Source organism: Cyprinodon tularosa, unplaced genomic scaffold (genome assembly GCF_016077235.1).
Source record: "Cyprinodon tularosa strain WSP-4 unplaced genomic scaffold, ASM1607723v1 ctg70, whole genome shotgun sequence".
NCBI classification, from domain to species: domain Eukaryota; kingdom Metazoa; phylum Chordata; class Actinopteri; order Cyprinodontiformes; family Cyprinodontidae; genus Cyprinodon; species Cyprinodon tularosa.
Genome location: NW_024039452.1, coordinates 4,643,313 through 4,706,806, shown reverse-complemented (window position 1 = coordinate 4,706,806; position 63,494 = coordinate 4,643,313). Strand labels below are relative to the sequence as shown.

Here is a 63,494-nt window from a genome sequence, read left to right as displayed (position 1 = left end):
AAATAGAAAGTAATTCACTGTGAAATGTCAATGTAGTAATTTTTTATTAAGTGGATGATGCTGTCATTCCTGTAGTGTTTTTTTGTATTTCACATTTGAAATGGTTAACTGAACCAAGCTTGGTCTGAACTGCATATATATATATATATATATACAGGTGCTGGTCATAAAATTAGAATATCATGAAAAAGTAGATTGATTTCAGTAATTCCATTTAAAAAGTGAAACGTGTATATTATATTCATACATTACATACAAACTCATATATTTCAGATGTTTATTTTGTTTAATTTTGATGATTACAAATGACAACAAATGAAAATCTCAAATTCATCATATCAGAAAATTAGAATATTGTGAAAAGGTTCAAAATTGATGGCCCCTGGTGCCACACTCTAATCAGCTAATTAACTCAAACCACCTGCAAAAGCCTTTAAATGGTCTTTCAGTCTAGTTCTATAGGCTACACAATCATGGGGAAGACTGCTGACTTGACAGTTGTCCAAAAGACGACCATCGACACCTTGCACAAGGAGGGCAAGACACAAAAGGTCATCGCTAAAGAGGCTGGCTGTTCACAGAGCTCAGTGTCCAAGCACATTAATAGAGAGGCGAAGGGAAGGAAAAGATGTGGTCGAAAAAAGTGTACAAGCAAGAGAGATAACCGCACCCTGGAGAGGATTGTGAAACAAAACCCCTTCAAAAATGTGGGGGAGATTCACAAAGAGTGGACTGCAGCTGGAGTGAGTGCTTCAAGAACCACCACACACAGACGTATGAAAGACATGGGTTTCTGCTGCCGCATTCCTTGTGTCAAGCCACTCTTGAACCACAGACAGCGTCAGAAGCGTCTTGCCTGGGCTAAAGAGAAACAGGACTGGACTGCTGGTGAGTGGTCCAAAGTCATGTTCTCTGATGAAAGTAAATTTTGCATTTCCTTTGGAAATCAAGGTCCCAGAGTCTGGAGGAAAAGAAGAGAGGCACTTCATCCACGTTGCTTGAAGTCCAGTGTAAAGTTTCCACAGTCAGTGATGGTTTGGGGTGGCATGTCATCTGCTGGTGTTGGTCCATTGTGTTTTCTGAGGTCCAGGGTCAACGCAGCCACATACCAGGAAGTTTTAGAGCACTTCATGCTTCCTGCAGCTGACCAACTTTTTGGAGATGCAGATTTCATTTTCCAACAGGACTTGGCACCTGCACACAGTGCCAAAGCTACCAGTACCTGGTTGAAGGACCATGGTATCCCTGTTCTTAATTGGCCAGCAAACTCTCCTGACCTTAACCCCATAGAAAATCTATGGGGTATTGTGAAGAAGAAGATGCAATACACCAGACCCAACAATTCAGAAGAGCTAAAAGCCACTATTAGAGCAACCTGGGCTATCATAACACCTGAGCAGTGCCACAGACTGATCGACTCCATGCCACGCCGCATTGCTGCAGTAATACAGGCCAAAGGAGGCCCAACTAAATACTGAGTGCTGTACATGCTCATACTTTTCATGTTCATACTTTTCAGTTGGCCAACATTTCTATAAATCCTTTGTTTTTATTGGTCTTCAGTAATATTCTAATTTTCTGATATGATGAATTTGAGATTTTCATTTGTTGTCATTTGTAATCATCAAAATTAAACAAAATAAACACCTGAAATATATGAGTTTGTATGTAATGTATGAATATAATATACACGTTTCACTTTTTAAATGGAATTACTGAAATCAATCTACTTTTTCATGATATTCTAATTTTATGACCAGCACCTGTATATATATATATATATATATATATATATATATATATATATATATATATATATATATATATATATAACATAAATATATTAATAAAGTTATTCAATCACTGGATAGTGCATGTGTGTGTTTGTGTACTTGTATGTATAATGTTTTCAAATGATCAGATGTAATTATCAGAACAATGTAATCAATAATAATAATAATTAATTTTTCACTTTTGACACATCTGTATTATTCTGCTTCGTTAATAGATTCATTTTATTGTGATGGATTTGTATAATATGTTATATTACATGATTTATTAACTTCATTGACTTTTTAATGACTATGCAATGTGATGGGCCTTTTTATTTTATTTTATTATAAGTTAAAGTTAATCTACTGATGCAATGAAACAGCCAGTCTGTGTCAAAGCGATGAATTTATCTTTATATTAAATGTCCTCCTGAAAATGTCCCCCTGAAAATGAGAACATCATCGTTGTTCGATGCTGTAGGGCACTGATTGTTTACATTGCGACCGGTCTAACTAGGGAATACCAATATGGTGGCCGGTGGCTTCACTTTAACCCTGTACTACCAACAGGCAACCAGCAATCCAGTGAATAAATAGAGATCAGGAAACACTGCTCTTTATATTGTTTTCAAATGGTTTGCTGCTGTCTGTTTGGACCTTTCTGAACATGTGCAGCAAATGGACTGATCCAATATGGTGGACACTGAATAATATTATCAGCTTTCTGATGGCATTTTAGTGAAAGGATTTTTATCAAAAACATAATTAATGTGCACAAATAAGGAATAGTTGTCTTAACCATACATGGAAACAAAGTTTTAATGGGGCCCCCAGTAACTTGAGGCCCTAGGCAACTGCTTAGTATTGCCTAATGGTACCCCCCCACCCCCCCTGCACACATGCAGAGCAGGAAGTCTGGAGTCTGAAGGGTTTAATCCACAGAGTGAGAACTTCTTCACAGCATGTAATGGATTAGGTAAACCCACAGAGCACCCACAGGGTAAACCAGGGGTCACTGAACTCCCTGTTTCATAATCTGCTCATAACCGAACTTCTTTACCAATCTGTGGAAGCTTTAAAAGGGGAAAACCAAATAACTCTTTATCTCTGGATCACAGTCAGGAATAGGAAAGTCAGATTTCAGGCTCTGCAACATGTTTCCTGGAACAGAGGCGTTGATCTGGGTAAAGTTGACCAGATAAGAAAAGAGCTGCGTCTGTATACTAATATAAAGAGCTATACTAATATAAAGAGCTAAACTTATTAATCCCGTCATGAATATAACATCAATATTGATCCCAGCAACCAACATCAACATTCATTTATCGCATTAATGCCGTTTTTTCCCCCCTCAGAGCTCCGATTTCTGCTCCACTCAGAAGCCGAGGGGCTTCCATTCACCATTTAACACTCCAGCTACTTAGCATTAGCACCTTAGCATTAAAATATTAACAAACACCGACAACTGCACAGTATTAATACAACAGCTACATCTCCACAAAACGAGCATAAACTGTTGTTATAAGGAAAGGTAAGCTAACCTAGCCTCAGCGGTTCCGGTTAAATGAGGCATAAAAACCCTGCAGTAGATGAAAAAGGTACTTTGGACATAAAAAAATGTTTTACTTAAAGATTTATGATGGATGAAAACGACTTACTTCAGTCTGAAGAAGAGGAGACAAAACAAAACAAGACCGCCGGTTTCCTCCTCCTGTCATTCCTTCTTCTTCTTCTTGTTAGGTTTAAAGGCGGTTGGCAACAAACATTTGGTAGCATTAGCGCCACCTACTGGTATGGAGGGTAGTTGTCGATGGTCTATCTACTAAAAAACTATATATATATATATATATATATATATATATATATATATATATATATATATATATATATATATATATATATATATATATATATATATATATATATATATATATATATATATATATAGATATACACTATATTGCCAAAAGTATTTGCTCACCTGCCTTGACTCACATATGAGCTTAAGTGACATCCCGTTCCTAATCCATAGGGTTCAATATGACGTCGGTCCACCCTTTGCAGCTAGAACAGCTTCAACTCTTCTGGGAAGGCTGTCCACAAGGTTTAGGAGTGTGTTTATGGGAATTTTTGACCATTCTTCCAGAAGCGCATTTGTGAGGTCGCACACTGATGTTGGACGAGAAGGCCTGGCTCTCAGTCTCCGCTCTAATTCATCCCAAAGGTGTTCTATCGGGTTGAGGTCAGGACTCTGTGCAGGCCAGTCAAGTTCATCCACACCAGACTCTGTCATCCATGTCTTTATGGACCTTGCTTTGTGCACTGGTGCACAGTCATGTTGGAAGAGGAAGGGGCCAGCTCCAAACTGTTCCCACAAAGTTGGGAGCATGGAATTGTCCAAAATGTCTTGGTATGCTGAAGCATTCAGAGTTCCTTTCACTGGAACTAAGGGGCCAAGCCCAGCTCCTGAAAAACAACCTCACACCATAATCCCCCCTCCACCAAACTTTACACTTGGCACAATGCAGTCAGACAAGTACCGTTCTCCTGGCAACCGCCAAACCCAGACCCGTCCATCAGATTGCCAGATGGAGAAGCGCGATTCGTCACTCCAGAGAACGCGTCTCCACTGCTCTAGAGTCCAGTGGCGGCGTGCTTTACACCACCGCATCCGACGCTTTGCATTGCACTTGGTGATGTATGGCTTGGATGCAGCTGCTCGACCATGGAAACCCATTCCATGAAGCTCTCTGCGCACTGTTCTTGAGCTAATCTGAAGGCCACATGAAGTTTGGAGGTCTGTAGTGATTGACTCTGCAGAAAGTTGGCGACCTCTTCGCACTATGCGCGTCAGCATCCGCTGACCCCGCTCCGTCAGTTTACGTGGCCTACCACTTCGTGGCTGAGTTGCTGTCGTTCCCAAACACTTCCATTTTCTTATAATACAGCTGACAGTTGACTGTGGAATATTTAGGAGCGAGGAAATTTCACGACTGGATTTGTTGCACAGGTGGCATCCTATCACAGTTCCACGCTGGAATTCACTGAGCTCCTGAGAGCGACCCATTCTTTCACAAATGTTTGTAAAAACAGTCTGCATGCCTAGGTGCTTGAATTTATACACCTGTGGCCATGGAAGTGATTGGAACACCTGATTCCAATAATTTGGATGGGTGAGCAAATACTTTTGGCAATATAGTGTATATATATATCTATATATATATACACACACATACATACTATAGATAACTTTGCATCCTACCCAGTGGCGGTTCCAGACCAAATGTACCAGGGGGCCAGGAGGGGCCCTGCGTGTTTTCATGGGGGCACAGAAAAGCATGAAATAAAAAACAGGGCAAGAGATTTAAATATATTAAGAAAGCTGCATGAAGTGAAATTTCTTTTCAATTAGGTTTAATTAAAATTATGTTTCTTATTACGTCAATATCCTTTCATAATTTATGAATTGTACATATTTTTGGCTTAATTTAAGTTAAAATCAGAATAAGAAATCAGGAAAAAACTATAAATTCAGCTGTAAAAATTAGAGCATTTTTTAATTTGTTCTGAAAACAACATTTAGCAGATGAAAACTGGGATTCTATCTCAATACCACTGAAGCTATCACCTCATTGTTTTTAAATAATTAGTAAAACATAATTTGTAAAGAAAAAAAATTAAATAGATCCAAAGGACCTATCAGTAACCATGTCTATTCCAGCACATCATAAGAATTTCTTTGAGTATTATGTCTTCAGTGCAGGGGCCATAACAGGGGCCGGGACCTGATCTACAGGGGCACTGGCCCCCACTGGCCCCTGTCTAGAACCGCGCATGATCCTACCCATCTATATCATACGCATATTCACCCTCTCTATAATCAAATTCTATGAAATAATTCTTACTAAATATATAAATGTATCTTTTCCTTAATACATTCAAACTCTCGTCATATATCTTCTCTCTATTTATTCCAGTATAACATGTTCTATTGTTTCATATTTTCCACAGGAATCACACTTGCCAGTAGTTTGCTTTTGAATTTTGAAAAGTGTTTTATTAAGTCCTGTATGTCCAACTCTAACCTTGTTATTAATCTCTCCTCCTTCTCGCATTTCTTCTTTTTCCTACTATCTGCTGAATTTTATAAAACCACGTTCCTGTTTTTTCTTCATCCCACCTTTTTTTTTTGCCATTTTTCCATCAGTTTCCTTCTGATTTGCTTGTTTTAAATGTAAACTAACAGGATTTTGAATTGCCCTCTTTGCCATTTTATCTGCCCTCTCGTTTCCTTCTACTCCAATATGTGCTGAAAGCCACACAAATATAACTATCAAACCTATATTTTTTATTCTAAATAATGTATGATTATTATGAATATTTCTAATAGAATGTCCATCCTACTATATGACTGATTATATTTTAAACTTAATAATGCAGAGCTTGAATCTGAACAAATGAATGTTTTTATTGGTTTTATATCTTCTACCCATTGTAAAGCTAATAACATTGCCAACATTTCCCCTGCTTATCTTGATAATCCATCTGAAATTCCTTTTCCTATTTTTATATTAAATTTTGGTATTACAAAAGCTATTCCTATTTTCCTTGTTATTTTTGATACATTTGTATAAATTTGAATATATTGATAATACTTGTCTAAATGTAACTATACTAAATTAATATCTACCGTGTGCAATTTATCTAGTTTCTTTTCCATTAGTGACAGATCTACTATTGCTTCTGGTAAATCCATGGTGGTAGAACTGATATTGCTGTTCTCTGAGTGATTTCTTAATTGGTCATTTTAAATTATTTTGTTTTGTTTTCAACTGTTCATCCAAAACTCCTCATTTCTTTCTTTTCTTTTTCCCAACATGGATTTAAAATTTCCCAAGTTGGATGATCAGAGTTATTACCTTTTAGATTTAACCAATAATTTATATCTAGTTTTGTTCTTCTTAAATCTAACAGCATTTCTCATTTTCTTGTTGCGCTTACTGCCATCTATTGGATCATAATATCTATCCCTCAAATTCTCATAATGATCCCAGTATTTAAAATAAATACTTCTTCTTCCCATCAAAACTATTTAACTTTTCAACCACATTCTCAAATTTCAACCCCCCCTTAAAACCTTATTCTGTTTTTAATAATCTTCTTTGATTTATATATTTACTACAACTAATAATAACATGTTCCATTGTTTGTACATTATCACACCAACTAACCGCAGTGAAGTTAGTTTCAAGTTGGATATTCGATATTCGCGCTCCGCGGGCCAAGCGGTATTTAGCTCGCGGCTGATCCGATTTATGTACGCTAATGTCGGCCAGCCGTTCACCACCGCTCCCTTCCCAAGCGCTCGGTGCTTCACTTAGGGACCGTCAACAAATTTCCAAACCAAACAGTGCTGACATAAAAATATTAATAAATGTCTTTCCTTGTGACCAATGCTTTTACATTAGATAAATTACATTTTATTGAATTTTAAAGCTATATTTAATACTTAAACAATTTAAATATTAAATAATATAATATCTTCTTCAATAGCTCCCAGGTCATGTGACCTGTTGACCCAAAATCCCTTTAGAATTGTTCTACTAGTCTCTGTAGATGAGGCACACTCATTTGATTTTCATTCTAACTCATTTTTTATTTTTTAAGCAATTTTTTTTGTAAAATTTAGTATTTTTCGTCAAAAGCTCCCAGGTCATGTGACCTATTGACCCAAAATCACTTTGAAAATTTTCTACTAGCCTCTGTAGATGGGTCACACTCATTTGATTTTCATTCTAACTCATTTTTTTTATTTTTAAGCAAATTGTTTTGTAAAATCGAGTATTTATCGTCAATGGCTCCCAGGTCATGTGACCTGTTGACCCAAAATCCCTTTGAAATTGTTCCGCTAGTCTGAGTCAAAAGGGCACACTCATTTCATTTTCATTTTAACATATTTTTCATTTTATAGGAATTTGTTTCGTAAAAATTTAGTTTTTTCGTCAACAGTTTCCTAGTTTGAAATTGTTCCGCTAGTCTGAGTCAAAACATTTTAACATATTTTAACATATTTTCATTTTAACGTATTTTCCTCTTCTTCTTCTTTTCTTTAATGGTTGATTGCAAGTAAATTTAAGGTGCATACCGCCACCTACTGTACATGAGTGTGTAGTAACATTACTTACATCTATTAAATTCTAGTTTTTATTTTGTAGTCTGAAGATGAATAAATAATACTTTCCTTAATCTGTAAATATTCTTTATATTTCCTTCATTTCCTAATATTCCTGTAAGACTCCATTCTAATTTGTTTCCTTTCTCGAGTTTTACAGATCATCAGTACGTGTTCTACATTTTCTTTTTCTCCACATCCTTCACATTTATCATTATATTTCCTCCCTATTAAATATAAATTGTCATTTAACCAGATATGATCCACTCTTAAACTCATCATTATTACTTTTTCCATTCTGTTTTTCCTCGTTAATATTTCTATTTAATACTGACTTCTGTACTTTATATAATCCTCTTCATTTCCCATCTTCATTCCACCTTTTTTGTTGCCATTTTTCCATTTCTTTACTCTTAATAAGTGATTCACCTTCACCCTTTCCCCCAAAAGGAATTATAACGGTTATTGTTCCCCCTAAATCCAGTTTTGCTAATATATCTGCCTTTTCATTGCCTTTTACACCTTCATGTGCTGGAACCCAATATAACCAAATACCAATGCCACACCTGTATAATCTAAACAGACTGTGCTGAATTTCTTATACAAAAATCTTTTCTATCATTTCCTTCTCACTGAATACTTTCTAAAACTGCTTTGGATTCTGTACATACCCCCACCCTGTCTGGTCTAACCTCCTCTACACATTCTTAGCTTAGTATAGTATAGTATAGTATAGTATAGTATAGTATAGTATAGTATAGTATAGTATAGTATAGTATAGTATAGTATAGTATAGTATAGTATAGTATAGTATAGTATAGTATAGTATAGTATAATATAGAATAGTATAGAATAGTATAGTATAGTATAGTATAGTATATTATAGAATAGTATACCGTATTTTCACGACTATAAGGCGAACTTAAACGTCTTTTTTTTCCCTCAAAATGTGCGGTGCGCCCTTTGGTGCGGTGCGCCCTATGTGTGTTGTAACTGCGACTTTTGAGACCACCTCATTGAGGAGATGATGAAAGAGAGGCTGAATGTAAGGAGACCAGGTGTTTTTTTTTCCACTCATCACCATTGCTGTTAAAATGTAACTCCATGCGTGTCCATCTCACAGCTGATGTGAAAAACATGGGGAAACAAGTTAACGCTGTGCTCGCTGTTCAACCGCTCGACATCGGTGTGAACCGGACCCAGCAGGTGCAGCAGAAGCAGCGAGTTTACATGCAAAGTCAATGGTTGACGCGCGTATAGGTGCAGCAAAAGGTCCCGCAGCGCGTTTTGAGCAGCAGGCGCAGCGCGTCGGGAGCGTTTAAGCATCTGACGCACCGCCAACGCGCTGCTGCTGCTCGAGATGGAAAAATTGAAGTTTTGCTGCTGGACGCGCCGCATCAACCAATCAGAGAAGCTGATCTGGGAGCTGACAGTGAGACAGACACAGCGCTCTGATGACATATGATATTAACGCAAATGAAAAAGGCTGGATGGATGAGGAGATGATGAAAGCGTGGCTGAGGCAGGTGTATGTGAGGAGAACAGGTGTTTTTTCCACGCATCACCATCGCTGCATGCCCATCTCACAGCCGATGTGAAAAAAAGGTGAATCAAATGAACGCTGTGCTCGCCGTTATCCCGGGGGGTCTGACAAAGGAACTTCAACCGCTCGACATCGGTGTGAAGCGGCCATTCAAAGTAAGGCTGCGAGCGGCGTGGGAGCGATGGATGACAGACGGAGACCACAGTTTCACAATAAGTGGAAGGCAGCGCCGGGCAAGTTACGCCACCGTTAGCGGATTGTTGATGCTTGGGCTAACGTGTCTGCTGGCTCTGTTGTTCGTGCTTTCGTAAAAGCCGGCATTATTTCTGAGGAGCCGCGCTGCACGGAAAGTGCAGCGGAAAGTTTAAACTGAAGGCTATCAGCTACGAAGAGGAACATGGAAATCAAGCGGAAGAGATGAAAATTGAACATTTTCAAGGAGGTCCGTCGTGGTGCTTTCGTTTTATGAAACGGTGCAATTTTTCCATCCGGACCAGGACTACAGTAGCTCAGCGACGTCCGGTGGATTATAATGAAAAGCTGGCAAGCTTCCACTCCTACTGCGGCAAACACATCGCCGACAAACGCATCCAGCCAAGCCACATCACCAACATGGACGAGGTGCCGCTCACTTTCAACATCCCGGTGAATCACACGGTGGAGAAGAAGGGGACCAGCATGGTAGCGATACACACAACGGGGTATGAAAAGGCGTCGTTTACTGTTGTGCTTGGCTGCCACGCAAATGGACAGAAACTGCCGCCTATGGTGATTTTTAAGCGAAAGGCTTTGCCTAAAGAGACTTTTTCAGCTGGAGTTGTTATTAAGGCAAATGAAAAGGTGGTTTTTTCCACACATCACCATCGCTGTTAATCTGTGACTCCATGCGTGCCCATCACAGCCGATGTGAAAAAAAAAGGTGAAACAAATGAACGCTGTGCTTGCTGTTATTCCGGGAGCGCCCGGCAAGTTATGCCACAGTTTGCGGATGGATTGTAGATGCTTGGACTAACGTGTCTGCTGGCTCTGTTGTTCGAGCTTTCGTAAAAGCCGGCATTATTTCTGAGGAGCCGCACGGCACGGAAAGTGACTTTGACAGCGAAGAAGGGGAAATTGGCATGTCTGATTTATAAAATAACTATTGTTAAAGACCCTTTTAAAACACTTATAAAAAACTTCTGGAAAATCTAAGTCTGCCGATCTATCAAAACATTTGCATGGTACCATGGTACCCAGAGTCGGAACTTGTATGTTTGTTTTTTTAATTCAAAATAGTTGTTTTGGGACCAAGGCAATAGGATTATAATGCAAATGCACGCCATGTTTTTTCATGCAAAAAAGTCTTTGTCATGAAGCAATTCTTGGAAATAAAAAAAAACCTAAAGTCGTCTCTGGTCAAGGTTTGAAAAGGCACAACACTTTTTTATTCCTTCTAAGTAGAAGTTTATCAATTTAAGATGCAGCACAGACGTTCAGTATCTTTTTTAATATAGCCCTCCCACTACCATCTATCCAAACCCCTCAACCAACCAAGTAAGCTGTTTGCAGAGGGGTCAAAAGTATAGATGCTTATTACTAAAGTAGAAGCAGAAATATAAGTACTACTCTGTTACGTGACACCTCTGCATCGATGCCATCTGGCCCTCTAACCACCGACAGCAGGGCAAGGTTGGCGAACTGTCTTGCATGAAATCACAAAGTAGAAATAAGCAGCTCATTTGTTACAGGATGATAAACCCCTACATTTTGGGCCACCATTGTCCTGAAGGACAAACAATGTTTTCAAATGTAAATCCGCCATAATTCGGTGAGAATAGGATGTTATTTATAACTAAAGTGGAAATAGGTTTGATTGAAAGAACTCACAATTAGCCAGAGGTGTACAGATACTTTGTTACCTTACATACCGTCTTTTCGCAACTATAAGGCGCATATAAACGTCTTTTTTTCCCTCAAAATGTGCGGCGCGCCCTATAGTGTGGTGCGCCCTATGTGTGTTGTTACTGCGGACGTTGTTGAGACCTCCATGAGAACGTTAAAGGGGGAAGTGTGGGCGTGGATTGTGTATAAAAGAACAGGTATTTGCTTTATGCAGAACATTGTTTTCTTAACAACCCTGAAAATGGCAAAGGGACATGCCTATGAAGCACAGTTTAAACTGAAGGCTATCAGCTACGAAGAGGAACATGGAAATCAAGCGGAAGAGATGAAAATTGAACATTTTCAAGGAGGTCCGTCGTGGTGCTTTCGTTTCATGAAACGGTGCAATTTTTCCATCCGGACCAGGACTACAGTAGCTCAGCGACGTCCGGTGGATTATAATGAAAAGCTGGCAAGCTTCCACTCCTACTGCGGCAAACACATCGCCGACAAACGCATCCAGCCAAGCCACATCACCAACATGGACGAGGTGCCGCTCACTTTCAACATCCCGGTGAATCACACGGTGGAGAAGAAGGGGACCAGCATGGTAGCGATACACACAACGGGGTATGAAAAGGCGTCGTTTACTGTTGTGCTTGGCTGCCACGCAAATGGACAGAAACTGCCGCCTATGGTGATTTTTAAGCGAAAGGCTTTGCCTAAAGAGACTTTTTCAGCTGGAGTTGTTATTAAGGCAAATGAAAAGGTGGTTTTTTCCACACATCACCATCGCTGTTAATCTGTGACTCCATGCGTGCCCATCTCACAGCCGATGTGAAAAAAAAAGGTGAAACAAATGAACGCTGTGCTTGCTGCTATTCCGGGAGCGCCCGGCAAGTTATGCCACAGTTTGCGGATGGATTGTAGATGCTTGGGCTAACGTGTCTGCTGGCTCTGTTGTTCGAGCTTTCGTAAAAGCCGGCATTATTTCTGAGGAGCTGCACGGCACGGAAAGTGACTTTGACAGCGAAGAAGGGGAAATTGGCATGTCTGATTTAGCGCAGCTGTTTAATTCAGAAACAGAGGATGATGACTTTGATGGGTTTGATTAATACTTTGTAATAAATACATGAATAAACCACAAACATACTCAGTTTTGCTCCCGCTCTATTTTTAAATACACAGTATAGGTATTTAAACGTAGTAGAGGACATGTACCGGTATATAAAACCTGCGCCATATAATCCGGTGCGCCTTATGTGTGTGTTAAATCCAGAAATGGCCACATAACTGAGACTGCGCCTTTTAGTACGGTGCGCCTTATGGTTGTGAAAATACGGTAAGTAAAAATCTTGTCTATCTATACTTTACTGGAATAGTTCTTTTTTGACGTTTTACTTCAACTCCTTACATATTTTTTTTTTTTTGCAATTATCTCGACTTTCTACTCCTTACATTTTATAAATAGACTCATTGTTTTGTTTCATTTGAGCAAATTTTTCTTTTGGTCTGTTGGTCTTTAAAAACATAAAAACCATAAAAATAATTAGTTTCATCCAGGCAATCAATTTCTTTGTGGTTGGACTCAGTACTGCCCCAACCTGTTGTCTACTAGATTCCAAAATAAATAGTTTTTCAAGATGATGCAAAGTTAAATTCTACACCGTTAACTGTCAGGACTCAGAACGTTGGACCCAGAATTCAGGCAGGCAGACGGGAATGATTTATAAAAAGCTCCTCAGGGCTCTTGATCAGTGGAATCTCTGTAGAGGGAGAAACACAGGTTAGTGACCACGTAACTCTGACGGGAAACAATAGCGAGCATGTGAGTCATTAACTTGGCTTTTAAGTTCAGTCCAAGCCCAGAGGAAGGAGTGGAATCTAGCTGGATGATTTCCCACAACATGCTGCGGAAGCCGCCTAGAGAATTCCAGGAGTAGAAGCCAAAGGTGCGGCAGAGCAGAGGCCAGCAGATGAGGAAGAGCAGGAGCATCCTGAAGGAGAATCCAAAGCCGGTGTCGAAAACGGAAGCAGAACTCCAAGCTAGAAGATCAGAAGAGGTACTGAAGGGAAATCCAATTCAGAGTCAGGAAACAGATGAATGGTCGTTAGCAGGCTGAATCTAATGGAAGTCCAAAGACCAGTCAGGCAAACAGATCAGAACAAGGGCAGGCAAACTCAGAAGTCCAGGAGCAGAAACTAGTCAGGATCAGGCAATGAAAATAACTCACTGGGTACACCAGAGAACTCTTATCTAAAGCCCGAATAATCTGGCACTGATGGCTGGGAACAAGCAGTTTAAATAGGAAGTGGAACAGGTGGATCTTATGAGTGATAATGAAAACTGGGTGGAGCTAAGCAGGTGATTGATCTAAACCAATAATCCAGTCTTCAGTGCCAAGATCATGACATTTACCAGTATCTATAAAACTAAGAAAATTAGGTCTAAGGAAACTATCATCCAGAGTTGTAGAGAAATCGTCATTAAGTAGGACAGTGCAGCAAAACTTCTGTCCTTAACATTTTTTCCTGCATTACTTTTATTTTTATTCTTAAAGTATTTTTATTAATAGTACTTTTACTGCTTTACTTTTAGTTTAGTGCTTTTACTGGAGTAAAAAGTTTAATTTGATCTTCTAACTTATATAAAAGTGTTTTTAAACAGTAGGATTTCTACTTCTCCTGGAGTAATAAATATTAATAATTTTAACACTTCTGCATCTGTATGTCGGCCTCGCTTCAGTTACTCTGCCCGAGGGCAGCAGTGGCTACAATGTAGCTTACCACCATCAGCGTATGAATGTGTTTAACTGGGTGAATGACTGGATGTAAAGCGCTTTAGGCTCCTTGGATTTGACAAGACCATTTAGGAAAAGTTATCTCCAGAGTTCTTGTTTAAGAGATGATACCCTGGTTTATAAGTAAATTGAATTATACAGGAAGGATCAATCCAAACGTGCTTCACTCAGCTCATTGGTTTGAAAAATGACATATTATCAGTGCTATTATGAAAAACAATGTTATATATATCCTTTTGTCATTCATGAACAGGAAAATAACTAATGCTTGCAATACATTTATGGCATTCAGACATTTTTTCTGATCACAGCAGTAGCCTTTTACCAAAATGAACCAGCACAGCGAACTGAGGGGGGTAGTAGTTACTAGAATACACATAAATAACTTTCTGACTCCATTAAACTAGACTAGAGTCTACTCAGCAAACATAGAAGCTGCTCCTTGGTTAAAAACATAAGAAAGTTTCTTCAGGTCTTTAAAACAGCTAATGCAAGATAAAATAATGTGTAATATTCAAGCAACAATTTTTGAAGATTCAGGAAATGCCAAAATAGAAATCAGTTTAATAGTTAAGCAATAAGCTATTGAGAAGGTTGACGGATGCAAAAAGTGTGGATAAATTTATAAGAGAAAACGAGGTTATTCTGGAATAATCAGCGAGTTTGAATGTAAAAAACTTAAGATTTTTAATGCGAAACAGGAGAAAAAATAAAACAAATAGTGACTGATATAAAAAAAACCCCCATAAAGATAAAACTCCATCCCCCGAGGGCCCCGGTTCAGCCCTAAGGGAGATACTAAGACACTCTGACGTGATGTTTTGTTAAAGTGAGACATTTGACTTGGAAACACTGAAGAGCTGAGTGCAGGCGAACCTTTGGGATGAGTTTGACTTTTTCATTTGCCTGCAGTTCGTCACTGAATCACACGTTTTGCATCAAAAGCTTTAAGCCTTTATGCGATTTAACAGCCTATTTGGTAACCCCACAATCATTCCTCATTACAGTAGATGCTTCCTTCACAGGTCTGCAGGGAACAATCATAATGGAAAGAAACATTTTGGGATTCTTGCTTTTTTTAAGTCAGTGACTCTTTTTTGTGAACTTGATAATGAAATCAGCTTAACTTATACTTACTAAGAGGTTTATTTGAATTTTTTTTCAGATTGCCTTGGCCTTTCCACCACTATTTCTCGCCATTACTACTTTTTTAGCCAACCTTTGACCTGGAGTGACGCTCAGACCTTCTGCAGACAGAAACACACAGACCTGGCAACTATAGAAAACTCTAAAGAGCTTGACCTGCTTTATGAAACGCTTTTGTCTGCAGGTCACAGCTCTGACGTCTGGATTGGTTTGTATAATGAAATCGACTGGAAGTGGTCGGACGGGTACAGGGGGACTGGGACTGACTACAGGCAATGGCAAACAGCTTATAATGAACCAGATTTTAAAAATGCCATTCAGTTCTGTGTGCTTTCTGGGTATTTAGGAAATTGGTGGGACGATTTGTGTGCAAGAAAGCTTCCGTTTATCTGTAACACAGGTAAGGGGATCCAGCATGGCTCACTGTGTAGGATTAAAAACCATTGTTCACCTCTTTAACACACCTTTCCTGCCAACAGGGACACAACAGGGGGCTACGTTTACTTATCAGAAGGAACAAATGAATTGGTCTGACGCTCAGACGTTTTGCAGAGAAAACTTTGCAGATCTTGCAACTGTAAAGAACGATGCTGAAAATCAGATGATTGCTAAATTAATAACTAACGAGGCATGGATCGGCCTGTTCAGAGAGCCAAATCTTTTTTGGTCTGATGGCAGCGACTTTCTCTTTAGCAACTGGGATTCTGTCCAGAATCAAATTGGTTCCATGAATGTCACATGTGGTGTTACATCTTCTGGCAAATTGGGAAAATGGAAGTTTCTCTCTTGTGAAAAACAATTACCATTTGTCTGCTACAGTGTCAGTGGTGAGCATTTTAACACCATAACCAGAATCCACCTTAAAGTTATCTATTTAAACTTTCGATGTTTACCGAAACATTTGAACAATAATCCAATATCTCTCCTATTCTTGATGAACCAGAGTTCAAAAAGGTAGTGAAGCTGAGGCTGAAGATGGAGGACTCTGTGGATCTGAACGACCCTGCTCTGAAAGCAAGCATCTTGAAGAAGGTAAGCCTGAAAGTTAGACAGATATGGAACCTTGTATCAAACAAACAGTCTTTAAGTTTTCCAATGCTGTAAAAATTTGTAGGAAAAATACATACAGAATACATACAGAAAAAATTTCAATCAACTTTCATCAACAAAGATTTGCATCATAGCCTGCGACACAAGTTTCAGCGTAGCACGGTGTCTGGCGTGGGACTGCTGTAAACAAATTGGCGGCTGCACTGTAATTAAATTATACAAGCTTATTTTTGTTTACATACTCTTCTTACCTTATCAATAGGCTGCTGTTTGCAGGCTATTTCATTGCACTGTTGCCACAGCAAGGGGGGGGGGATTGTATTGTTACTGTGGTTTGAAGAGGACTGCATTTTATTTCTTTGTGGAGGATTACAGCAGTCCTATTATGTGCATTTGATTCTGTTTCAGATCCTCAATAATAACAGAAAAAATCTGATTTCTTTATTGTATGTCCATAATTCTACTGATGCAAGAGAATATCAACAAAGATTTGCATCATAGCCTGTGAAACATGTCTCAGCGTAGCACGGTGCCAATCGTGGGAATGTTGTAAACAAACTGGTGGCTTCACTGTAATTAAATTATACAGGCTTATTTTCGTTTCCATACTCTTCTTACCTTATCAATAGGCTGCTGTTGGCAGGCTGTGTGTTATTGCACTGTTGCCATAACAAGGGGGGGTGGGGGGGGGGGGGGGGGGGGGGAGGATTGTATTGTTAATGTAGTTTGAAGAGGACTGCATTTTATTTCCATGTGGAGGTTTGAAATTACAGGAGTCCTATTATGCACATTCCATTTCTTTTTTTAAATCCTCAAAATAAAAATAAACCCCAAAAATCTGGTTCCTTTATTGAATTTCTATATTTCCACTTAAGCAAGAAATGTCATATATGGGACAGATGGGAAGGGACAATGGGAAGATTCAAAACGTTTAATGACAAAGAAATAATAAGACAGAATAGAAACATGGGAGGCGGGGCACCGCCTGATCACTGACACTCTGGAGTGATCATGATCATCTGACAGAAGATAATTATCTGAGTGAGTTACGTACCTGGTTTAACAGTTCAGTCCATCCTCTCCGAAGAAGGAAAGATCCAGACCATCGACTGCAAAAAGAGATGTGGCTCAGAGCGTCCAAAGTGTCCCAAATGCAGCAACCCCAGTGAGCAGGCAGGAGACAGATTCAGGTCAGAGAAACAGTTCAGAACCGGAGAGTTCCGAGTTTGAGGAGTCTGTAGCCCGACCAGGGGTTCTGATCCGAACAGGAACAGACAGATCCAGGGTTCCAGGAATCCTCAGAGCATGAAGGCAGGTTCAGTGTGCTATGAGTCCAGCAGTGAGCTCAGACAGATACGCTCAGATGGAGACAGGCAGGCTTAGTCGTAGAGAGGAACATAGACAAGGCACGGTTCCAGGATAAATGCCGAACTTTAAACTGGTCTCCTTGGAGCCAGGCTTACAGGAATTAAAACTCACCTTCCCCGCATTCTGAGCCAAAACCCTGACCTCTCCGCGGAGAAGTACCAGAACCCGCGTTTCCCCTGCATGCCGAGTGAAAACCCTGAAGGCTCAGCGGATAGGTTAAGAGCTGGGACACGCTAAAGACAGGGAGACAAACACCAAACCCTGTCAATCCACAGGCCTCCAAGAGGCAAGAGATTAACTAGGAACTTAACTCTGATGAAACAAAGAGGAATAACTGACAAAACATGACATGAACAAACTAAGAATACCCGAATAAAGTAAAAAATAGACAAATAATGATCTGGCCCCAATAGCTTGACTGAACCGTATATATAGCAGAGGGAGCAGGTGAATAAAAATAAATGATAATTAGAGAACGGAGAGGGAACGGCGGGTGAATCAAGTGAGTAATTTAATCATCTACGGGGCTACAATCATGTCAAGAAAACATAATAAATTAATTCTGTGTTATCCTGACTGCAGTGTAGCAACTGCCGCTATAAAACTAGCTAAATTCTTTCTTGATAAACAAAAACGGGAGTTGTAGTAATCTGTAGTTGCTCTTTACTGTGGCTCTTTTCTTGGAAGTACAAGGTAAGAGTGAAAACTGTAACGAGAAAAATACAAAAATGACCGTTAAATGTAAATTTAGCCACAAATAAATCAAACGCATTTCCATGTAAATACTACTTTTTAACATCAACTTATAAATGTAATCATGAAATTATCAACTTACAACGTTGCCACTGTGATATCAACAGTGATAAGGTAGTTGAACACAGAAATGTTGCAAAATGTGAATTCCGCTAACCTCCAACTGCCTCTAACTGCCGTATTAACTTCCCGTAAAAATTCAAAAAATATCCACTGGACTTGGTTTTCAAGATTTGAAGACGTTTCGCCACCTCTCCAGGAAGCTTTCTCAATTCAAATGTCTGGATCCGCAGTGAGTTTGAGTCTTATATAGACAACGCCTTGTATCGCTTGGAAACATGCAATGGTAACCGATGAATGGGTCGTAATACGGCCGTATTAACTGAAAATAAACCTGAGATGTGGAATGTTATAGTTAAAATGGCCCTTCAAAATAAGAGCTCCTTCAAAACAAAGGTCCATTCAGATTCATGCCTGAAAGGCAACACAAATACTGTAATGGGAAATATCAAATATTGTACAGCAGATTAGTCACATGGTGTCATTTTTCTCCAAGATGAGCTGCAGGGGAAATGTGCATTTATCCATAAGTGCTTATTATGGATCTAGGCCTACTTAGTCATTTTGATAGTGGGCTAATATACATTTAGTGCCCTTAGGAGGCTTATATAAGATCTTAACATTTTTGCAGCTCCAGACAGATCTGTTTTTGGGTTCAATGTGGCTCTTTGAACAGTTTGGGTTGCCCACCCCTGGTCCATGGGATCACATCCCAATAAAACACAATTTAGAATTTAACTACAAATGTGAAAATTGAAAAAGTTATGATAACCTCTTCAAGGCACTGCACATTTCATTAGAATAAGAATCTTTGTATTTCAAAGATTCTATACTTTGCTTAAAATTTTTTCTTATGACTTCTGTTCTGTGTGTGTCCCCCAGCTCCAAGACAGACTACAGGACAGTGGAATGGGTGGGGCGACCCTGAAGTGGAACGAGCAACCTGATGGAGGAGTTTTCAAGAAAGAGATAGACACTGAGATCTGATTTATGATCGCAGATTCATTTATGATAGCTTGTTTTTAATATATGCTTAAATATACTAACTAATATGAGTAACTTTTTCATTTCAACTCCCAGAAAACTGCAAACGTGCTGACACACTGTTTCCCTCAACTGAAATATAAAATGATGCTTGTTAGGAGTTTATGTTTGCATTTAAAATTTCCCTTCACTTCTTACCTTTTTATAATCATCTAATTTTTGTAATTTATTTTATGCTCATAAATAGTAGAGTTATTTTCTTAATCCAGCTTATGAGTAGATACAGTAGATAGTGGTAGTAAAAAACTTTAAACAAATCTGACAAAATGATCTGTTTGAATTGTTTCTGTAAAGTGCCTTGAGTTTTGAATTGGTGCTATAATAATCAATAAATTGAGTAATTAAAGATATATAAACTGAAAATTTGCTTTGCATGGCTGGAGTTTATATACTTTACTCAGGCATACTGTTAGGGTTAATGATAATAACCCCTTATTGTCCTAGAAATAAACCAACAAAAGACATAACGTAATTGACTTTTCTGCAGAAGAGGAGAGTGGATCCCGGAGGAGAATAAGAATCCCTGAATGTCTTTGGTCAACTGTCTCTGTCCTTGCCTTTATTATCGGACTTAATACAAATAAAATGATAACGTTTACATTTTTCACATACCATTATAGCCCCATACCAAAAGGTATATATAAGGTATTTTTCCCCTATTGTAATCCCCATGTCAGCTCTTTGCTTTGGGGCAGCAGGTTGTTCTCTGAGATGTGGTCGATGCAGATTTAATAGTTATTCAAGAAAATTCAACAGATGCTTGATGGGATTGTGATCTGTGGATTTTGGAGTCAAAAATGATTGATTCTGAACAGTCCAGGTTTTTTTTTTTACCCCTTCTACTCTCTGTAACCTAGCTAGTTAATAATCCACTACCTTTGGCACATCCATCAACTTTGAAGCAGACAAAGGTAGTGGATTATTAACTCGCGGAATCAGACATTATACTTTATGAGGGGCTGTTGAGCTGGAAAAAAAAGGATGTTAATGACAATCTGAAAAGAAAGGTGAAAAGAAAGAAAATATCACGAAAAAACTTGGCATATTATTCAAAACTAAATCAATAAACATTCCAAATATGCAGCCATATTGGCATATTATTGTTATGGATGTAACTTTTGATTTATTGAGAAATTTCATCTGAATTAGTTTTTTCCCCATTGATTTACCATTTCACACCATAAATGATTAAGAACTTTGTAAACACGTCTTTTAGAATGGCTTAATTTGTACATTAAAACATATCTGACAGTGAATAGTTTTCACATAGGAAATGCAATCAGTATTTTTTTTAAAAATGTATATAGATGTGCTCTTTATCTGACGATATTGTCCTAAAATTAAATTTATTTTTATTCATTTATCTATATGGTACATCTAATGCCAATGATGTGAGCCTCCAGCATAAATATGTCCGTCTTCAAATGCTTATGAGCTTTTGATGACAGGATATTTTTTTCCTAACGTATATTAATGCTAAGTGTTAAGTAGGGTTCCTATTCTAATTACACATCAAGATGTCCAAAAAGATCAGTTTTGGCTTCTAGCAATAACAAGCTTGTGCGTCATTCATGTTTATTTTTGTGTTGGTTAAAAAAAGAAAAATGCAAATCCTGTTTTCTTACATCAACATTCAAGTAGAGGTAGAGGCGTCGATAATGTTTTCCTGCAAAAGATAATATCCAAATGTATTATGAAGGATCAGATCTTTTTGGTTCACTGACTCCTTTGTTTTGATCTACAGCAATTTTTGGTGGCTCCAATAAAAAATATATACTTTCCTCAAAGCAAATTTAAAATTTAAATGGTTTTCTCAGAGTGACATTCATTAATCAAAGACAGAAAATTTGGAAACAGATGAAATATCTGATTGTTTTATGATGTTAGGTATCCCCTCTTGGATATTTGAGAACAGAAATATTGGCATATGACAACTGTTGAAAATAGCTGTTTTGAAGCTCTGAAATAATTCAAACCAGAAACCACAGTAAGATTTCAGCACAAGATGACTGTCTTGAGTGAAATATCGCTTTTTCCTGTCTCCTCCCCGCTATCTGACCGCTGTCAGTAAAAAAACTTTTGTATGTACTGCCAATAAGTATCGAGCAGCAAGCTTCACGACCCGCCTCTGCTCCATAGACCTCCAAGACCTTTACCCTCACTGGAAGGGACGTATCTTTACATGTTATCCAATCAGGGCCCTAGTTTCTTGCTGGTCACTTTAATGCAAGGAAAGAGGGAAAATCCATGTGGTGAAGACATGGTCATGAACCTGGTCAGGTAACATGAAGTTCTGGATCCTGCTTGCTTGGTAGCTTGCAATTATCTGGCCCTGTCTTCCTGCCAGAGACGGACTTATAACTGCTTAAGCACAGCTGAGAGACTTGCTGCTGATTGCATTGCAATGTAGCAGGAAGCAGCTTGATTGACACAGGGAGTGCAGGTCAGGCGGACGGGTCAGAATTATAACATACCATCTAAGGAAGACTTAGATGATAACTATATAGAGGCATTTATGGTGGTTTGGTTAATGAATAAAAATCACCAATTGCAGTTATAATTTAAAACTTCTCACATTAAGTCGTGTTTAAAGTTGTAGGAAAGCGGTTGTTCCAACCATTGCATTTCCGAATTCTCCCCAGTGGTGCCTGACTTTACACGAGCGAATTGTCATGATGTATTTAAGAGATCTGACCCACATACAGAAAACCACTCAGAGAAACCAGAGAAAAGTTTGTTAGGTTTATTGAGGAGTTCAAAGGGTTGGATTCGGAAGAACTCAGAGAGCTGGTGAACCGGAACTGGAACTGAGAAGGGAAGTTCACAGAGGTTAGTTCAGGGTCCGTGGGAACTTTAAACGACGTCTTAAAAACACGATTGCGGAGAAAGGTTTCCTCCCTGAATACAGTTGGTGCAGGTGTTTCCAGAGATCGAGGGGCTCAGTGGAGGGCGGACAGGTCTTTTGGTTTGGTTGGTTCCTGACGAGCAAATGGAGCGGACTGCCACTTAGATTTCTTGGAGAACTTGAACGGGACGTGTGGTGATGAGTCCCCTGATCAGTGTGAATTACTATAGATCCTTCTAGGGGGAGAAGGCCAAACATCCAGTATGCAGGATGACTGCCTGCCGAAAGGCAAAAGACTAAGGTTACGTTAGGCTCAGAGAAAAAAAAACTCAGTTACTGTAGACTGAGCTAAACTCAGCTTGGCTAGAGTGCCTAAAACTGCCAAACACTGGCGTCGAAGTAATGGCAGTCTACCGCTTAAGTCCTCAATAATGAGCCAACCAGGCGCAGGTGTGTGGGAGGACCAACGAAAACAGGGCACCACCTGGTGGTGGAGGGGGAAAAACACAACCCACAATGACTGGATTTTTCTAACATGAATAAGGTGAATGTGATTGGTCGTTTATCAAGGGGGCGGGATTGGAATTTCACCTGACATGTGACCCTGCGGGAGTATTGACCTTTAGCCATACACCCAACACAGCCGGCGTCATTGGAAACTCTAGGCTCAGACCTTTCTAGGGAGGGGTCAGAGGTCATTGTGCGACCATTTCAGGTAATGTAACCGGCGTGTACATAAGCTTGCTCTGTTATTTTTATTTTATTTTCAGTTAATGATATTATTTTGTGTTCAATGGTAAATTTCAATGAAACTGCAGCTAAATCTCAGGAGCAAATGCTTTGCCTTATGCAGAAGGTCTCAAATTATGTAAATCAGCATATTTGTCTTGCCAGTTTCCCTTTTTGTGTGAAAAAATGCATTTGGCACAATTTGGCCACTTTTGCCACCAATCATAGGCGGAGTTTCACTTTTGCATGGGGGTGGGGGGTAGTTTTTTTCACACGAACATGTTCTCACTATGATGTGCGTGTGTGCACACACATAAAGCTCATAACGCATAATGGCACAAGTGATTAGATAATTTTCAACACAAGTTGTTACATTACTGTATACAGTACAATGTAGTTGCTAGGAGTATTCATTTAAGAAAAGTCTTACCTAGTGCAGATAAAGCGAGTAAACAAGTATTCAAGCCAACAATACTTTTTGTAGTAGTACCTGGAAAAGGCTCGTTTAGGCTTTCCAAACGATCTTGAAGGAGATCCGGAGAATAGCGGCTTAGTACAGCAGTGGCAGTTCATTTGGTAGCTGCTGTGCTGTAGTACAGCTGCTACGCAAGCTAACTGACCCAGATGACAGCCCTGCAAGATCAGATGGTGAGCTAGCTGAGTTTGCAGAGCTGATCCCAGGTGTTTCCAGATCAGCATTTGTTGGTACTGGCTCTGGTTCGAATTCTTGCAGAGTGTTGGCAGAGGTCAGGGGGTGTTTTAAAAAACGTTGAATATCCATTTGCAGTTTTCACTCACTTACATAAGGCAATTGTATGCTATAACTTTTACATACAGGCTAGCGAGATTGATAATGAGAGGGAAACCACCAAGTAGTGGACAGTTTGGTTTTATTTCTAAATCACCTCAGTTTGAACATATATAATGATATACCAACGATCACGTGATAAAAATTCTGAAGTTTTTAAATGAATCACAACTTTAACCATCTGAATAATAGAGCTAACAGAAAACAAAAGCTTCCAGAAAGACCCTCAGTAGAAAAATTATAGTACCTAATAAGTAACCCATTTTCCTTTACATCACACATACGTTTCATACAAGCATTAACATAAAGAATAACATAAAGTAAAACTCTGCTTATCAACTTAATGTTTTGGTGGATATTTGTGTTGCCTAGTTTAAACTGACCAATCAGGAAAAATATTAGCTTGTCTGGTAGAGCAGTTGACCCTGCTGCCTCCCTGAAAAAACTTTGGGCTTTAAGTCTGCTCTTTCTAAAGCTTCCTTTATTTCAATTAGGGATTTTCTCCAAGAACCTGTCCTGCCTCTCCCGGTTTAACAAGTGCAATATTTACACTTTCTTTAGACTTGTGTGTATTCATAGGATTGTCTTGGGTTATATATCTTTATTGGACCCGTTACAAACATTGTATTGAAATCCTGATTGTATGATGTTAAACTGGTGGGTTGAAGTGTATACATGTCTGAGCCAATTCCAGCTATTTGCTTAGGGTCTAGATTAGGGACATGATTTACATAAGAATCGTGATTCCCATTGACTATTGTTCAATTTAAAATTTCCCAAAATCATTTAAAAGAAAATAAATAAATAAAACTATTATTCTGTCTGTCATTTTCCCTTTTGTTACTCTACAGGACGTTGTGACATCAACCTGCCTAGGTAAGACCTGCAAGTTTTTCACTTATAGCTTTACCAGGACAGTAAAAGAGAGATTGCCAGTTCCTTTACCAAAACCACCACAATGGCAGTAAGTTGATGTATACACATCTAAAGTGACTTAATTTTATGTGACATTTTACCCCGCTGACATAACTTAATTGTGCAATTCAGTCAATGTGAACAGGGCATTAGTAAAGTGGACTGGAAGACGTAAGGTAAAATTAATAAATGTGTTTTTAGCCCCGCCAAGGAGATAAGGTTTTTAATTGAGTTTGCGTTTTTTTTTTTCACCTTCTGTGTACAGGATAACTTGAAAACTTATCAACAGATTTTAATAAAATTTTTACCAAAGGTGCACCTCAGTCCAAGAAACAATCCATTACATTTTTGTAGTTCACATCACAATCCAGATCCAGGAATTCTTTTAAAGGATTCTTTAACATTATTTGGCAGAATAAGCAGTTCCCTCCTAAACCACAGAGTGGCAGCAGTAACTGTTGAGAGGAAAAGTGACTCATGCCTCGCCTGAAGAAGATAAGAGCAGAACAAACACCAGAGGCTGCAGACACATGCTCTGCCTCATTTATAAACTTCTGAAAGGATTTTGATAAAATTGTTACAAGAGGTGCATCTCATGCCAAAAATTATCCATTAAAACTTGGTGATGATCCAGATCATTTGTAAGTTTTAGCTATAGGTCTAACTCACAATCGGTCTCCGCCAGGTGACGTCATTGTTTACCTCGGGCGCGGTGCATCGTGGGAAAACCACCATATTAGGCGGAAAGTCGAGTTAACCCACACGCGGCTGTTCTTTCGACACAATTATTAACCTGAAATGGCCCGATCGTGTTGTGTGAGAGGCTGCCAGTCCCGGCATGGCAGATCGGGGGACGAAGGAATCCGTTTTTTCCGTTTTCCAACCTGGAAACGATCACACGGACCTCAATTGGAGGAAATAACAAAGAGACGTCGCATGGCCTGGCTTTCAGCAGTGAGGAGAAAGGATCTCATTTTCAACAAAACATTCCCCCACATGTGTGTTTGTTCTCGGCACTTTCATAAAGGTAACATAAACTTTTAATATTACTTAAAAAACGTCAGAAAATGCATTATTTGTGTTTTATTATTATTCATAATCACCATTATTCTAACTTATTATTTTTTATTATTTCAAAAACAAATTTAAACACCCATATTAAATTAATTAATTAATTTGATATAAGACATAGCCTTATCCAGTATGAACTTGCTTTCTAAATCAAACCTAACATGTGGTTTCAGGTGAGCCAGCTTATGAGATGATGGAGAGTGACCCAGACTGGGCCCCATCCTTACATCTTGGACACACGTTTATCAAACCAACAGACCCTGGTCGCTCTGCCAGACGCAGGGCACGGGAGCAGACACGGAAACAGACCCTTCAGTCAGCAGAGACAGGCATACACCAGGATGTAAACACTGACGGGCTACAGACCGAGGAGACATGTGATGCTGAAGAAGGAAATGGTCAGCTGGAGGTTGGAAAGGATGGAGAAAAAAACCCTCAGCAGGAGATCAGAGAGGATGGAGAAGAAAACCAAGAACACCCTCAGCAGGAGATTGGAGAAGAAAACCCTCAGCTGATCACAAACAAGGAGGTGCAGAACCCCACTGAAACTGTGACTCAGCCTGAATGTGACCTGTGTGTGCTCAGGCGTGCAGAGGTCAACCGCCTGACAGAAGAGAATATAGAACTGCGACGCAAACTTAATGAGAACATGATATCCGATAGTTTCTTTGGAGCTGATGATGAAAAAGTAAAGTATTACACTGGTCTGCCAAACCTTGCAACCTTCCTGGCACTCTTTAATTTTTTATTGCCACTCATGTCATATCAAAAGAAATGTCTTACTCCTTTTCAGATGCTCCTATTCACACTCATGCGCTTAAGATTGGATTTGCCTCTGCAGAACCTTGCTTATCTGTTTCATATTTCTCCTAGGACTGCACAAAGAACATTTCATGATATGGTTTCATGTCTTTATGCAAATTTGAGGCGTGCTATTATATGGCCAGACAGAGACACTCTCCGCAAAGTAATGCCACATCAGTTCAAGGAGGCCTTTGGAAACAGAGTAGCAGTGATTATTGACTGCTTTGAGATATTTACAGAAAAACCATCAAACCTAAAAGCGCGTGCCCAAATGTTCTCCAGCTACAAGCACAATCACACCATGAAATATTTAATAGGTGTGACACCCAAAGGAGCCATTTGTTTTTTGTCCAAAGGCTGGGGAGGTCGTACAAGCGACAAACACATCACGCTGAACAGTGGCTTCCTTGACAATTTGTTGCCTGGGGACCTGTTCTTGGCTGACAGAGGTTTTGACATACAGGAGTGTGTGGGCATGCTGTGTGCTGAAGTTAAACTCCCAGCATTCACCAAAGGCCACTGTCAGTTAGCAGCTAGAGATGTGGAGGAAACTAGGAAAATAGCACATTTGAGAATCCATGTTGAACGGGTGATTGGAAATGTATGTCAAAAGTACAAAATCTTAAATGGAACTATTCCTATTTCAATGGTTTTACCCTGTGCTGGAGAAGAGGTCACATTCTTGGATAAGGTCGTCACTGTGTGCTGTGCCCTGACAAATCATTGTCCAACTGTGGTGTAGATACAGAAATCACCCAAGATGTAAATGCATTTTGATTTTTTTACTTGTGCATAAGGAAGGCTTGTACACACTGTAAACTTTCTTTTTTAGCACAATAAACTTTTTTCAACAAAACTTGTAAACATTAGCATAATAGAAATATCCCCACAACCTGCAAATATCAACCTGTAAACATTATTTTGTAGCATCATAAAAAATTGTCAAACACTGAAAACTTGTAAACATTCTTTTTAGAATAATAAAAGTCTTCTAAAACCTTCTAAAACTGTAAATATTCCTTTTTTTTGGTAGCATAAAGAACATGGGTCATTGAGAAAAATATTAAGTTGAACTGTTTTTATGTGTGCATTTAACTGTCAAGTGATCAGTGCAAAAGGTAAACACAAGGAATAGCTTAACATACTGGTAACATATGTAAAGTGAAGAGGTAGTAGTATAAGGTGCTCAGCTACATTTGTCTGGTGAACACAAACAACACTGCAAAAAAAAAAAAAAAACAGTTTAAGTTTTTAAATTTGAGCACTTCCAGTGTCAAGTGATTAGTGCAAAAGTAAACACAAGCAATAGCTTAACATACTGGTAACATATGTAAACACAAAAAAATCACTGTAAAACACACTAAAAAAAAAAAAACAGTTTAAGTTTTTAAATTTGAGCACTTCCAGTGTCAAGTGATCAGTGCAAAAGTAAACACAAGCAATAGCTTAACATACTGGTAACATATGTAAACACAAAAAAATCACTGTAAAACACAAAAAAAAAAAAAAAACAGTTTAAGTTTTTAAATTTGAGCACTTCCAGTGTCAAGTGATCAGTGCAAAAGTAAACACAAGCAATAGCTTAACATACTGGTAACATATGTAAACACACAAACATCACTGCAAAACACATTTAAATTAACAAAGACAGTTTAAGTTTTTGAATTCGAGCACTGAGGGCAAAGCAAAAAGTCAGACTGAGCATCTTTGAGGTGTAGGCCAACACAACTCAAATGAAACCAAACGATGGGGCAGTTTTCATTGTCACAGGCCACCATGTCATCTTTGGCCTCCGGTCCATGGCACAAACACCATAGCTTGTCAGCTGCTACAATGTTGTTTGCTTTTTCAGCCAGAGGTTTTGCAGCCTTGCAAGGTCTTTTCCTTACAGGATCAGAGCTGTCTGTCAGCGGTGCTCGTTGTGCATCACGTGTGAAGAAGTGGCTGACCAGTTCAGGGAGACACACACGCTCAAAGAACTGCTGTGCCTTTTCAAGGAGTGCATTCCACAGCTTGGGGTCAGGTGCCACACGTAACACAACAATGTCTTTCAGGGTCCACACTACAAAGTCACAATATGCTGCATTAGCAACAAAAATTTGGGTCTGCACTTGTTTGTAGTATGGATGCTCCTTCTTAAGCTGCAGCTTTCCATCCACCATTTCCAAACAGAAATTTTTATCACCACTCCTGCATGCCTCCAGAATGGTATTGTCTCGGTACTTGAATGGGCACTTTATCTCGACACAGCCTTTTCCGCAGCAGGTGCACAGTACAATTGCATCAGGTGATGCTCCAACCTGGGGAAACTTGGGGTTGATAATGAACCCAGACTGGCTTAGCTCAAAGTCACAGTGTTGGTTTTCCATTTTCTGTTTGTACTGTGTTTGCCCTCTCTGTTCATTTTGTCTCCCCCATACAGTGGCAGCACAATGATTGGTTGCACCGCTGTTTGTGCCACATACTGCTTTGACGGTTGAAACTGCAGGGTTGTCCAAATCTGACCGAAAGACTGCGTGCATGGTTGATGCTGCTACCCTTCCTGTGCGAAACCGATACCATGTTGAGGATCTGTGCTGTGATCTACTATGCAATTCTATGTAGTGGGCCTGGTCCTGTGAAATGTCTGCCTTTTTTAACAAAGTTTTGCAGTGCAACCGTAACGCAGACAAATCACTGCAATCCATTTTTTTATCACACAGTCGGGACAATGAATCTGGTGCAGGACATGGCTGTAATGTGTCTGCAAATGAATCACAAAATCCTGGTAAACAAGACAAAACAGCAGCTTTAGATGAGGCTTTCTGCAGTTCACGAAGATATGCGCTCCACTGGTCCTGTGTGCTGGTGTTGCCTGTGCAGGTGCTTGTGACAGTTCTGAGCGCTGGCATGTGTTCGGCCTGACCATCCAAGAGTTGGTCTAGGCTTTTCCGTTTAGCTTTTGATGATGTAAAATCGATCTTGTGTCCCACCTCCGCTCCCACTTTGTTTATGTTGTTCGGTATCATCCAGTATGCAGGCTCTCCTGTAACAGTTGTTTTCTCCCTGCATCTGATAGTGGCCTCCAACTTGAACAGCATGGCAGCTACATGCATACAGGTCTCTGCTATCCCAGCCATACATGTACAGTGAGCAGATGATATGGCTCCTGATCGGTCAATGATGGCCCAGGGTTTCAGTGGTGTGTCGTTTAGTCTTTGGGAGTGCATGACCTACAAGGAACATAACACAGATACAAACGTTTTAGTGGGATGGGAGTCTTACATATGTTCAGGCAGGGGGGGATTTAGCATTAGGCAATACTAGGCAGGTGCCTAGGGCCCCAAGTTCCTGGGGCCCCCATAACATGTATGTTTAATACAGCTATTCCTGACTTGTGCACTTTAATTATGTTTTTGATATAAATGCTTTCGCTAAAAGGACAGCAGCAAACCATTTGAAAAAAAATGATACAATGAGCGGTTTTGTACTTGAGCGACTTTACAGGCTCTTCTAGCACTTTAATATCAAAAAAGGGCCTAGCGCCAAATCTTGCAAAATTTTTCTGCTACTGGAGACTTTGGCGACCACATTCATAGGGCCCCCTGCCTGTCTTTGCCTAGGGCCCCCATTTTTCTAAATCCGCCCCTGTTTTCAGGCTTATGTTAACTGTACAGACTTATCTTGGACAGGCTGCTATGTAAACGTGGGCATAAAAAAAAAAATATTTTGATTACTGAACATCATTTAGGAGCTTGCTTGAGAAGCGCTGAGGGAGCTTGCCTTTGCAGTAACAACTGTGTTGTTGCACATCTGTGGTCGGTAGGAAAACAGATCCTGAACCCAGCCATTTGAACTGTCCGTGTGCTTCCAGTGATTTATATGCCTTGAATTCCTCGCACGTGTAGGCACTGACGCCAAACACTAGGTAAGTGGTTATGTCCACTGATGAGGTCGGAGGCAGTGAAGAGACGTCGGAGCTCCAGTCTTTGCTCCGGAGATCATAGGGATCTATGCCGTTAATATCCGACAGTTTGGCCAAGTAACGGTCCCTGGCCTCGTTGTTAAGTTTTTCCCGGTACGGTAGTTTCGCATTCTGCTTACTTTTTTCCATGTAGTCGGCGAAAAAAACTCAATCCTTTAGTCCTTTTGTTTGGCTGTGCTGCGGCTGTTTACACTACGCCTTCTCCACTCAAAATGGCGTCTTAGCAACAAATGTCACGTGACTGACGGAGACCGATATGATGCAAATTTTGCAGCCTGGTGGAGTCTGTGCTCTGGAAGTGCTTTTTTAGTTTATGGTTATTTTTAACTGGCTAAACTAATTTTAAAAGTGTTCTAATATCCATAATACATATGTGTTGTACAATTCCAGTGTAATGAACAAAATATAAAGAAACATTGAACCTTGACATGTGTAATAAGTTCAACTCAGAGAAACAATTAGGGATCATGAAATAACAGATGTTTTACAGGTCAGTCTTCTTTCGGTCACTTTCCTTTTTAAAAACTTTGCCATCCACCTGTTGTCTAAACTTTAAGGTCACTCCACTCACGCCATGCTCCTCCAGTTTGTCCTGGAGCTGAGAGAGACAAAAATCGATCTTTAATTTGGAAAGTGATCAGTGCTCCCAACAAATGTGACCTAAAAATGTCAGGACTTACTTTTTTTAGGATGTTTGCTTTCAGAGAATCATCATTCAGATCCACCAAGTCTTCTGTCTTCAGTCTTAGCTTCAAAACAGTTTTTTTGGTTTCTTCAAATTTAAGAACAACCCCCCCCCCCCAAAACATGTTACAACTGTTGAACATTTTATTGAAAAAGACTAGAAAATAAATGTCAAAAAATTTAGACAAAACCAAACAGATTTTCTTTCAGAAATATCAAGTCATCATGTTATTGAAGTATTGTTAATTCTGTCACATCAGTAGAACACTCACCGTGTTGAACACTGTAGCAGACAAATGGTAGTTTGGTTTCACAAGGCAAAAACTTATATTTTCCTGAGCGCATAGTAGATGTTGCGCCACATATGACCTTCATTGAGCCGAGTGGATTATAGATGCCGTCAGGGTTGAAGAAGAGGAAAGGGCTTCCATCAGACCACTGAAAACTGTTTGAGCTTCTAGATAGTCCGATCCACGGCTCTTCACCAGATGGTATCAAGGTCAGGGCCATCTGGTTTTCTGTGTTATCCCTCACTGTGGCCAGATCAATGAAGAACTCCCGGCAGTATTTCTGGGCATCTGTCCATGTTCTACTTTCTGCCACGTAAACATATTCAGGTTCCAGCTGTGTGCCTGACAATGAAGACACAGAAAACATAGGTGAGTAGGTGGCTGGCCAATATTTCAGTTATGTTGTGAAATAACAAATCAGACATATTACCATTGTAACAGAGAAATGGGTACGTGTTGTGACAGTTATCATCCCACCACATTTCATTGCTGTCAGCATTAACACAAAACTGACTGCCTGAAGTAAAGTTAGGCTCATTATTGGATGGTGTCCAGCTCCTGTAATCTGCGCCGCTTCCTGAGAAGCCATCAGACCATCTCCAGTCGATTTCATTGAACAGACCAATCCAGACGTCAGAGCTGTGTCCAGCAGATGTAAGATTGTCAATAAGTTGGTTCTGTTGCTCAGAGTTTAGGATGGAGGCCAGGTCTGTGTGCTTCTGCCTGCAGTAAGTCTGAGCTTCTGTCCAAGTGAATAATTTATTAACAAAATGGTACTGAGGAAGGATGCAGGTGCAGAGGACCACCCAGTCTGGAAGATAGATTTAAAGATTTTATTCGTCATCATTGCTTTGCTCAAAAGGTTTCAATACCACCAGGTGTAAACATTAAGTCACTCACCTAGAAGAAACAAAAGTCCCAACATGATCTTCCCCATCACAATGCTGCTCTGAGGACTGCAGTAGAAAGACCTGATGTTATAATCAGTCTCAGGGTTTCTGTTTGATACATAGGTATTAGTTTTTTCAATTGCACATGCAAACTGGTTGCCATGGGTGCCTGTAGGGAAATGATGCTTAAAAATAAAATAATTTTTGCATAGTTTTAATATTACACTCGCAATACTTTCAAAAACAACCACAAATGCCAAGCTGCTAATATTGCATTGAACCCCTTCTTTCCCAGGTAATGATAGTTCTCAAAACGGAGCTTTATTATGGACCCCTTGTGTTTCACTTTAACAAATTAAATATTGTAAGATTTTTTTTTTTACCGAAAACAAATTTTTGTGTCATTTCTTATATTAAACTGACAGCATTTCATTCCTTAGTTTAAACTCAGGACATGAGGTATCCCAGCTACCTCATGCCAGACATGAGGTAGCTGGGATACCCTTATTTACCTCATATCCTGAGCTAACAATGCTAGCCAGTCCACTGCAGTAGTTTCTTTAGAGTGAGCTTTAACATTCAGTTAAAACTCTTAAAATCATCAGTGTTAGGAATCCAGTTTGTGTGGGTTGTGTTTTTGTGTCTTTCTCTCCCTACACCACCAGGTGGTGCCCTCTTCTCGTTGGTTCTCTCACACACCTGGTTGACTCATCACTGAGGACTATTTGAGCCATGGACTGTCACTACCTCAGCGCCAGAGTGTTTGGCAGTTTTAAGAAGTTATCCTGCAAGCTGGATGTTTGGCCTTCTTCCCCTGGAAGGATTGTTTGTGTCTCACACTGAGCAGGGGATAAACCTCCACAAGTTCCGTTCAAGTCCTCCAGGATTTCCAAGTGAAAGTCCGCTCAATAGCTCCTCAGGGTCCAACCAAGTCTAAACCTGTCCGCCCTCCAACGAGTCTCTTCCTCTGGATAAACCCACACCGACTGGATTCTTGGAAGAAAGTTTTCTTCACTATCTTCTTGTTCACCTGTTAAAACCTTTACCCTGGTTCTCTGAGTGCTTTACTGCATGTGGGTCAGATTCCTAAGAAAATCCTGACAATCAGCAGTTGAATCAGAAAGTTTATTTCAAATAACACACAAACACAACTATCTATTCTACCTAGTTCACCATAACACAGCAATTATTAATCATTAGATGGAAAGGGGGAAGGATGGATGTTACAAAGGGATGTGCCGATACCAGAATTTTTCCAACTTAGTACGATTACAAGTACTTCAGTACTTTTTTAAACAATTTTTAAGCCTCCCAATGTATATAGAGTACTGATACGAGTATTATTAAGTGCCATTAACTCCTGAGAATTAATATGATTTTTTTTTTACTTTAATTTGGCTTATTAAACAGAATTACACTTGGTGTATTTTAACTGTATAGATGTCCTCTTATTATATTTGAAGACATAGAACACCACTTCTAGTCTAACCAACACTCTTAGTTTAACATAGATTTGAACATTTACTGAATACTTTTAACAGCCTTGTGACAGTTTTATCTATAACTATGAAAACAAACTGTGAATGAGCAACTAATATATTACATTATGCTTCTTGTAAAGCTTGTATTTTAGGTCGGAATAGAAAGCTTTCACTTCGGCTCAGTTTTTTGCAGGCTCTGGTCTTTTGTCCAGTCTGTTCGTCCAACAGTAGCTCTCATAGAGATTTGACTTAATCCGGTGCAACAATAAGAGGTAACTTATCAGGGGGATTAATTGTATAACTGACGGTAGCCTGCGTCTCCCTTTAGCCACGGTGTTTAGCTGGTAGTCTAAACTCTTCTGCTGCTCCTCGCAGGCAGGACCAGCCATGGGTCGCCGGCTTCTAAAGACTTCTTTGGAAAACAGCAATGGACCCCGCTATTGTTCCTTCAGCTATTATGCTACATTTACATCTGAAGCAGCAAAGGCAGCAGGAGCAGGTAGTTTACATGCAAAGTCAATGGTTGACGTGGATCAATCCACAGCACAACATCCCGCAGCGGGTCTCAGCAGCTGAAGCAGTGCGTTGTTAGCTTCTGAGCATCTGAAGTTGGAAAAATTAAACTTTTGCTACATCAACCAATCAGAGAAGCTGATCTGGGAGCTGGCAGGGAGACAGACACAGCACTGATCATACAGATCACTATGATCACTCCTCTTAGCACATCTTACATCTTTGCTTACCTCTGTTGCAGCTCCACAACCGCCTCTAGTTCCCCTGGCTCCAGCATCCGAGGTTCCTCTGCCACAACCGGCTTCTCCTTCGGATTTTCCCCAAGCCGCAGCCCCCTCTGTTAACCACAGCGGAGCATATGTCCCGGATTCACCTCCTTTCTCCGGTGAGCTCTCCAAATGCCGAGGCTCCCTGCTACAATGCCAAATGGTCTTCAGCCAGCAACCTTCCGCTTTTGCATCTGACCTTTCAAGAATATATTATGTCATGGGCTTGCTGCGGGATCAGGCTCTTGCATGGGCGCTTGCTTTCACTTCCGCCAACCTTCTAACATCCCTCCCCTTTGCACTGGTTTCTTCCGAAATAAGCTAAGTGTTTGATCATCCTGACCATGCTTGAGACTCTGGGGCAGAAGACATTTTTATTGATGCTGTATTGGCAAAGCAGCTGAATATTCCCATTGAACCTGTCAGCCCGCCATTGTCTGCTAATGGTTTAAATGGCAAACTATTGTTTTGTGTTTCCCACCAAACAGTGGTGTTTCATAGTGCTTTAATCACTACAGCTCCAAATCACTTTTAACCCCCTCACATTCATTCACAAGCAGGTAATGACACCATGCCATTGGCCAGGTTAACTTTTCCCTTACCCAACCTTTATCACATAAACATGTCTGCAGAAGGCAAGGTGTGTTTTTTTTTTTACATACTTCTCTCTACAGATCAACAGAAGGCCTTTTTTTCTTATCTGTTCACACACCCTGCTGATTTTTTAAACCTCAAATCCATTAGGAGTGTCTACCACACAATCACACAGCTTCCCTAGCCCTACTTGTAGTGAAATTAGTTCGTTATCATTCTCCACTTTCAAATTTGCATGCGTGTTTACAACAAAACTTTATCACAAGGATGAAAGCTGGAAAACCTGTTTTAAACTAGAGAATTGTGAAACTGAAACTCCCCTAGTGTGAGGCACACAAAATATGCAGTCACATTTGTTTTTTTTTCCTGTTGAAAATTGTTATTTGCACTTTTAGTAGCACTTGAGTTGAAAGGAAAAGATAGTTCTTGCGGTTATGTATTTATTAACTCTGGTTGATCCTAATGTCATTGTGGAGTGCGCCACAGGGGGAAAGTGTGTTGAGCAGGAGGACCCGCTGCCTCAGATGGAGGGAAACTTGTTGTCGGCACTTTTTCAGATTACAGTCATACTCTTGCTGAGTTTGAATTCAGTGTCTTTATCCTCTAAAGGCCAGATTCGTCAGCCAATTTCGTCATAGAATGGCGAAGTAGCATGTTCGGAATCCTCGTTATGCCACAGACAGATGCAGCCTTGTTTTTACCTTGGGTATTCCATGATTCATTGTGATTCCAAGCAAGCCGGCTGCTCCGTGCTTAGAGGAAAAAGGGCAATGGCGCCAAAGAGTGGTGAATATTGCAATTGCAGTTTAATGTAATCCAAGTATGTGAATAGTTCCGTCTGAAATGAATGAAAATAGCTGTTTTGAATGGTTGTTGAGTCAGATATGTGGAGGATTGTCATGTTTTGGTTTTCAGACTGAATAGGAACAATCACGGAGGCAAGGATCAGTTAAGGGTTTTATTGAAGATTTGTGGTTGTACAGAGTGAAGTCCGGCAGGCAGGGTTGTCAGGATACTGCTGGAAGAGGTTTGATGACAGGTGAGCAACAGTTCGGTGCTGGTTGAAAAGGGAGGGATGTGTGAGACTCACAGAGAGGGCTTCTTGGCGTCTGTCATGGGAGGATGGTGACCAGTGGTCCTGGCGAATGGTGCAGGTCCGGTGGGTGAGATCAGATGGTGGTGTGTGAGGGTGGACAGGCAGGTGAGCTCAGGCAGGAGGGCTTTAATGGTTCTGAGGTCCAAAGCCTCACTGGTTCTTAGAGGCAGACTGAAGATGCCTCTAACAGGGGTCCAAAGCGAAAAGGTCTCTGGAGTGGTTTCAAGGCTTGGGATCCTGGGTTCTAGAAGAAGGAGCAGAGAGTACAGGGTTAGGTTCAGGCTAAGCTAAGAAGCTAGGCTTGGTTCAGGATCAGTTGTACCAGCGCTGGAGCATTAACAAACTGACGCCCTCCTCCTGGTTCCAGCTCCTTAAAAAAGGTGGGAATCAGCTTGATAAAGAGCACCTGCCCGTCCAGCCCTGCAGAGAGAAAAAAAAAAGGAAAAAACTGGCCTGCACCCGGGACTGGGAGTATGACAAGGATATTATTTGGTATTTGGTTATATCTGTCCCTATGTAAATGGGTTTGGCTGACATTTAAGCTCAGATGCCAATATTTTAGAATCTATTTTTGTAGGGGAGTTGATGCCTAGTGGGTAGGGCATTGCGCTTGAAATCCAGAGGTTCTGAGTTCAAGCCCCACTCCCACAGACTGCCACTATGGGTCCTTGAACATATACCCTTAACCCCACACTGCTCCCCGGGCACAGCACAATGGCAGCTCATTACTTCCCAAGGGGATGGGTACTTGTGACAGTCTAATGACAATTAAAGCTGGAAAAAAAATCTCTGCATTAAGAAGTTCGATATTCATTCTTTGCCTGCTTTGTGTGTCAACGGCTGGGCGACAAAGCATATGGGTGGACCTGTTTGCATCATAGCCAAAACTTTCAGCCCCCTTATTTTCATAGACCTCGAAGGAACCAGTCCAGGTAGACCAGGTCCTTGGATGATAGAGCCTCTGAAATCGAACGCACCCTATGCAGTGTGGCTGCATCAAACCAAAACACACTGCGTCTTGTCTCAGAATTTCTACTGTCCATTTAGGTAGTATTTGGCAAAATGCATACAAAATCACATGTAACTGGACTGTATATTATTTTGCTGCTCTATTGCCAGATTTTGAGTGGTTTTAGAAAAAAACCCATAACAGCAGATCATGCCTTAAGGGGCTGACACGAGGATGTGTAATGGTGGTGCTCCATCGTTGTTTTGGTAGCAGTAGGTATAGACGTTATTTTAAAGGGGTCTTGGAATGCCAAACTAACTTTACATTCTCATAGATGAATAACGATAGTTTAGTGGGTGAAATGGACGTACAGACACCTCCTTTCTCTGCAAATCTCACGATTCTAAACTTCCACCATAAAACGGGCGAATCCAAATGAAGAACCGAGTTGAAGTCAACTGCTGGGTCACTGACTGACTGGACGACCCAGCAGCCAGGGAGCCAGCCGGGACGGGGCTTCCCCACACCTAGGGCTGCCATTTTCCAGGCTATCGTCACCAGGTCGGGTTCAGTCGCTCTGTTCCCCGCTGACTCCCTGCTCCCGCCCGGTAGGGTTCCCAGACCAGCCCCGGAGCTCATGGCTCGGTTCGAGCGCCCTGTGTGTTTCGACCCCCTTCTCCACTGTAGTCGACCTAAATCCTGGACAATTTTGAAATTCCCCTCAAACAGTTTTTTAGGTATGAAAAGTAGGACATGTCCAGGAAAAAGAGGACATCTGGTCACCCTACCATATCAACAATTTGATGTTTCAGTGACTGAGTTCTTGTTGCTATGATGTGTCTTTGCTCAGAAGCCTTGCTCGTTGTAAACAAACCAATCAGATCACAGCTCATCTAAATATTGATGATCATACCATAAAAAGAAGAAAACCTGTTGTTTCATTCCACAGCTTTTAACCAGGCTGCACTAGGGCTCATAGAACAGCAAATATGCCATTTTCAGCACAACCAATATTACACACCCTATTCAGAGACCTTAAGGACCAGCACCAGATACCCTATAGAATCATTCTATCACCCCTTTAAGGTTAAATGGTTCTTGTATCCAAAAAGAGGGGATTATATTGACACTTTGGATTTTTTTTTCCTTTTTGGTTCTATAGTGTGGGAAAATGCAAAATGCAATTAATTCATAATAAAAGTGCATTTTAATTATAATATTAATTAAATTAATATTAATATTAATTTACTTTATACTTGAGTAATAAAAAAAAGAAAGATTGTTAAGATTCGGAAAGCTACATGTGTATTTAAGAGAAGGTGAATAAAATTGTGTTTTTGGAATACACATTTGTAAATAAATAAGTTATGAAGTGAGGCTGCATTAAACCAGAACACACAGCTTCTAGTCTAATTATTTCTTTCTTCAGGGAAAATTCTTCTGCTGTGGATCTGCCCCCCCCGAGACTGGATCCGTAACACTAGCACTTTAATGAAGGTCGCCTTGCTAACTGGTATTTTCTCCAGGGGACTTTTGCAGAAGAGAGAATACTTTGCAGTTTCCTTTTTACCTGCGTGATGTACTGTACATGGAATAAATTATAGTCTGGTCCTGCTAATACTTAATACTTTAGTTTCTCATAAAATCAGTTGAATTTCATCATCAGGTCGTCCGGAAAGAGGTTCTCTTTTTCTTTTTTGTGAATTTCTTTGTCCAATCTCAGTTCTCTACACCCCCAGTGTTGGTCTCACTGGCTAATGAAGGCCATCCAAAGTGTTTTAATAAACAAAATTCATTTTGAGAGAAGACTGCAAGTAAACAAACTCTGGTATATAGCTTTACCAGGTTGGGTTTACAAACATCGCTATATCCTCTCAGTTGAGAGAGATGTAGTGCCTTAAAGGCACAAACAGCTCAGGTGCTTTTTGTGGTTTGAAGAGGAACAGGAACTTTCGGTAGATTTTAATCAAGGAAATATAGCAATATTATTTATCTGAACTTTGAAAAACAATCAGGACTTGGCCCTCCATTCAATTTACAGTCCTACCCTGACTCATTTTTCCTCCTGTCGCAAACAAGGTTTAATTATAGGTCTATCCAACAGACTAGACTTTGTTTTAGCTTGAAGTTGTCGTAAAACTCCTTTATGTCTGAGAAAGGCTTCTGAATACTTCCATTCAACCAAGCCTTTCTTTGGGCAGAACAGTAAACCATGAGCACAAGATCTCCATGCACAAATTTCCTTCTTGGAGTCTACTATCTCTGTCGCTCTTGTTGTAATGGAAGATATTCTTCTGTCCATCTTGAACAAAACAAGTCAGCCATGTGTAATGCTTATCGCCATCTTTGACATTCGAATACATCTCCCCTATCAAACAAGCCTGGAGAAAGGATTGGCTGTTTCCTTAATAACAGAAGATGAGATGGGTCAAAACATCCAGGTCCTTTGGATCATCTGATGCAGCAGTCAAAAAACGGTCATCATCCTCCAATGTCTACTGTTTCAAGAAAGAGTTCAACACCTTCCTGATTGTAGAAATGTGTCTTTCCCATATTCCACCTTGAAGGGAGGTAGTAGGGGTGTTAAAAGTCCATGTGATAATCTTTTTCATCAAATCTTCTCTGATTTAGGAATGATACAACTATGCCAGGGTTGTATTTCTGCACCAAAACTAGTTCCATTGCCTGATTGCAAAGTAGCAACTTGACCTCTTCTGAACACCATAGCGTTTCACTATGCTGTGTGCGCTTTTAACCCCAAACATTCCAAAATAGTCCACTTGTCTGAAATGACACGTTCCTCCAATATATTGAACATTTTTTGGACTGCAGGCTTGGCATGTAACTTCCTTTATTATTGGAGGGGCAGCTCTGTTCAATATTGGTATCTAGAAGCATTGTCTGACCTTTGCAATGAGCTGGTTTCTTCCACAATGACCATACTGATGATAATTTCGTTGCAGAATTAGCCTAACAATCTGCAATCTCCAACTTTTATGATGTAATTTTGCAGGAAAGGGTGCAAATTAGAAAGTTGATGTGACAGTTTTACTTGAGACTCTTTGCCTTGGTGTAAAGCCAACTGCTCTGGATACATTTCTCTTAGACTGTAACATATTGCACAACTTCTGCAACTAATTGGCTTTCTCAACCTCATAATTTCTTCATGCACTTCCTGATTCTGCTTTAATACTTCTGTTTCTGTCAATGCAACAAAGTCCTAACATTCCTTTCTGTTTTCAATTAGGTAGTGTAGAAGGTCTTTTAAACATAACATACATTTATTTTAGACAAGGTCCTTGTCTAAAATAAAACAGCCTGGGACCCAGGACCTCTCTTCAGGTCTCTAACCCTCCCAGTCAACCAAATACTGGAGCCCCCCTTTGGTCTAGACCTCAAGAGACGTTGGACCATCTAGACTCGGTCCCCATCCATAACTTGGCAATAGAAAATCACCCAATAATGCAGGGAGACAACTATTTGCTGTTGACCTTAAGGGGCAGCTCTTTGGTAGAAAGCCAAACTCTTTGACCACCCGGTGGTTGGCAGCATTAGCTTGAGCAGCTATTCTTGTTTCTGCAAAGTTATAACACAGTTAAACTTAAGTTAAACCTGAACTGAAGAACCAGTAGTTTAAGTGTGTGGTCCAACAGTTCTATTTGCTTTACTGTCAGTTGTTTTTATGTTTAAATCCTGAATAGTTTATATTCTATTACTGATCATTCTTTTTGTTATGGTTTAATTAATGTAAAGCCTTTTGAATTGGCTCTCATGCACCGCCGCCTCCTTGTTTCTTCCCAGCAAACCAATAAGTTCCAGACCTTCGCCACTAGATGAACAGCGGACATCCGAAACTTTGGTCAGGAAGGTTTAAACTACAGTTAAAAGGCATTACCTGCACAAAGTACTCTGAATTGTCTTTGCACTGGATTGTGCTAAAAGAAATAAGGTGTCTTCAATGTCAACATCAACAGTATGTTCTTATGAAAAAGTTTTTATTATGCCTATTATAGAGGAGAAAACATATTAATTCCATTATATCTAGTACCTTTGACATGTATCCAAAATACATGGCTTAAATAAGTAAACACCATTCTTTGTTCAAAGGATTTATGAGAAATGTCACTTTATGAATAAATATGCTTTAATTTATCCTTCCAGATAGAATTTAATCCTTACAGAAATATACTTGCAAAATTAGAAATTGCAGAGAAAATTAAAATACTTTCCAAGTTACTATCTAAATATATATTCGAAAGAGGGAGAAGCAGCGCAGCCAAAAACAGTTCATGGTCAAAAGTGGTATTATGTCATAAAATAATACCAGTCAGATGAGACATTCAGTAGGAAAGTTAAAAACGTTTATTAAAACAAACGGACAGAAACAGAACTGACTCAGGCTGCTCAGGATCTGCGGACCTGCAGCGACTGCAGGAGGGGGCTTGGCACCGCCCAATCACTGATACTCTGGTGAAACAGTTTAGTCCATCCTCTCAATAATAGGCAGAATCAGCTGATGCACTGCCAATGAGAAACGGCTCTGAGCCATCCAGAGTGTCCCAGATGCAGCATCCCCAGTGAAAAGGCAGGACTCCAGGACAGGGATTCAGATCAGACTTGAGTAGTGCTGGAATACAGGAGTCCGCAGTCCGGTCAGGGGTTCCGATCCACACAGGAACGGACAGATCCGAGTTCCAGGGATCCATCAGAGCGTGAAGGCAGGTTCTGGGTCCCATGTGTTGAGCAACCAATCAGACAGAAACACACCTGGTAGGACAGGTACAGAGTCCCGTGTGTGGAGCAACCAGCTCAGACAGAAATGCACCGAGGAAGATAGGTTTAACTGAAATGACACCAAGTCTGGTGTTTTCAATGTAAAAGTTACTGCGTTTTGAAGATCTTGGTACATCAACTTCGAGGCCTGGCCACACCCCTTCACCATGCTTAGAAACTAGTGTTGCACCGATACCAGTATCGGACGGGGCCCCGATACTGCCCTAAAATGGTGGTATCGGTATCGGCGAGTACCAACAAATAGGACACCGATACCATTTTGAGAGCCATAAGTTTATTCAACTATTGTCACCCATTCCAGGTAGGCAATAAAAAGTTCTACTGGATTCACTTTGTATTAGATTTTTTCCTGCTTCACAAAGGTAGGCAGCAGCTTGACAAAGCCATGATGGCAATTATTTTACATTATTATGGTATCGGTATCGGCCGATACTGCACAGCCAGGTATCGGGTATCGGTATCGGGGCCAAAAAATGGCATCGGCGCAACACTATTAGAAACTCAAAAAAATTATAACTTTAGATCTCATATGCCTTATCTGCATATACACCAACAGTGAATTATCCTATTTCTAATACAATCAATCTTAATTATAAAGAAACCCATTGTCGTGATTTTATTCTAAGATCTGACCCACATGCAGAAAACCAATCAGAGAGACCAGGGGAAGGTTTAACAGGTTTATTGAGAGCTGGTAGGGATGGGTCCAGTGCTGCTCTGAACACTGGCGATCCGGGACTGAAAAGAGAAGGGGAAGTTCCTGTGGTTAGTTCAGGCTCAGTGGGAAATTTGAGCTTCGATTTGCAAAAGGGAGTAAAGGCAATAGGACTCAGGTTTCCAGAAAAGGTGTCTTTCTTTGAATCCAGTCAGTGTTGGTTGTTCCAGAAATTGGTTTTCTCGTTGGAGGGCGGACAGGGTTTACCCAGGTTAAGTTGTTTCCTTGAGGAATGGAGGAGCTGACTGCCACTCAGATTTCCTTTGGTACTTGAACGGATCTTGTGGAGATGAATCCCCTGCCCAGTGTGAAGCTCAAACAATCCTTTGGGGAAAAGTAGATCCAAACCTCCAGTTTGAATGCCCAGCTCAGTTTGAAACTCAGATGATCCTTCCAGGGGGAGAAGGTCCAAAACATACAGTTTGCAGGATGACTTCCTGCTGAGAGGCAAAGACAAAAACAACAGGATTAAGACTCAGGTTGACAAAAACTCAGTTTGACTCAGCAAAACTTAGCTTGGCTACCCAAAACTAGCAAACACCCTAGCGTCGAGGTAGTAGCAGTAAGCAGCTTAAGAGTCCTCCAGTAATGAGGCAACCATCTGCAGGTGTGTGAGTTTGAATCAATTTGACTGTATGATTTGGTTGAACTGTAAAGTGCCTTGAGATGAATTGTGTTGTTAATTGGTGCTATATAAATAAACTGAATTGAATTGAATTGAGAGGGCCAATGAGAACCAGGTGCCACCTGGTTGTGGAGGGAAAACAAACAAAAACACAACCCACACAGACTGAATTCCTAACACCCATAACTTCATTACAGCTAAGAGCCGGGGGAATGGGCAGCTCAACAGAGTTATGGCTCTGGTTGATTTTGGTAACTGTTTTAAATAGAATTCTAGGATTTGCCTTATTTTACTCTATTAATGAGGAAAAATATGCTGCTATTGCTTTACAAAGTGTGATTTTATACAGCAGTGAACTGTTTTTCCAGACTAGGTAGGAATCTGGTAGGTGTGTAAAGCGCCATTTTCTCTCCAGTTTCCTAGTATTTACCTTGAACTGCGCAGCTCTGTATTAAACCATTGAGCCAGCTTTCTATTTTTGACATTTCTTTTTTTCTCAAGAGAGAACTAGTAACCCCATCAACAAAATAATAAATTTTTGAAGGGACAATAACCTAAATGTTTACCCTGTACAGCATTGTTCAGTGACACAGAGGAGAGAGAAAATAGAACAGATTCTTTAAAATGTATAACTGATATTGATCTGCTGAAGTTGAAACCGTTTGAGGATTAGAACTCTGTATAGTATGTTTACTGTTTGTTATGTTGAGTTTTTCTTAATACAGGATATGACTGAGTTTGACCTCAGAGCTCAAATATACTCAGCTTATGTAAAAAAAGTGAGTTTACTGTAAAATATAAATCTGATAATATTAAAGTTGTAACAGCAAAACTGCAATTGGTCCATAATATAGCTTAGTGTACTTAAGAACTACCATAATCTGGGATAGAAGGGATTCAATGCAATATTAGCATCATGATGTGTCATTACTGTTGTGTTTGTTTTTAACAGCGTTGCTAGTGTCGCCAACAGTTTGCAAATTAAAGCAATATCTGTATGAATTATTTCCCTACAGGGAGTCATTGCAACCATGTTTGCATATACAGGATAATAGACATTTACCCATGTATCAAACAGAAGGCTGCATCAAAGACTGGTTATACTGTAACATCAGCACTTTCTACTGCAGTCCTTAGAGCAGCATCATGGCAGAAAATATCATGTTGGGACTTTTGTTTCTTCAATGTAAGTGAATTTATGTTTTTATCTGGTGGTATTGAAACATTTTAGTAAAGCAATACTGAAAACTTTGATTTTTAAATCCATCTTCCAGACTGGGTGGTCCTCTCCACCTGCCTCCAACATCAGTACTATTTTGTGAATCAATCTTTGACTTGGACTGAAGCTCAGACCTACTGCAGGCAGAAGCACACAGACCTGGCCTCCATCCTAAACTCTGAGCAACAAAACCAACTTATGGACACTCTTACATCTGCTGGACACAGCTCTGATGTCTGGATTGGTCTGTTTAGTAAAATCCACTGGAAATGGTCTGATGGTTACACTGGGAGTGGAGCTGACTACAGATGCTGGAGTACTTCAAATCCACCTGGTTTTAGTTATTCTGATGAGTTATGCGTTGTATCATTCCAGAGTGGTACATTGTTTGATGCTAGGTGTTCAGAAAATCGTTTGTTTTTATGTTACAATGGTAAAAATGATAAATTATGAGACACCAGTATTTAGAGCATTATTTTAAGATGTAGAATCTCTATTCAACCCTTTTCCTACAATGTCATCACTAACAGGTTCACAGTTGGATCCTGAATTTGTTTATGTGAACACACTGATGAGTTGGTCCAGTGCTCAGATGTACTGCACAGAGAACTTTACTGACCTGGCGACCATAACAAGTTACACACAGAACCAGCGAGCCAAGAGCCTGATACCGTATCAACATTATCCATGGATTGGTCTATATAGAGATCCAGATCATCACTGGTCTGATGGGAACAGCATCCTCTTTACCAGCTGGGATTCAGTCCTTAATCGGATTGGCTCAATGACGGTCATATGCGGAGTTACATCTACTGGGATATCAGGGAGATGGAAGTTTACCCTGTGAAACAAAATTACCCTTTGTCTGTTATGGTGCTCCTGGTGAGTGTGTTTTTAAATCCATACGAGAAAATAAGAATCTTCTTTTCCTAAGAATCATGTCCTGATGAGTTTGATTTTTGTCCTAATGTTGCCATCTTCAAACTTTTTATAAAGTTCAGTAAATGAAATATATTTAAATCTTCAAAGATTCAGAAAATAATATCTAATTAGTTTTTCACTGAAATCCCTATGATGTTAATGTAAAGGGGAACGCGGATTCTTTTTGTTTTTATTTACATTGGGCCCTTGATTTTACGTTATTACATCATGTTCTACTCACCCATACTAGTTTTGTGTCATTTGGAGCCGTTCTGAAGATATTTGGTTAGGTTATATCCAGAGAGCAAGGAGAGTGTCATGATGGGTTTCAGAAAAGCCCAATATGCAGAACACCACGGAAACAGATGAAAAGTTTAACAAGTTTATTGTTCACAAGCACATGGAATAAACACAGGTACTGGTTCGGGCCTGGGGGCTGGCTCACTGGAGTCTGTGGGGATGACAGTTCAGTTAGCTTGGAAGCAGATGAGTTTGAGTTTGAGAGTTTCAGGTTTGTACCTTGAGATGTCCGGGTTTGGCCTTGAGAGAGGAACTGTTGGGTCCAGAGACTGTTTAATTCAGCAGAGTCCTATAACTGCTTCAGCGTCTTGCTTCTAACGTGAGGGCAGACCGTGGCTTTGGGTGTCCAGCTCTAAATCCAGAGCTGCATGGGAATCCAGAGAAGAGTCTTCAGGTTTGGCTCAGAGGGCAGGCTCGGCAAGTTAAGCTCGTCCAGAGCTCACAAGAGAAAAACAGGATTCCTGAAAGCAGAGACAAAAAGGATTAGAATCCTATCAGGACTCAGGAGCAACAAAGGTTCTCAGAAGATGCTTGGCTCAGGTGCTAACCAAACTGGATTTAACATTGCGGCGTCGAGGCAAGGTCTGAAGGCAGGTTATATACTGTGGATCCTCTGATGATGAGATGCGCCTCAGGTGTGTCGAAGGCTCAGCTCAGGAGGATCCACGGCGGACTCTGCTGGAGAAAGGTGGAACTTCTCCAGCTCCCAACAGAGAGGTTAGAGGCGACTCTGGGAGCTTAGTTCACCAACAGAGCTTGTCCTGTTTTACCACTGAGAGAGCAGAAACAACTGGCAGCTTGTTGCTCTGGTCTCCTCTGGACTCCTTACAGGAACAATCAGCCTGCCTGTCCATCCTGTAAGGAAGCAAAAACACAAAGACCTAACATATTCAGGATATTAGATAGTATTGGAACAGTCCTACTCAGAATTATTTTTTTGAAACTTAATTACATTTCAATGTGTTATTTATTTAAATGTGTAAAAACCTGATTGCAAAATGTAAAACCCCATATTTTAAATCAGTCATAAAACAGGTGGTGAGACTCAGACTGCATGTAGACGACTCAGTGGATCTGAATGACCCTGTTCTAAGAGGAAATATCCTGAGAGAGGCAAGTTTGAAATTATGACAGTTTTTATCAGAAATCAATATTTAACTTTGATATTAATATTCAAAAATCTATATTTGTATGTATTCCTGTTGGGATCTGGAGATGTACCACCTTTCTCCAGCAGAGTGCGCTGTGGGTCTCCTGGGCTGGAGCCCTCCTGCACACCTGAAGCTCATCAGCCCATCAGGAGACCTTCCTATATAAGCAGCAGCCAGACCTTCCTTCAACGCCGCAGTGTTGACCAAGTTTGGTTAGCGAACCTGAGCCTCTGTTAATCTGAAAGAATCTTTGTTGTCTCTAGAGAGAAGCTTGATTCTAACCTGCCTCTGTCTTCTTGATCACAGGAAACCCGTCTAAGCCTAGAAGCTCTGGATGAGCTTTGCATGAAACTATGCATGATAGTATTAAAGTTATGACTATTAAACTTTTACTCTGCTTCCAGTGGTGTTCTGCATGTGGGTTAAGTCTCTTAATCATGACAATTCCAATGTTCTCCTGCAGCGCCGGAGCAAACTGCAGGAGAACAGAGTGAGTGGAGTCCCCCTAAAGTGGAGAGAGCAGTCTGATGGGAAAATCTTCAAAAAGCAGAAGAAAGAATTATAACCTGAAATATTAAAACATGTTTGCTTTATCTAAGATGAAAATCTACTTTTTATCATTAAGAAGTGCAGTAATATCTCATAACCTTTTTGCTGCTATGCTGACGGTTGCAATAACATAAAACATCTAAAGAATTTGAAGACAATATGTGCATTTTGTGGAGTTGGTTTAGACTTTATGACATATAAGAGTGAATATTAATTAAAGCAATTTTTACGGTTTTGCAGTTTTCTGATCATTTCTGTTTTGTGTGCATTTGTCTGTAAAATCTTGCTGTTTTCAGGTCCTATTTTTTTTCATTAAACATGAGGTTTTCCTGAAAGTTTTTAATATGACAAATTTTTGGGTTTCTAATGTTATAAATAACTTTAATCCACCTATTAACCAGGATTCTTGGCCTCTCACACTCCAGGTGGGCTTCTTGACCAACTGTTTAAAATTAAGTTATTTCCACTAATTTAGTAAATTAGGCAATGGCTATTAGCATAACCAACCAAAGAAAAGTGTCTCTATTCAAATGTTACCAAGAGCAGGGTGACTTTGACCTGAGTGAAAAATCATTCGCTGCACAATAAACACAAACTACTAGAGGTTAAAAAAAACAATGTCTTTATTTGTAACTGTCAGGACTCCTGTCTGTGTGTTTGTGTTCCTGTGTTTGTCTCCCTTCCTCCACCAGGAGGCGCCTGGTTCTGGTCCGCCTACTCACACACCTGCTGAAGGTTTCCTAGTCAACGGAGTGTTCTTAAGCTGCTAACTGCCACTACCTCGACTCCAGAGTGTTTGCCAGTTTGCCACCACAAAAGACTCAACCCCCGCCAATCTCGATGTTCGTTGTTTTTCTCTCGTTTCAACCTCTCAATGTCTTTTCGCCCTGGCTCTCGGGAACATCAAACCGGACGCCCTTTCTAGGCAGTTTTCCCCGGAAGAATCTGAGGAGTCAGCTGCTCCCATCCTGCTTCCTAGCTGCTCTGTTGCTGCAGTAACCTGGGAGATTGAGGATCTGGTTAAACAGGCCCAACTGACTGAACCTGATCTCGGAACCGGGCCTCCTAACAGAATCTATGTACCTTCCTCCATCCGAGCTCATGTAATCAATTGGATTCATTCGTCTAAGTTTTCTGCCCATCCAGGGATCAGTCAAATGGTAGCCCACATCAGTCGGCGCTTTTGGTGGCCCTCCTTGCTAAAGGATGTCAAGGAGTTTGTTTTGGCCTGCCCGACCTGCGCTCACAACAAACCCTCTCATCAACCTCCTTCCGGACTGCTTCAACCTGTGGACGGTTTTCCATCCTTGCAACAAAACTAGCAGCAGTGGTGAAGTTTGGAGATGCAATCCACCTCTTAAATCTCTCTTTTCGCTCCTCTAATTTATCCAGAAGTTCTGCAATCACACTTTTTCTCTCCGTCCCAGCTTGGTGGTCGGCTGCATTTTTAGCCTTCCCTGGCCGAGAGTGGGATTCCCCTTTCCCAATTTTTCTTTTTCTTTTATGACAACCTCTTATTACAAATCAAAAAAGCAGGCATTCCTTTCACATTCATAATGGAAGCAAATGATTCAGTCTATTTGAATCGTCTTTTCTCATTCGCTCTCTTTTTTTATTTTTCCCCCTTTGGAATCTATGGTCTGAGACACACCTGCAGCTTTATTTGCCTGGGACAACGCCGCGATGGTTGCAAGTTATGTCCACTTCTCTATAAATATGACGCAAATTATTTAACAATTTATTTATTATACAAATGTTTACAACACTAGAAAAAAATATTTATTTTTGTTTGACTTTCTACACACCATATTAAGACAAAGAAACATAAAAAAGGTAGATTTTCATAAATATTTGAAAAGCTCCAGGGAGCCGCAAGAGGAGCGCTAAAGAGCCGCATTCGGCTCCGGAGCTTCGGGTTGCCGACCCCCGCCCTAATCACAGGCTCCCCTCGTGGCTGCGTCCTGAGCCCCCTGCTGTTCACCCTGATGACACACGACTGCGTCCCCGGGTTCACCACCAATCACATGGTGAAGTTTGCAGACGACACCACGGTGGTGGGCCTCATCAGAGACGACAACAAACAGGACTACAGAGAGGAGGTGGAGCAGCTGGTGGAGAGATAACAGCCTGATCCTGAACATGGAGAAGATGAAGGAGATCATCTTGGACTTCAGGAAGAACCGGCCTAACCACGCTCCACTGCTCATCAACAGCCCAGCTGTAGAGGTGCTCAGCAGCAATAAATTCCTCGGGTTCACATCACAGACAGCCTCACCTGGAATGTAAACACTACCTCACTTTTCAAAAGGGCCCAGAAGCGCATGTACTTCCTGCGGAGGATGAGGAGAGCCCACCTGCCCCCACCCATCCTCACCACCTTCTCCAGAAGCAGCATAGAGAGCGTTCTGACCAGCTGTCTCACTGTGTGCTGTGGAGGCTGCAGCACCTCAGACTGGAAGAAGGTGAGAACAGCAGAGAGGATCATGGGAGCTCATCCCTCCATAAAAGACATTTCATCCCATCTCTATCTCCAAAATAAGTATTATAGGTTATGGCATAAAACTAAGCACACATATCTAACATAATATCTTTTTTTTTTTTTGTAAAAGTGAAACATTTGTGTCCTCCACCAGTTTTGGTAGTTCGGCATTTTATATCCCACCATTACCCAGTTATCAAAAATGTGAATAAAGATCTGTGATAACTGGTTCTATATTTTCAGGCAGAAATAAGTTCTTAATCCTTCTGATATTAACAATTTATAGTTTTTATTTTTTGTACATTTAACGATAGGAGGAGCTAGTGAAGAACAAAAGCTTTAATTTCCTTTAAGATGTCCAGTAGAAAACCTAAGAAAAATACTGATTGCAATCTGTATTTCTTGTGTTAAATATTTAATCATATATATTTACATGTACAGCTTATGCCATTCTAAAAGACATGTTTACAGAGTTCTTAATCATCTAAAATGTTCTTTTCTTAATATAAGTCTTTTAGAAAACTCACAATTCAGATTAAAGTTCAGAGTAAAAGGAAAAGTTACAACCATAGCTAGAGTTCTATTCTCTCCTCCTTGACTGCAGAGGCAACGCTTTAAGCAGTGAATGGGGGCAAATGATGATGACTTTGAAATACGGGTTAGTGTACAGTGGGGCAAAAAAGTATTTAGTCAGCCACCAATACTGCAAGTTCTCCCACTTGAAAAGATGAGAGAGGCCGGTAATTTTCATCATAGATATACCTCAACTATGAGAGACAAAATGAGAAAAAAAAATCCAGAAAATCACATTATTCTGGGATTTTTACTCACCGTTCTTGTGATCATTTTGACCCCACGGGGTGAGATCTTGCGTGGAGCCCCAGATCGAGGAAGATTATCAGTGGTCTTGTATGTTTTCCATTTTCTAATAATTGATCCCACAGTTGATTTCTTCACACCAAGCTGTTTACCTATTGCAGATTCAGACTTCCCAGCCTGGTGCAGGTCTATAATTTTGTTTCGGGTGTCCTTTGACAGCTCTCTAGTTTTGGCCATGGTGGAGTTTAGAGTGTAACTGTTTGAGGTTGTGGACAGGTGTCTTTTATACTGATAACGGTTTCAAACAGGTGCCATTAATGAAGGTAACGAGTGGAGGACAGAGGAGCCTCTTACAGAAGAAGTTACAGGTCTGTGAGAGCCAGAAATCTTGCTTGTTTGTAACTGACCAAATACTTATTTTCCACCATATTTTGCAAATAAATTCTTTAAAAATCAGACAATGTGATTTTCTGGATTTTTTTTTCTCATTTTGTCTCTCATAGTTGAGGTATATCTATGATGAAAATTACCGGCCTCTCTCATCTTTTTGAGTGGGAGAACTTGCACTATTGGTGGCTGACTAAATACTTTTTTGCCCCACTGTATATATAAGCATAAAACACCAGTCCCTCAATCCTCTCACTGAAACATGAGGAACTGAGCAGAAAATCTCAATCCTCATGTTTGCCTTCCTTTAGAAATTGCTCTTTATAATTACATAGGAGTGGGTTTGCATTTAAGGAGGCCTTTTTGACCTACAGCAGCACAATGGGACTACGGCAAGTTATGGACCTATATACAATCTTACACAGAGTAATAAAATACTGTTTATAAAATTATATGTGTAAACTACCTTTACACAGGCCACAACCGGCAACCGCCCAGTTATAATGAAGGTGACTAATTTTAATGGCCAGTTGTTGAGTTGATGATGTCGTAGTTAAATTATAGATCATTCAAAATGGAGGGTAAAACTAATTGAATGTTATTAGTTGAATAGTTATAACTTTAATTCGCCTACTAACCAGGATTTTTAGCCTCTCACACTCCAGGTGGGCTTCTGGACCGACTAATTAAAATCCAGTTATCTCCACAAATTAAGTAAATTAGGCAATGGCTATTAGAAGAATGAATAATTACCAATCAAAGAAATTGTTTCTATTTACATGCTACCAAAAGGAGGGTGACTTTGACCTGAGTAATAAATCATTCGCTGCACAATAAACACAAGAGGTTAAAAATGATGTCTTTATTTGTCACAAACGAGGATTATAGGAAATCTAACATCTATGCAAACACCACACACAACTAGAAAACAAACCTACATTCATCTAAAACCCAGCTAGAAAGGGGCTTTACCAAGACAAAGAGTCATAAAAACAAATGGCTGACTCCTACCATACAGTTAAAGGAGGTGGAGCAGCAGTGCTGGAAAAACACTTGAGGTTGTAAATCTCACAATATGGTGGCTCTTATCATGTGACAAAGGGGGCAGGGTGGACTGCAGGCACATTATCTGTTACTGGGCTCATGTGGTCGTAAAAATACATTTCCTATCATATCCTTTCTGATAGTAATTATTAATGTAGATTTTTATTCACTTAATTTCTCTTTAGCAGAGCTGCTAGTGTCATAAGCTCAGAAGGTAGGACCCAGAATTCAGACGAGACAGACAGTGGGATACTTCAAAGTGCTTATTTAAAACTGCACCACTAAAGCTCACAGCTGTAGGAAGCAGGCATGGCTGCCGGGGAGCAGAGCGAGCCCTGAAGCTGCAAGACGGCTCCTTCTATTTTGATTATTTTACATTTTTAATACTTTTCTGACTATTTCTATCTGCAATATGACTAAAACTCCCACTTTTATCTGGTTTCTTTTTAACACAAATTCATCAGATGCAAAGCAAATAAGCTTCAATTCACCAACCTTTCTGCTCTTTTAATAAATATTTATTTATTTTTCAACTCTTCACTATACTGTTATTTTTATACACTTTTTCTATAAGGTCTATTAAGGGCTATATTATATTATTATTATATTAAAGTGAAATCATGAAACATTTTTATAGGTCAAAATATTGTTGTTGAGGTTTTAATTAACAAGAATAAAGTTATTCAGGTAAAAATAGGCTGCCGGAGCTTGGCTTGATCATTTACTCGTTTAATCTGTGTTAGAGTCCTGCACGGGGTCGAGTTTTACAAACCCGCACCCGCCCGAATCCGTTAGGATGACTACTGAACCCAACCCGTCACCCGCGGATATCTTCAATTCAAATCCGAACCCGACCCGTTGATATTTAACCCGCAACCCGACCCGTTAACACATCAAGTAATAGGCTATAGTACGCTGCGCTGCAGAACAGCGCCATTAACACTGCAGCAGACGTGTATGCACTGACTGTGGCCTTTTTGGAGGGAAGCCCACCCTGCCGGCAGGGCTTTAAGCTACAACAAGGGTGACCCCAGTGCCTGATTAATATAACATTTCTGATGTCCATAACAACACACACGCATTAAAAAAAAATCACCAACTACCCGCCCGCACTAAAAAAATATCCGCCCGACCCCCGACCCGTTTATTTTTATTTATGTATTTTCACCCGCAAAAGAGCATTTTAGCGGGTGACCCGTCGGGGACCCTCGGGTACCCGACCCGTTGCAGGACTTTAATCTGTGTAACTGGCCTGGTTGCTCATTACATTTATCTTGTCCACCTGGTTCCTGCTACTATTTATGCTGCCTGTTTTCCTGCCCTCGCCTCCAGATCATTTCTGCTGTTTGCAGACATCCTAAGTTCCAGAAACTCATTTCAGGGAGATGCTTATACCCCTGTCACCCCCCCCCCCCCCCCCCCCCTCCAAAAAAAAAGAAAGGTCATCTGGATCTATTTCATTCTTTTTCTTTACAAATACTGTTATTCAAAAACAACAAGACGATAGCTTCAGTGGTATTGAGATAGGATCCCAGTTTTCAGCTGCTAAATGATATTTTTTTTTCACAACAAATAATGCTCTAATTTTTTCAGATTAATTACACAACTTTAATAACAGTTTTTCTTGAGTTCCAATTTAAATTTTATAGAAAACAGTAGCTTAAACTCAAATTAAGTCAAAAATTTGTAAAATTCCTGAATTATAAATGTATATTGACCTCATAAGAAATAGAATTTTTATTGAACCTAATTGAAAAGAAATTTCACTTCATGCAGCTCTCTTAATATATATTTGAATCTCTTGCCCTTTTTTATATTTCATGCTTTTCTGGGCCCCAATGAAAACATGCTGGCGCCCTCCTGGCCCCCTGGTGCATTTGGTCTAGATCCGCCACTGTTCCTCCCCTTCACTAGACATGTATATACTTTAGTATATTCTGCTGTAAAATTAGTCCTATATTTTCGTTTCTTACTCGAGGATTAAACCTCTGCCGTTTCCCAGGATGCACAGCTTTGAGTGTTAACTAGGTGACTCCCAGAGAGTAAACCCAGAGAAACTTATTGGACTGATCCAATCAGCTCTCTGATTAACCAGTCGCCTGGAGCGCTGGTTGAACAGAGCATCGCTTTGGACAGAAACGCTGCACAGGATTACCCAGAAACTTCCTCCCCACACCCCGCTCTCTCTTATAATAATAATAATAATAATACATTTTATTTAAAAAGGCGCCTTTCTGGACACTCAAGGTCACCATACAAAAGCATAAAAAAGTGTCAGAAAAAATAAAAATAATAATTATAAAGACATTTAAAAGCATTTAAAAAATACAGAGGCTGTGACAGTGAAATTGATATTTTTAAAGAGAATAAGCAATCTTGAACAGATGGGTTTTGAGTTGCATTTTAAAATGGAGAATTGAGTCCGTATTTCGAAGTTCGGCTGGTAGAGAGTTCCAGAGGCGGGGGGCAGAGCGGCTGAATGCTCTGCTCTCCATGGTGGTGAGACGGGCGGAGGGGACAGACAGGTGCAAAGCAGATGAGGATCTAAGAGCATGGGAGAGGGTGGGAAGATGCAGGAGGTCTGACAGATATGGGGGGACAAGCTCTTGCTGTCTGCGCAATCACAGTAGTTGTAATCCGCACGTGATGCACGAAATATTGTACTGCCTGCCCGTTTTCACGCGCCTAAAAAAAAAAACAGCACCTCGCTGTCTAAAATCCGGAATAATCTATCTGACTCGCGGGCATCCATGAACAACTATCGATATCAGAGAGACTCCCGGAACTTCCGGGAGACTTGGGATGTCTGTGTTTGTGCGAGTAACTCTAGCGTTTTGCATAGTGTTCTGATTTTCGGATCCTGACCCGCTTCCATCTTTGGGACTCCCGAGTTTTTGCTCTGTCCATGTCTGTTCTATTAGTCTTGTCTGTTCTGGACTGATTCCTGGATTCTGCTGGCTTACCGAACTTGGAATTGTCTTCTGACCTCGGCTTGGAATCTCCTCTGGTACCTCCTCAGCTCTCTGATCTTCTGGTGTGTTAACCTGGTTCTGCTTTGACTTTGGCTCTGGATTTTCCCTCATGGACACTGTTGCTTCTTGGCGTTGATTCGCATCAACTCTACTCTTCTCTCGGAACTCTCGAGGAGTCACCTGCCACAAACTGTGCACAAATCTCCTGTTCGGATTCAACTCCTTCCTCTGGGATTGAACTGAACGCAGAACCAGGTTAGTGACTTTTGCTCATAGTTGTGGCCAGTCCTTTATTCTGAGTCACTAACCTGAGTTTCTTTTTCTACAGAGGATCCGGTGCATCTGCTCCCGCTAACGAGCAGCATTTATTTAAACAAAAATGAGGCTGCTTGTCAGCTGGGGCGAGCTCACTGGATACTCTGGTAAAGTTCAGAAAGAGCCCAGAAGAAGAAGTGAAGTCCAGAGCAGTGATACTCCATAGCTTTTAACTGAGCATGAACCAGAGATCCAGGAGGAAAGAGGAGCAGCTACCAGCAACAGCCAGAACATGCAGAGGAACCAAAGGATCCACTGGGATAAATCCAAGCCGGGGTCAGAAGACAGGTCTAAGACCGATAACAGGTGGAATCCAGATAAAAGTCCGGAAAAAACACAGGCAAACAGAGCCGGTCAGCGGCGTCCAAAAACTCAAAAGTCTGGGGGCAGAAACGGGTCAGTAACAGGCAGAACTAAACACAACAGGGTATGCTAGAATGAGGCTCACAAGAAGCTATCATAATCTGGCCCAAATGGCTGGGAACAGGTGGCTTAAATAGAAGCAGGAACAGGTGGATATGATTAGAGACAATGAGTGCAGGGCAAAGCAAAGCAGATGAGAGGAAACAGAGTCAAACCCAGCCATCTGTGGCAAGATCATGACAAATACTACAAATATTGTGAACCAGATCATTGCCCAAAATTTTTACAGGAGTTTTTACAACGGTCTTATCAGTTAAAGAATCAGGAGCCTATAGCTGTAAATGATAAATATTCATAATTGTCTGGAGGAAGCTGTTAATAATCAGGTGTTGCCACCAGCCTGCAAGGTTCTAACTGGTTGTTGTGCCTAAAGTAGGTCAGTGAAGGGGCTCTGTTGTGTAGATGTGGCTATCAGCTCAGGGGATTAAGATATTTTTCTTTAAAAATGATGTATATCTGTATTATTTTTATCCAGAAATAAATATTTAAAGCTCAAAAATTTGTTTCAACGATATACACCTGGCTATAAATCATTCTTAAAAATAGGTGTATTACTATTTTACTTGGACTTAATTTTAATAAGTAATTATTGTAAAGATTGGAGAAACAGTTCACAATCATGAAACAAATATTAAAGATAAAAAGGAAACTGTTCTGTCATTATTTTCATTACCCTGTCCAAATCCAAGGAGGAATATTTTTCAGATAATGTAACAAAGAAAGAAACATGTTTAAGCATTAACAGAATTTATTCCAGTCTTGGTTAATAAAATCATTGCTTTAAGCACCATTTGCAAAAGATCTCACCTTCTACCTTAGGCCCTACATCTTGACCAATCAGCTGAGGAACCAACACAAATGGCCCCGAGCTTCTACATGCTTTTCAGTTTTATCCCAAAGCCCCCAGTCAGCATCGGGCCCTTCTGACACAGCATACAGCATTACCATATAAGGTGATGCTGGAGCATTTCTGGTTTTGGCCGACTTACACAGAACATGAACACATATAGAAATGAACAGATATAACAGTTTATTTAAAACATGAAATAAAATAATAAGAAATTAATCTTCAACAAAGCTTTTTGGCATTTAGAAAAAATGCATCAATATTTCTCCTTATTTTAACAAAAGTTGTTTTGAAACTCTTCAAGATATAAGAGTAACCAGTCCTGGACCTGCACCAGAACCAGTTCCTGATTTACTCTGTGTGTGTTTCCCAAATAAACATTGTTAAACTTTCCTCTGCCTCCGTTAGTGTTCTGCATGTGGGTTTTCGTTCATTAAACCAATCATGACAGAACACTGCGGCCAATCACAAGACCCAGTGGAACACCTCCGAAGGCGGCTTGAGGAACAAGAAGCCCAAATCCAAGGACAAGCTCAGACCCTTCGTGAGTTAAATGTTTATGTTGAACATCAGAACCAGATTTTACAGAGATACGCTGGCTACGTGAGAACTGCTAACACCGCACCAGTTGTACTTCCTGTTCCTGAACCACGTCCGCCTTAAAGGTCAGAGGTAGTGACGTCATTTCCTGAACTATGTCCGAGTCCACCTGAAAGATTTTCAGGTATTCAGTCAAAATGTAAAAGATTTTTGTTCCAGTGTCGTTTACTTTTTGAAAATTCTCCTGCCAGTTTTTCTAATGACAAAAAGATTTCATTCATTCTTTCTCAACTCTCTGGCCGAGCGCTAGAATGGGCTCAAGCCCGGTTTTCATCTGAAGCCAGTTTTTCATGCACTTATTCTGAATTTTTGAATGAATTTTCTCAAGTTTTTAACCAGGATTTGGATCAAACAATTGATTCCCGGGCCTTGCTTAGTTTGAAGCAAGGGAACCTGACGGTGGCAGAGTTCTCCATCGACTTCCGGGTCAAAGCCGCAACTTCAGGCTGGAACGAGTGCGCACTTAAAAGTGCTTATTTTCAGGCCTTAAACGATAACATCAAGGACGAACTCGCCACAATTGATGAGCCAGCTAGTTTGGAGGATTTAATCCAATTAACCATAAGATTGGATGACAGACTTCGGATTTGAAATAAATCTAGACAAACAAGCCCAGGAACTACAGGTAACCACTCTTCTGTTTTTGTTAGATCCCCAGAGTCCAGTACTAAACCAATCATGACAAGAACAATGAAACCTTAATTTGAAAAAGAAAAAAAAACTTTAAGCTTAAATGTTGAGTGAAGTTAGATTACTGAGAGAAAATGTGGAAGACCTGAGGCAGAATCCTGAGAAGGAAAACCAGCAAAGGGAACCAATTCACAGAGATAATGGAGAGATTCAATTAAAATCTGCAAATGAAGAAGAAAAAGGACTTAAACTAAAATTTAAGTATGAAACCAAAATATAAAGAGGAAACAACACAATAATTCACCAAGAAAGAAAACATAAAGGAATAAAATTATATTGGAAGAGTAAAAGGGAAAAAAATTTGCAGCTGAATAAAACAAAACTCTACTGAGAGAAAAACAGAAAAAAGAGAAAAAGAAAACCAAAGGATAATAGATCATGATAAAAGATCATTTGGATATTGTTCACTCTATTACAGTAATTTATTTGCATAGCAGTAGGCAGATTATTCACTATTACTGCACTTCTGAATCACAAGTATTTTTCACCCGAGGAAAAAGCAAACAGGCTTCATATTTCTAAGTTTATAATTCTTTCTTCTCCTTTTTGAAGACTTTCCCATCAGGCTGCTCTCTCCACTTCAGGGTAACTCCACCCACTCCATTCTCCTGAAGTCTCTTATGGAGCTGTAGGATAAAAGTGGAAGACATAAAAAACTATAATTTCAAAATCAGATGGAATTATTCATTTGGAACAAAGAAGAAAAAGTACTAATTTCAAACCTGCCTCTGTAAGGATTTTCCCTTTTTGAACGGGGTCCTCCATAGCCTCTGGGTCCTCAAAGTGAAGTCTAAGCTTTACTACCTGTTTTCTGATGCCTGATTTAAAATAAGGGACATCAGTTGCAAAAAAACAAAACAAAACAACATAATCAATAAATTACATTATTGCTAGGATATTACCAAATGCTGTTATTATATTATCACAGCTTACCCTTTAACTCTTTAGCAAAGACCTTACTTTGAGATTGAATTCCTTCATCTGTTGTGACGTTGTCAGGACTGGAGACTTTTCCTCCTGTGGCCAGAGAAGTGACATTAGTGACAAAATAACATAAGCAGTAAATTCAGTAATTGATGGATTATGATTGAAGGTTACTGTCATGACCTTGGCACTGATGGCGGAATTTCGCTCTTTTATCCAATCTTCTTAGCTGCGTGCAGCGCCAATTGTCATTAATCAGATAAACTTGTTCCTGCTTTCTATTTAAGCCACCAGATTCCAGACATCGGTGCCAGAATATTTGAGCCAAGTGTGAGAGATTTCTAGCTATCTGTGAGTTTCGGATTACCTGATCCTGACTAGTTTCCGTCCCTTGTGGAGCTTGTGGAACTTTTACCAGCCCCCTGCCACAAGGTGTCAGAACGCCAGCAGTCCATCTGCCTTAACCAATGGCACATCCTCCAGCACATTGTGGCAGCTGCAGTGGCATGGCCCTGCCACCTGCCCCACTTCTATTGCTTTTTATACACAAACGGTTTAATGTTGGGGTTATTTAATGCTTGCTCTATATTTACTTTCAATTAATGTAATGGCAACAATACAAATTTACTTACACATACACATTGCCGACTTAGCGACACCTTGTGCCACTGGAAGTGCCAATACTCTCCAAGTGTCACTGGCAGTGGTACCATTAGATACAGCTGCCATAGGAAGTGCCACTACCAGATGCATGTCATGACTGTATGTCATGGAAATCAGTGGGAGGCTGTCTGGCACCCTCTTTGATAGAGTGGCAGGACATGGAAATCATTGGTAGGTGTCACTGCATCCGCTCCTGTGCCACAGCAGGTGATAAGAATTAGTGGCAGGCCGACTGGTACCTCCTCCACTGCCGTGGTAGGTGCCATTGCCATGATTTGCACCTGCTATCTCTCCAGTGCTAATAACTAACAACTGGCCTCTCACCCTCTTTATACTCACATTTGCAGGCAGCCTGGTTGGTAACAAGCTAAGTTTTAGATTTCATGTGAGCTTCCAAAACCTACAGCAGGTGTCTGGATGGGACTATGTTAGCTTTAATAGAACTTTGTAAGAAGCTATCTTTGTTTGCCTCTTGGGAAAATAATTTGTGAACAGCTGCTTTCCCTAATTCGACCTTTTTTCTTTTTATTTCTTCTTGTGGTATCTTGGTTTATGATTTTTGAGTAACGTAATGTGTCGCCCCCCAGGTCATTTAATCCAGGCTCATGTCATTGCGGTCGTTGTCAGGCGGACTAAAACATTTGTGTGCCTCCAAGAGGGTTAGAATGTCTAACACGCTGGTTGGATTGTACATAATGTTGGGGTAATTTGAAATAAAACACTAAAAACAATTAAAAAAACATATGAAATAGAAAGCAATTTAACATCACTGGTGAGGGACTTTAGTAAAACACTAATTAAGTATTAGGTTTTTAATTATTTAAAATTGAAATAAACTGGTTTATCAAAGTTAAAAGGTTTTAGAAAGTAACTAAGATACCTATTTCTAAATACTAGATATGCCAAATTATACTAATCAGAATATGCCTTCCTTTGAAAAGCAGCTTCTTATTTTCTCTTTTGAATCTTGAAACACACTCACCATTAGTGTCATAACAGACAAATGGTAATCTTCTTTCACTGGGTAAAAGCTTCCATCTCCCTGACCTCCCAGTAGATGTAGCACCACATATGACTGTCCTCAAGGCAATCTGAATAAACGTGGAATCCCAGTGGGTAAAGAGGACGCTTCTCCCGTCAGACCAGTGATGATCTGGATCTCTATATAGACCAATCCATGCTTCGTCAGCATCAGGTTTCAGGCTCTGGACCTGCTGTTCCTGTGTGTCATTTTTTATTGTGGCCAGGTCAATAAAGTTTTCCCTGCAGTGGATCTGAGCATTGGACCAATTCATTGGTGTTTTCACATGAACAAATTCAGGGTCCAAGTGTGAACCTGTTAGTGACGACAATAGAGGATAAAGTTAAGTAGATGTTCTATGACTTACAATAATGCTTTAAAAAATGTGTGTCATAATTAATATTTTAACCTTGGTAGCACAAAAATGGTCGATTATCTGTGCAGACATCATCAAACCAACTTCCACTAGAAAATAATCCTACACATAAGTCATCAACATAATGCCATGATGGTTGATTTATGTGCCAGTTTCTGTAGTCAGCTCCACTCCCAATGTAACCATCTGACCATTTCCAGTTGATTTCACTGAACAGACCAATCCAGACGTCAGAGCTGTGTCCAGCAGATGTAAGATTGTCATAAAATTGGTTCTGTTCCTTAGAATTTAGGATGGTGGCCAGGTCTGTGTGCTTCTGTCTGCAGTAGGTCTGAGCTTCATTCCAATTCATTAACTGATTAACAAAATAGTACTGAGGGAGGATGCAGGTGGAGAGGACCACGCAGTCTGGAAGATAGATTTAAAAATCTTATTTTTCATCATTCTGTGTCACTTTGCTGCAAAGCTTTTAATAGCGCCAGAAGTAAAGATGAAGTCACTCACCTAAAAGAAACAAAAATCCCAACATGATCTTCTCCATCATGATGCTGCTCTGAGGACTGCAGTAGAAGGTGCTGATGCTATGATCAGTCTCTGAAAAGACTGTCTGTTTGATACATGGGTAATGTTCTTTTTTCATATCCATGCAAACCTAGATGCCAGAACTTCCTGTAGTAAAATGATATGTAGAAAGGGCTGAGTGTCATGATTTTATCAAGAGCTCTGACCCACATGCAGAGAACCAATACAGAGAGACCAGGGGAAAGTTTAACAGGTTTATTGAGAAGATTGGGATGAATCCAGTGTAGCTCTGAACCCTGCTCAACCGGAACTGGAAAGTGAGGGGAATACACTAGGGTTAGTTCAGGCTCAGTGGGGAATTTGATTATCGAACTTGAAGAGGAGAAATAGATTGCAGACTCACATTTCCAGAAAATGGTTGACTCTTTGACTCCAGTCTGTGTGGGGGTGTTCCAGTGTTTGTCTCATTCGATGGAGGGTGGACAGCAGTGGTGTAGTCTATGTGATGTATACGCCGTATACCCACTAGAAAAGCTTGTGAATTTCAGTATAACCACTTAAAAGTGCCCAATAATACTGCGTTCACACCGGACGCAGCAGGCGCGGCAGGAGCAGCGAGTTTACATGCAAAGTCAATGGTTGACGCACGTCAAGAAGCAGAAAAAGGTCCCGCAGCGCGTCTGAGCATCAACGCGCTGCTGCTCGAGATGGAAAAATTTAACTTTTGCTGCTCGACACACCGCATCAACCAATCAGAGAAGCTGATCTGGGAGCTGGCAGGGTGACAGACAGATCGCTAATGACACATAGCGCTATGATCACTCCTCTGAAACAGCTTATTAACGCCTAAATTAACTGAAAATTCTGAAATCTGCCGACAAAGCATCTTTGCTTTTATTATCCTGGTGCCTGCAGTTTGAAATACGTTCATGAAAACCGCTTCCAGCCGCCGCAGGGAAATGTCCGGGGTTAGTTTCAAAATCGTCATGACCCCCAACTTTTACAGGCACCGCTGTCCATGACTTTTGGCTTTATGTCACACATGGCCACGTAGAGATCACTCTCAACTGAGAGGAGTCAAGATCTGTATTTTTTTCATGTAATAACCATTTTTTAGAAGTGATATACTTTTGTACATTTATATTTTACAAACATATTAGTCTACCCCTTTAAATCATCTTGTGACTGCATTTGGGGTAGGGACCCCAAGGTTGAGAATGGCTTCTTTGGGTGACACATAAAATGCTTTTAAGTCCTTCCTTTTCCTAATTAAGCAAGAAATTTACTCTTCTACTGATTTACTAATCTTACTATTTTGATTGAAGTAGGTGAAAGTTAGAGATGATGAGAAAGTAGAATGATCTGGCATTGAAATTTTGTCAAGTTAGCTATGAATGATCATATTTTTCTTTGTTACATATCCTGAGAATATCCATATAGAACTAATATGATTGAAACATCGAAGACCTGCAGCAGGTCAAGATGAAATCTAAGCACAGAGTATATTTAAATTTATAAGTGTATATTCAGAGCCTTCCCTGCTCAGTAGAATGACTTACATCAAGGAGAGATACAACAGGTTGCATGAATGTGTCTACACATCACAAAAGACACTTGAGAAACATTTAGATCAGGTTTTTTCACTTTTCGATTCTGCATTTCCTAATGTT

At 40.2% G+C, this 63,494-nt stretch overlaps 3 protein-coding genes across 3 annotated transcripts; 2 read left to right on the top strand and 1 right to left on the bottom strand.

The window, feature by feature from the left end:
- The first annotated feature begins 15,140 nt into the window (after nt 1–15,140).
- On the top strand, nt 15,141–19,649 carry LOC119772095 (secretory phospholipase A2 receptor-like). The gene is made up of 5 exons (XM_038268387.1): nt 15,141–15,230; nt 15,314–15,694; nt 15,774–16,121; nt 16,238–16,326; nt 19,408–19,649. The coding sequence occupies exons 1-5, from the start codon at nt 15,194–15,196 to the stop codon at nt 19,510–19,512; spliced, it is 960 nt and encodes a 319-aa protein (XP_038124315.1). The 5' UTR covers nt 15,141–15,193; the 3' UTR covers nt 19,513–19,649.
- A 5,983-nt stretch (nt 19,650–25,632) lies between these two features.
- Nucleotides 25,633–29,645, top strand: LOC119772133. The gene is made up of 3 exons (XM_038268436.1): nt 25,633–25,893; nt 26,111–26,667; nt 29,604–29,645. Exons 1-3 carry the CDS (start codon nt 25,665–25,667, stop codon nt 29,643–29,645), a joined length of 828 nt encoding a protein of 275 aa, XP_038124364.1. The 5' UTR covers nt 25,633–25,664.
- A 1,972-nt stretch (nt 29,646–31,617) lies between these two features.
- LOC119772132 lies at nt 31,618–61,893 on the bottom strand. Its single transcript, XM_038268435.1, has 13 exons — nt 61,807–61,893; nt 61,336–61,710; nt 60,888–61,241; nt 59,252–59,335; nt 59,041–59,136; nt 55,458–55,682; nt 36,868–36,939; nt 36,514–36,763; nt 36,405–36,441; nt 34,794–34,900; nt 32,580–32,635; nt 32,194–32,490; nt 31,618–32,021 (listed from the first exon to the last, which is right to left on the bottom strand). Exons 1-13 carry the CDS (start codon nt 61,844–61,846, stop codon nt 31,618–31,620), a joined length of 2,397 nt encoding a protein of 798 aa, XP_038124363.1. The 5' UTR covers nt 61,847–61,893.
- Nucleotides 61,894–63,494: the final 1,601 nt, after the last annotated feature.

Excerpts from the sequence above, each read along its gene's own strand:
- LOC119772133 (XM_038268436.1), top strand. The coding sequence starts at position 25,665 with ATGGCCCGATCGTGTTGTGTGAGAGGCTGCCAGTCCCGGCATGGCAGA. Across the intron at positions 25,894-26,110 it reads TTCTCGGCACTTTCATAAAG|GTGAGCCAGCTTATGAGATG; the intron begins GTAACATAAACT and ends ATGTGGTTTCAG. Across the intron at positions 26,668-29,603 it reads CAAACCTTGCAACCTTCCTG|GTGCTTGTGACAGTTCTGAG; the intron begins GCACTCTTTAAT and ends TTGCCTGTGCAG.
- LOC119772095 (XM_038268387.1), top strand. The coding sequence starts at position 15,194 with ATGGAAAGAAACATTTTGGGATTCTTGCTTTTTTTAA. Across the intron at positions 15,695-15,773 it reads TCCGTTTATCTGTAACACAG|GGACACAACAGGGGGCTACG; the intron begins GTAAGGGGATCC and ends TCCTGCCAACAG. Across the intron at positions 16,327-19,407 it reads AAGCAAGCATCTTGAAGAAG|CTCCAAGACAGACTACAGGA; the intron begins GTAAGCCTGAAA and ends TGTGTCCCCCAG.
- LOC119772132 (XM_038268435.1), bottom strand. The coding sequence starts at position 61,846 with ATGATGGAGAAGATCATGTTGGGATTTTTGTTTCTTTTAG. Across the intron at positions 55,683-59,040 it reads GAAAATCCTTACAGAGGCAG|TTCAATCCCAGAGGAAGGAG; the intron begins GTTTGAAATTAG and ends TTCTGCGTTCAG. Across the intron at positions 36,442-36,513 it reads GACGCCAAGAAGCCCTCTCT|CAGTATCCTGACAACCCTGC; the intron begins GTGAGTCTCACA and ends AACCTCTTCCAG.